The sequence below is a fragment of the Camellia sinensis genome, unplaced genomic scaffold, assembly GCF_055761805.1.
Source record: "Camellia sinensis isolate YWXY unplaced genomic scaffold, ASM5576180v1 Unanchor1, whole genome shotgun sequence".
Lineage (NCBI taxonomy): Eukaryota > Viridiplantae > Streptophyta > Magnoliopsida > Ericales > Theaceae > Camellia > Camellia sinensis.
Genome location: NW_028128987.1, coordinates 15623650 through 15695738, shown reverse-complemented (window position 1 = coordinate 15695738; position 72089 = coordinate 15623650). Strand labels below are relative to the sequence as shown.

The 72089-nt window shown below is 36.1% G+C and overlaps 1 protein-coding gene and 2 long non-coding RNA genes across 5 annotated transcripts in view; all 3 read left to right on the top strand.

The window, feature by feature from the left end:
* The window catches only part of LOC145814280 (outer envelope protein 61-like), a 13609-nt gene extending 7428 nt beyond the window's left edge, over positions 1-6181 (top strand). Inside the window, exons 6-11 of the mRNA XM_082910920.1 lie at positions 1-32; positions 456-505; positions 625-823; positions 2847-3423; positions 3955-4098; positions 5710-6181. The exon at positions 1-32 is cut by the window's left edge and continues 39 nt beyond it. Of these exons, the coding sequence (XP_082767046.1) occupies positions 1-32; positions 456-505; positions 625-823; positions 2847-3423; positions 3955-4098; positions 5710-5856 (1149 nt within the window). The 3' untranslated portion in view covers positions 5857-6181. The remainder of the gene's footprint in view (positions 33-455; positions 506-624; positions 824-2846; positions 3424-3954; positions 4099-5709) is intronic.
* Positions 6182-52464: 46283 nt separating this feature from the next.
* On the top strand, positions 52465-53645 carry LOC114271648 (uncharacterized). The gene is made up of 2 exons (XR_014357620.1): positions 52465-53142; positions 53317-53645. It is a non-coding gene; the product is annotated as an uncharacterized LOC114271648 (long non-coding RNA).
* Positions 53646-62601: 8956 nt separating this feature from the next.
* LOC114271634 (uncharacterized) lies at positions 62602-69904 on the top strand. 3 transcript variants are annotated; one of them, XR_014357619.1, is made up of 5 exons: positions 62653-63024; positions 64640-64810; positions 66593-67066; positions 68964-69002; positions 69601-69904. It is a non-coding gene; the product is annotated as an uncharacterized LOC114271634 (long non-coding RNA). The 3 variants fall into 3 exon arrangements; XR_014357618.1 differs by lacking the exons at positions 68964-69002; positions 69601-69904 and adding an exon at positions 64097-64194 and having other exon boundaries at positions 62654-63024; positions 66593-67330; XR_014357617.1 differs by lacking the exons at positions 68964-69002; positions 69601-69904 and having other exon boundaries at positions 62602-63024; positions 66593-67330.
* The last annotated feature ends 2185 nt before the right edge of the window (positions 69905-72089 follow it).

The window sequence follows — 72089 nt, the reverse complement described above, 5'->3', positions numbered from 1 at the left end:
CCTGAGGATGAAACCATTGCAGACATCTTAAGGTATGGAAATCGTAGTTGGTGTCTGAGGATTTTTCAACCCATGCCATACATATGTTGCTTGAATGGCAGGGCCTCTTTTGTTTGAGCCATATGCAAAATGTTGCTTGAGTATATGTTTCTGATAATCCCTACCATTTATTCTATTTTTGAAAGAAAATCAAGCCATTTCTTTTCCAGGACAAAAGTTGTGTGGTTTTGTTTGTGTCCACTGTGATTAGTGCCATAACATTTAGGAAATCCAGATCGATCATCTGCAATTATTTCCTTATTTTGTACATGTAAGTTTCTCATTTGTATTCTGTGTTTACAATAATCATCTTTTCTTGTTCAGTCCAGTGTTATAATGCGACTGCTGATTGTGCTGTCAAGAGATAGTAGGTGTTCCATTTGTCATATTTTGCTAATGGCTGTGAATGGATGCAGGGATGCCAGGGAAAGATTGGAGAGAGAAGGTGGTGGAAATACATCAAGAGGTATTTCGCTTTTCCTTCCTATAAGATCGTCCCTGGACAGCAAAATTTTGGGATCTGCAGAATATCCATGTCTCTTTTCTTGTTGCTTTTCTTGACTTGTTACCTTTCTTGTTTAATAGGATTGGTTATTGAAGAAATAACTGAAGAAGAGCAGACTGTTTCTTCAGAGAATTGTGGAAGTTCAACTAAAGAATATTCTGTGTCACAACCACAAGAAACCAATGGCTACTCTAAGAGTCAACCTGAGATAAACACCAAGGCCCCTTCAACAAATTCAGACTATGTCCATGCTTTAAAAGATGACCCAGAAGCAATCAGGTTTGTTTGCATCTATCAAAGAATTGTTCAAAATCTTTTTGCATGTTTGAGTCTGAAATCTCTTTACCATGCTGTTATATTTCATTTCGTTTGTTTTGTCACATAAGTTACGTGGTCTGGATATGTCTGAACGTTTCTTATATTTGTTAGTGTTACTTCTTTTATTCTTGTGTTTTGCATTTTTAGTGGTAACTATGACTGTTGTTCTTCTTTGAAAGGCATGCACAAGCATGAGCCGAAGTTTAAAAAAGAGAGGAGAAAAAAGCAAAAGAAAATGCATTTTTGGGGAAAAAAAAAGAAAGAGCACAGCTCTTTCTCTTTCTTTTCTTTCCTCGTTTTTTTTTTTTTTTTTTTGAGATTATTATACTTAAGGCAATAAATGATAAACTTACCACAATTAAGTTCATTAAAAGAATATATTTCTTCTAGTCTATGAATAAAAACTTATTTCAGATCAGTCAAAAAAATAGGTAAAAGGTCATTTTTTACCATACTCATCTCTTCCCCCATTGCCCCAAACCCAAAGCCAGCCCCTCACCTCATCCCCACAACCACAGCCACACATCCCTCTTCCTTGAACATTGCAACCCACATGCATAAAGAACACAATAAAGGTGCTGATATATGTATAGAACTAGGTTTGGGTTTGTAATAGATTTGAGAATAAGAGGTCATGTACCTCATAGTATGTCTAATCGTTCTAGTGTACACAAGCTGAGAGATTACTACTTCCCGCAAATTTCTGATACAGAGTGTTATTGGCTTCAAAAATTATTTTTTTGTTGAAGCAAAGTACACTTGTTCTTTGCTTACTGTCACTATTTTTTCTTTTTATTGTTCCATGGTGGCTGCGGCGGGTGAGGGAGGGGAGGGGGATGTGACAGGGAGGAGAGAGGCAGCAGTCGCGATGACAGTCGAGGATGGGATGTGTATAGGAAAATACGACTTTTTGACTGTATAGTTGTCTGATTTGTAAATAAGTTTCTATACATTGACTTGAGAAGAAATCTTTTCATTTAATGGATTTAATTGTGATAAGTTTATCGCCTGTGCCTTCGGAATTTTCACCTCTCCTATCTCTGGAAGTGTTCCATATTATAATATCTACTGTTTTGCATTAATTATATCATGTATCGGATTGTTTCTTGCTGCAGTGGCCAAGTTGCTAATTGTTTAATCCACATGGGCATTTCCATATTTGTACCTCTGAGCATTTTATCCAGCTATTCATATGATCAAAATGTTTCACTTAATGATCTAAACATTAATTTTAGTGATAATGGAACGGTGGAATTTTGCCAGTCCTAATGACATTCTATGAAATCTTGTAACTAATATGCAAAGTGAATATAGCTGATTATGGAGTATGATTTGCCAAATGTGGAATAACAAAATTTTGGTCTTTCTCTTGTAACAATTCAATGATCAAATATTTTATATGTATGCAAAACAAACACACAGAGTGAGGGAGAGTACCAATATAGTGAAGTGGTATTACATCAATGCTAGGGCGAAAGACATATTCCAAGAAGTCTTGAAGCTAGGCAGGGTATTATGTTATCAAAAAATTTCAAAAAGTTTGCAGATTTGACAGCTTCCTAAAACTATTATTTTTACTGTCATTTGTGAAAACTGAATGAAATTCTGTCTCCACCATTGTCTATTGTGGGATTAGAGGTTCATGGTACCACCACGGAATACCTGCAATTCGACACAGCTTCTTGTAGTAATGCAAGCTAACTGGGCCCACAGCTGGAGCGATAATAGTAAGAGCATATTACTCTTCCAATTTAGATGTTCTAGGAAGGTTAAATATGGAAAAAAATTAGCAACATCTTTATTGATCTGCAGTAAGTTCGTCTTTGCATTCTGTTCTCTTCTTTTTTTTGCCAAGTTTGTCATTGCATTCTGTTCACTTCTTTTTTTTGCTAAGTTTGTCATTGCATTCTGTTCAATACTTGAGTTATATCATAGAGCAATTTTATCAATCCTGATTGTCCACATTTTTTGGTGCATTTCATAGATCCTTTCAGAACTTCATGTCTCGTGCCGATCCTGAAACTCTGGCTAGTATGAGTGGTGGAAAGCCTGAAGGGATATCTCCTGATATGATTAAGACTGCCTCAAATATGATCAGCAAGATGTCTCCTGAAGAACTTCAAAGAATGTTCCAAATGGCTTCTTCCTTCCAGGGAGAGAACCCACTTCTTATGAGGGGTTCCTCAGATTCAGAATTGAACAGCTTCAGACCTGGGCCAGTTCCCCCTGATGCGACACCTGACATGCTCAAAATGGCAAGTGATATGATGAGTAAGATGTCACCAGAAGATATGCAGAAAATGTTTGAAGTGGCATCATCTTTGAAAGGTAAAGATTCAGGGCCGACGACTGGAGCATTACATTCTAATGTAGTTAGATCAGATACTGGATCAAAACCTGTTGATTCCTGGGAAAGTTTTAGGGGAGACCATACTGATGAAAGTAGTTCTTCTCATGGGTTTTTAAGTTCGAGAAGTGCTCCTCAATCAAGCTTCCCCAACCCAACTGCTGATCTGCAAGAGCAAATGAAAAATCAAATGAAAGATCCGGCCATGCGGCAGGTATGTGGTTTGACTGCTTATTATTTCTGTTTACATTTGTAACTATAAGATCTAATAAGAACTACGGGACGAGAGAATGATATTAACATCACTAGAAGAAGCGGCCGCTTTCCATCTGGATCTCTTGATCCTGTTTGTCTTCCCCCATGAAAAAGCGGAAAACACCCAATCAAACATAAGTAGAAAGTCAAAAGATAGGATTTCAGGCTATGCCCATTTTTGTAGCACAATTGTTAGGAATTCAAGAAACTACAGAATTTAAACCACTTCTTGTGATTTCTAATGATTATTCCATCCCTTATGACTTATAATGATGATTCCATTACTTATGACTTTTAGAGATGACTCTGTGTTTGCTTCACGATGAACCCTATTTAAAATCATGGGATTGTGCTTTCATTTGTTATGTGGTCTGTGGTGAAGTGATTGTTTTGTAAACTTGTCTTTGATAAAAAAAAAATGTGAATTTCTCCTTATTTGCTTATCTAAGTGTTAATTGGTTCTAAGTTTTAATTGGTTCCATATTGGCAGATGTTCACATCAATGATGAAAAACATGAGCCCAGAAATGATGGCAAACATGGGTGAACAATTTGGATTTAAGCTTTCTCGGGAGGATGCAGAAAAAGCTCAACAAGCCATGTCATCTTTGTCACCAGATGACTTGGATAGAATGGTACTCTTCTTCCACTAATTTTACTTTGTGACTTGATAATTATATATACTGCTTGTCATGCTTGTTAATATTATCTAGTCAAATTCTGAGGAACAGCAAAATTTTGATCATTGATAATATATTCTAATTTCCATTTCGAAAGTGACTTTGGGTTGTCTCACTTTACATGAGATAAGTTTGATGCATTCATCCATATATGAATTTATTGAAGTTTATTCTTTTATCATAAATATTTTTGCCAGAATCATATCTCACCCCACATAACTATTATTGCCATCATGTGTTGGATTGTTGTTCATTTCAATTCTGTTTGTGATTGATCATTTATGATGTTCTTTGCTTTATACTAATGATTAATTCATAATCATGAAAGAACAATTTCCTCTAAAGTTTGCTTTTATGCTGAAATTGCTATCTGGAAAAGGTCAAAAAAAAAAAATACAAAAATTGTTACGTATTTTCTTTTCTGCCTAAGGTCTCTGATATTTGAAATTACACATAATACCTTTCTTTGAAGCCCTGGCTGAAGTTGTAGTAACACGAGCAAATAAAGTATAGGAAAACACAGAAAAGAACAGCAGATTGTGCTTTCGTTTTTTTTTAAAAAGAACAGAAAACAGAAACAGATGATTTTGAACTCTAAAAAACAATCAAGCTTCTTTCACTTTTATCTCCAACCCAACCTTGATTTAAGGAAAGAAAAAACCTCAGTCAAATCTCAGGGATCATAATTTTCAGTCTCTTGCTGAAACTTCAAATTTTGCCTTGTTGGCTTCATTGAAAACATTTCAGATGGTAAGCTGTGAACTGTTATGGGTCGTATTTCTATAGGACAGCATTCTGGAGTTGTTGTGATGTTGCATGGTAATTCTTATCCATTATTATTTAGATGAAAGAGCTTTAGGACTTGATCTGATAATCTCCTATCCAGTTATATGCTTGCATTTACCTAATTAGTTATTTTCAGATGTCAAAAATAAAATAAAACAAAAACTTGTGCTCTTTGAATGGTTTATGGTCCTCTCTCCTTGGGGGTTCCCAGCCTTATGAAGAATAGGTCTCTCTATCACACACTTGATAGATTGCCTCCTGTGTTCATATACCCCACCAAATCTCCTGATCTGATCTCATAAAGTTACTGCCCGAGTCTTGGGTAACCAATTATGAGAACACTTTTAACCAAACCAGTGCAATCCACTAATCATGTATTCTCACAGCTCATGCTGATGGAACAAATGGTTGACATATCTTTTCCCAAAGAATCTCAAATCCTACTCGTGCCTTGTTTCCAACTGAGATCAATATGATCAGCCCAGTTATTCAGACAGATAAACAAATTCCCATCCACATAAAAATTATAGTTAACATGAGCTCCCCTAGGTCTTGAGTTGGGAATTGGGACGTTGATAATGTTTAATGAGCACATTCGCAAGGGCTTAGAACCAAAAAATTTATGCATGTAGCCTGAAGATCAATTTTGATGGCTGCTTGTATTGGATTGAGCTTATTGTTATGGTGTTATGTCCTTATTCTACAGTATATGCTAAAGCTCTATGCATTCCGAGCATGACCCCCTTTTTTCTTTCTTCTTTTAAATAAATGATGTTCCAGATGCGGTGGGCTGATAGGCTCCAGAGAGGAGTGGAAGTTGCGAAGAAGACAAAAAATTGGCTACTAGGGAAACCTGGTATGGTTCTGGCTATATTTATGCTCATTTTAGCAATCATCCTTCACCGGCTAGGCTACATTGGAAGTTAAAGTGGGATCTCAGTGCACCAGAATGAGGTATCAACCTAATTTTTACCTTTGGAAGTAATCAGATCAGAGGTTCGGATAAGTGTTTTTGTATTGATGTTAGTTGTAATGAATTTGTTTGATTGTTTTGCACTCTTATGCTCTTGTAATAAGAGTTTGCTATGGGAGTTTAATAATGTACCTTTTAGAGCATTCGTAAGGGAACCCTAACTTTTGTCAATGATACTAGTAATACTACTGGAGCCATATGATGTTGCAGAGTATGTTTAGGAACATTCATGGGGTGAAATTATACACATAAAAAGTTAAAATTATTATTATTATTTTTTTTTATACAAGATTTAGACCATTTTAGACTAGACGGACTCAAAAAATAAAACTTTTTGACACAATAAAAAAAATTTACTAAACAAAAAAGGTAAAAAGATAAGGTGATTTTTTTAATAGTTGCCAAACAAATGGTGGACAAAAAAAGAGTAAATTACAAATACACTTTTTGAGGTTTGCTTAAAATACTGATTATTTTTTATAGTTTGAAAAATTACAAATATCTTGTTATTAGAATTTTTTATTTAACAAAATTAATTAAAAAATAAAATTTATAAGTGCTTTCTTATACGATAATTAAATTATTTAAATTATTAATTGAAATATATTTTTAACATTATTAAAAATTATTAATTGACTTGATAATTTATTAATAAAAAAGAATGAAATTAGAAACTACAGTGGTGAAATGTAACTTTCAAATCACAAGAGGTAATTTTGTATTTTAATCAAATCTCAGAGGGTGTATTTGCAATTTATCCACAAAATAAAGATCTCCAAGGTATGGTATCACTGTTCAAGATTGCTTGTCCTCGTTTGACATTTGGCTAAAATTGTTTAAAAAAAAATATTATAAATGGTCATATTATTTTTTTTTTATTTTTTCACATATTTTTTTCATAAAAAGTTTAAAAATTAATTAAAATAGTTAATTTTTAAAAGATGCATTCAGAGTCGCTTGGCATCCAGAATGGTCACTGGAAGATATGTTTTCAAGGTGAAATTTCATAATGGGGTGGTGTATTTAGAATCTGTTTGTTTCTTTTTAAATTATAGGACAAATTACCTGCACTCTCTTGATTTAGTTAAATTAAAGATTTCTTTGAGATTTTAAAAATTATGTCTCACCTCTCAAAATTTATATTCGCATAACAATTTACTCCCTATCGTGAAGTAAACGTTAGAAATTGTTGACAGAAACATGCTGACGTCACGAAAATAGATATTGATGGACGATATTGCCCTTGATATCTTTCCAAAGTACTAAACAATCTGATTTAACCTGAAATCTCTTTGATAAACTAACAAAATTTACAAAAGAATCGCGTTAGATGGAAAAAGAAATTAAGGCTCCATTGCTTTAGTTTTTGAATCATGATTTGAGTTTTGAATTGTATTTTGAATTTTGAGTTTTTAAAATGGGTTTTGAAAAAAGAAAAGTTGTTTGATTATGAGTTTTAAAAAGAGTTTTAAGTTATATTTTGAATTTTGAGTTGTATTTTGAATTTTTTTGAGTTTATTTTTTAAAATATTTAAAAAATTTCTTAATTTTATTTTTTTAGGGTAAATATTTGTTATCGTAAATATTTATTTATTTATTTTTAAAGTGCTATGTACTTACTACATTCATACACTGTATTTTTTAAAATATTTTTTATTTTAAATATATAATTTTTATTTTAAATATTTTTAATTTTTAATTTTTAAATATTTTATTTTATTTTTTGAACATTTTTTTTTTATTTTTTTTAAATTTTAAAATTTTTTAGATCACTCATATATGTATATATATCCAAATCATAATAAATTATTTGGCCAATACTTAAAAAATAAAAAAATATTTTTTTCAAAAAAATAAAAAATATTTTTCTTCAAAAATAAAAATAAATATTTTGTGAAAAAATAATAAATAAATAATAATTTAAAGAACAAATTAAAAAATATATTTTTTTGATTTTTTTTTAAATAGAGTTCTATAAAGAGTTTTGAAAAAGTTTAGTTATGAGTTTTGAAAATAATTTTGAAATTTTTTTATTCAAATTATGATTTCAGTTCTAAACCAAACGATACCTAAGTTTTTTGAACTATGTTTAATTTGTTGTTTAGAAAAAAATTTCATAATTTTTTTTGAAGAAATGGTAACTAATTTAATAAAAATATATTTAATTTGTAAAAATTATTTCTAACCTCTCAAAAATAAAATTATATAAAATGATAATTATTTATTATTATTTTATTTCTTAACCAAATTAATTTTTAATTTTTTATAATTTTTTTTTAAAACAAGTACTAAGTAATTATTGACTGACTTGACATGATGTATTAGTTAAATATCATCATTTCTCTATATAACACAGTTATGGACATTTTAGTCAATTTACTATCTCCTTCAATGGCGTTAATTGTAACGAGACAAGTTGTAATTTTGAAAACCTTAAAAGAAAATCTATAATTTAACTAAACTTCAAGATGGTATAGGTAATTTGTCCAATTTTTATTAAGAAATAAAAGTTATAAAATAATAGAATTCTCTTTCTCATAATTTTATTTATTTATTTTTTTTTATTTTTTTCACTTAACCTATAAATCGAACATGACAGGATAAAAGAATTTTTTTCTTTTCTCACTAAATCATGTGACCCAAACAAAGTGCAAAAGAAAAATTATTACGTAGCCAAGGAAAACATGTATACCTAGTCTCAACCAATCATCAATTGCCAAGCCTCAGCTATTGTTTTCCCATGCCTCACAACACAGTCCTTGGCTTTTCCTCTACAAATTACAACACTACTTAAATAAGGCGGGTGTCTTTTCAGGGATAGAATGAAAATGATTTATAGTGAAAGGATTAGTAATAAGGAAATTATTAATGAGAGAATTAAGTAAAATTATATTAGTTTTGATGATAGTCGTTGGGGTAGGAATTACTAAATTATTTTTATATAAAATAAATATAAAATAATAAAACAAATAAAAAATACAAAAACATTAAATATTAATATTTAAAAAAAAAATGCCCAATATGTAAAAAATTAAAAATAAATAGATAAAAATAAAGTATTTCCAAAAACAAATAAAACAATAACTTTTACTTAACCAAAAATACAAAAAATTAAACATTAATGTTAAAAAAAAATGCCCAACATGTAAAAAAATAAAAAAATAATAAAAAACTAGCCCAACGGACTAATTTCTAATACCAAGTCTCATAAGTTCCGTTTATTTTGAATTATAGAGAGGAGATCTCCTCCCTATAACTCAAAACAAACGAGACCTAGCCTCCGTTTGGGAAATGGGTTGGCTTTTTGGCTTTTTGGCTTTTTTGGCTATTTTAGCCTGGGCTTAAAAGCTTGGTTTGGGAAGGGCTTTTTGGCTTTTTAGTTTTTTTGAGTTTTTTTGTGAGAGAAGAATGTAATGATTATGGGTTGGATGTGATGTTTTGTTTGTTATGACTAAAATAGCCTATTTTATTTTTTGTGGCTAAAATAGCCAAAAAAACCTACAAACCCACTTGCCAAACACAGGCCTAATAGTTGACGAGTTTGGCAGCACCACCAAATAAGGATTCATATGAGAAAATGTCATATTAATTAAACTGTCAGAAGTTATTAAAAAATCAAAAAAAATATAACTCAGAAAAATATCAACTTTTTATTCTTTTTTTTTTTACATATTTTTTTCATAAAAATTAAAATATCTTTTTAAACATATTAATTTTTTTAATCTCTTATTTAACTAAGAGAGACTTATTTATATGTTATTTTTCAGACAGTTATGTTAGGATAAGTCCTGTGTAATTTCTTATAGAGTCTCAAATCTTATTTAGATAGGAACGTATTCTACAAGATCCTACATAAACGTAACGTGACGTGACACTTACATAAACATAACGTAACGTGACACCTACATAAACGTAACGTAACGTGACACCTATATAAATATAACGTGACACCTATACGTAACGTGATACCTATATAAACGTAACGTGACACCTACATAAACGTAACATAACGTGTTACGTTACGTTTCGCAAACTTAATGAGTTTTTATTTTTTTAAATTGAATGTGAAAATGTTGTTTGTTTATGTTGGTATCACGTTACGTTTCATATAAATATGATCTATGAGGAAATTGAATGTTGTCATAGATCATAGGTGTCACGTTACGTTTATGTAGGTGTCACGTTAACGTTATATTTATGTAGATATGATCTATGGTAATTGAATGTTGTCATAGATCTTAGGTGTCACGTTACATTTATGTAGGTATCACGTTACGTTACGTTTATGTAGGTATCACGTTACGTTACGTTTATATAAATATGATCTATGGTAACATGTAATTTCCTATATATGGTTTTACTATTATTTATGATATTAACAACTAATATTGAGGGTAAATGTGTCAACAAACTTTCCACAGGATTTATGAGAACATAAATTTTGTAGTAAGACCATATGTAACATAGATCTCCCTAATAAGACTTTATAAATAATTTTCCTTTTAACTAAAGAATTAAAAAACCACAAAAAAAAAAAAAAAAAATCCTCGAGCAGCCTCTACCAATTCAATAGGGCTGAGCAAGGAATCCGTGAAATCCGTAATCCGATCCAGTCCAATCCAATCCGATAGGTTTGGATTGGTTTTTTGAATCCGCGGTTCGGTTCCGGATTGAAGAATTAAAAATCCGTAGTCCACGGATTGGTTTCGGATTGAACCCCACGGTTCCGGATTGGAACCGATCCGGACCGTATGCAAATAGTATATATTTTTATTATACATCCTCCCCCATAGTATCTTCTCTTATTCTATATAAAATCTAAACTCAAACTTAAAACCGTATAATATCTTATTTTATTACTTTTGTTTGTATTTTCTTATAGTTGTTTAAATTCAAGAACAGTATGTCACTATTATAGAAAAACATGTTGCTATTATGGAACTGATATAGCGTTATGTTTATATTTTTATGAAATTAAAGTGTTATATATATATATATATTTGTTATTTAATTATATGAATCCGTGGTCCTAAACCGATCCAATCCGTATTTAAATGGATTGGTTCGGATTGGTTCTATGATTTAAACGGATTGGATTGGTTCCAATTTTTCAAGAACCGTAGATAACGGATTGGTCCTTATTTTATCCCAATCCAGTCCAATCCGGACCATGCTCACCCCTACCATTCAAAATGTGACACACAATTGGTAGAAGCTAGTGGAATGTGTCCACTCTCAAAAAGGTCATATATTCTATTTCTCTAAAGCGCATCCTCAGCACCTTAAATTTTACCTTAAAATATTTATCTTTTATTTTAAGAATCACTTATTTATTTATTTCTTTCAATATATTCTTTATTTTTTCTCTATTTTATTAAAATAATATTTTTTAATTATTTTTAAATTTAAATATTTTTTTAATAATAAAATAATTCTATAGTATAATTAATACGAAGGTTATTTTATTTGAAAGCAAGATTACAATTGTAAAACATTGTATATATACACGTTTGGAAAAGCATTGAAAGCAGACACAAAAGAAAGCAGTAGAAGCCCGGGGCCAGACATCCAGTGGACAATTGATGAAGCAAGTTTTGCCTAAATCACTTCATCTAGGACATCCGGATGGAAGACCAATATCATATATGAGGGAGCTACAGTGACTCCCTAAAAATAGGGAGTGACTATAGCAATTCTAAATTTAAGGGATTGTATGAGGGATCAGGTGGAAAACGATTTTTGGAGAATTAACCCCTTAATTTAGCAAAAAACTATAATAAGGGATCTACTAAGTATGCTCTAAGAGCATCCTTAATAGAACTCTTAGGTCCCGTTTGTTTTCAGAGGTAGAGTGGAAGGGATTCATAGTGAGGGGATTAATAGTAAGGGGATTGTTAGTGAGAAGATTGATAGTGAGAGGATTAAGTAAAATTGTGTTTGTTTTGATGATAGTTGTTAGTGTAAGAATTGTTAAAGTATTTTTATATAAAATAATAAAACAAATAAAAAAAATATAAAAAAATTAAACATTAATATTTAAAAAAAATTCCCAATATATAAAAAATATAAAAAATATAAAAAATAAAAAATTTTTTAATCCCCTCACTATTTTTCTAATACCATCTCCACCTCCTCCATCTCAATTCCCCTTCCAACCTCCATCTATATCACCTCCTCCATTCTAATCTCCTCTCCAACTCTACAAACAAACACAACACTAAATAACCCCACCTTCATCCTAATCCCTTTCCATCTATTTAACCTCAAAACAAACGGGGCCTTATATCCACTCCTTACATATTTTAAGGAGTTTGATGGCCCCTATACACTTCCAGTAGCTCCCTCAAACACTTCCCTAAAATAGGAATTGCTACATGCCTCCCTATTTGTAGGGAGTCACTGTAACACCCTTATATTATTATTATTATTTATTATTTATTTTTGCTTTGCTTTGTTTAGGAACTGTGGTACACATTTATGATTTTTATTTTTTTTAAAATTTATAATGAAAAATTATATTTTAATAGAATAGAAAAAAAAATAGAGTTTGTTAATAGAATAAAGAAAGAATAGGAAGTCTATTGGGAAAAATAGATGAAAACGTGATTCATAAAATAGAAAATAAATTTTTTAATAATATTTTAAGATAAAATATAAGTAATCTAGTAGGAATGCTCTAAGTATTTCAACATAAAAATTGCAACATACATATACTTTTCCAAGTTTTTATCTTTGTTGTACGAATAAGCTATGCCATACATCCTTTTCAAATTCGAAAATCATTTTCCACCGCTAAATTTATGATAAATTATAAATAAATTTACTAAAATTTACTTAAAATATAAATTATCTTTCATAGTTTTGAAAACTATATCTCATCTCTTAAAATTTAATTTCATAACAAATGGCGTTTTTTATTAATAAATTATTAAGTCAATTAATAGCATTTAATGATGTCATAAATATATTTCAATTAATAATTTAAGTAATTTTATTACTGTGTAAGAGAGCAGATAGAATTTTTTTTTTAATTAATTTTATTAAATAAAAAATTATAACAATGAAATATTTATACTTTTACAAATTACAATGAATAATTTATATTTTAAATAAATTTTAAAAGTATATTTGTTTACATTTATTTATTTAACACCAAAAAAAAATTTTAAAAAAATCTTGAGAAATCCACATCCACAGGACCACCCAAACCTTTTTTTATTTTTATTATAAAAGTTGGAAGTCACGCCAAATATAAGTTGTAACTTGTAATCATGATGGCCAATGGCTCTTAACTGGATTCCCACTCTCAATCACCCACTTATCTTAACAATGGTTTGTGGATGGAGCCTAACAACACCTACCCCACGAATATGTAAATTATTTCTTTTTTTTATATAATAAATAAGTTATGTCATTAATCCTTACATTTTACATATTTTTTAATGAAGTTTTTAAACTAAATTTTCATTCAATTAAATCCTTTGACTTTTGAAATGGATTCGATATAGTCTTTATGTTCGGTAATTCTATTTACACATACTAAATCTTCTCAGTGCACATCTTTTCTCTAGACACACACTTAATGAATTTGAAATCTTATGATTTGCTCAGTACACATTCTATCCTACCAAAAATACCCTCATCTTCTTCATCACTCAAACCACAACCCTCCCCTAATCCTTATTTTCTTCATTCATCGGCGGCCAACCACCACTTCCTCTGTCGAAAAATTGTATCACCACATCCACTCATCCTTCTACCATCGTCAGTTGCCATTACCAATACATTTACTCCACGACACCTAGTTTCACTATCCACTATTTCTTTATAAACCCTAGGCACCATGACCTCCATATTTACACCACCCTATCTGCCATGAATATGGGGTCTTTCCGTGAAAAATATGGGGTCTTTCCGTGAAGAGGTCAAGGAAAATGACATTGAATACAAAGTTAGAAAAGATGGCGGTACAAAAAAAGTAATCGAGGGTACAAAAAAAGTAATCGAGGTCACCACCAAAGGAGAGGTGGGGAATTACGGCTTAGGAATTAAGGTTCTAAATGAAGAAGATAAGGTTATTTTAATAATTTTATTTTTGGACAAAATTGTAATAAAAAAGATTCATTAAGTGTGTGCACAAAGAGTGTATAGTATGTGGAAATAGAATTACCCCTTTCTGTTACATGATATTCACTTTTGACCATTAAATACATGGGTAAATTATACTTACACCTCTTGAGATTTTAATTTAATATATATAACTCCTTAATGTTTGAAAAATTATACTGACATTGTAATTATTTAAACAGAATTAACATTGGTACCAAAAAGACATTTAATTTATACACTTTTTTTTTTCTTTCTTTCTTTATTTTCTTACTTTACTTTTTTTTTTCCAATGTAATTTCCTTCATTTTTTTATCAGAAGTTGTTACTTTTTATATAAATAAGGGTTTGTGAAATGAGACTATTAACCACAGGGGTGAGAATGTAATTTCTATAACATCAAAGGGTAGAATGTAATTGGATCAAATCTCAGGATGTGTCAGTGTAATTTACCTTAAATACATTATATTAGAACCCAATTGAAGAGTAAGTGGTGTTTGGGATTAACATTTTCAATGATTTTTTTTGGTTCATTTTTGTTCATTTTTAGAAAAAAAAATGTAAAAAAAATTTATACTCCATTTGACTAGACAAACTAGGAAAGTTAAAAAGAATTAAAATTTTTGAAAAACAATCACTAAAGAGAAAAAAAAACAATTGAATTTTTTGCCTTTTTAAAAAAAATTTACTTATTAAATTCATTTATACCAGACAGATGTGAAAAGTAAAGGATAAAATTTGATATAATTTTGAAAAACAATCACTAAAGAGAGAAAAAAAAAAAGAAAAATGTATGACCTTTAGCTGTATGCCAAATATCTTCTAAATTAATGAAATTAATCCTAAATTAATTTTTCTAATATCATTAAAAAAACACACACAATCATTGCTTATTCCTTTACGAAAAGGAATATTTTTGAGGTCAATAATGAATTTTTTTGTTTTGATAATACAAAACTGAGTCTTAAGATTGATTTAATTAATTTATCTATGGGCTAAATCAAACCAATTTAAAAGGTTGAACGGCTTATTTGAATGAAAATTGGATTAAGGGCTAAATTATAAAAAATTAAAAAAGGGTCAAAGTTTAGAGACTTAATTTAAAACAACAAAAATAATGGTGGCCCAAACTTGTGAAATACTTACAAATAATAATTTATATTTCCTTACAACTAATTAAATTACTTTACCAACACTGCATTATATTTTATTTGTTAATGGATACCTCTAGAAGCAATTTTTCTTATGATCATGCCCCACCAATTAATCATACAATTATTTAAAAAATGATAGACACATTAATAAAAAAAAATAATGTTAAAGACTTCAAAAAATTTATTAATTTTTTTACTAAATATATATGATACCACATGAAACTCACATGATATTAGTCTTATACCTGTCTGAGATATTTGATAAAAAAATTTAATATATTATGATATCTCTAACATTTTTCATAAACAAATACAAAAGTAACAATAAATTACTAATCATAATAAAATATTAATATATTCAATTCGTAGATGTGGTTTTCTAATGCCGGCCATATTAAAGTATGCTAATGACGTGCTCTTCTATCTTCAATGCCCTAAACCTAATCACTTAACAATCCTTCTAATTATTTATATATTATTAAATAAATAGTATGATTTTACCTAATAAAATAAGCAAAATCTATTATTAAATATCTATTTATAAAACATGGTGGCTTTCCTAACATATTATCAAGTTATCAACAAATAAAAAATAAATACTAATGCAATATCTAAGGGAGCTTCTATTCATGCAATGCTTTTTGTCTAAGTTCATACTATTTTATTTTATTTTTTTATTTAGATATAAGCTTTTAAACAAAAAATTAATTGCTTGAATATTAAGTTAAGAAGTTTATATCTAAACAACTGATTTTTATTCAGAAGTTTATATTCAAATAACAAAATAGTGTGAACTAAGAATTTTTGTAGTATATGAATAGAAGCTCCTAATATCTATCTATATAGATATATATTTTAGAAAATTGTTTTTTCTTGAAACTTTTTGTTGAGATTTATCAAAGAATATTCATATTCAATACAAAAAAAATTGCGAAATTTCACTACGACATAACTTCACTTTGGAATTAAAATTCTATTTTGATAGAATTCCTTCAAACTATTAAAATTATTTTAATATGACAGTTAGGTTTTTTAATAATTTATTTTTATATTATTTATTTTATTGATTTTTTTTTTATATAAGAAATACATGACATGGCTTTTTTGAGAGGGGCAATATAATAAATTTAAAAGAAGTCAATAATCAAACATTATCGTGCTAAATTTTGACACGATAAATGGCATCATGATAAATTTGACACCAAAATGCTACGTATCATGAAATAAATATCATGAAAAACTTCATGAAACTAATCCAATGGTGAATGCATAACATACAATAAAACACTACAAACACTATAATCTAATCTAAGAGTGAAGAATCTTCATGAAAACTTTTCATGACATTGTTTTCATGATACCTAGCATTATTGAATTTGACATGATGAACGACACACTGTTAAGAGTGTGATTCTCGTGTTTATTGTGTCAAATTTTAGTAATAATACAATAGATACCAACTGTTGGATTGCTCTAATCCCTTATAAATTTTACATAATTACATCGACCTTTCTTTTAGTAAGAGTAACATTGCAGGAATTGATAAGAGTAACACTACAGGAATTAATGTAGTTGGTAGGTAGAAATAGAAATAAATAATGGTAAAATATACATTTAAGTATAAAATAAATAATAATATTATTTTTCTATCTATACAATTAACAAATTATTGATGAAAAATGATCAAAATATTTTATGAACTAAAACCTTAATTGAGTTGAATATAATTATACCAAACTTGCAAAACTTAATTATTTTCTCCAATTCTTATAAAAAAAAAATTAGTATAATTTACCCAACATTTGACTAAAGCTCAACTTCAAAAATAATTATTTTTTTAACATTTAAAAATAATAATTTGGCTTCTTTTTAATAAATTGAATCGTCCAATCTATGAACTATGATGGGGCTATGAGGACCGTAGTGAGCCTCCTATAAGTTCCGCAGACCCTTTCACAAGTTTTGGGTAAATTATAAATACTCTATAATTTTTTAAGTTTGTTTAAAATATTAATTATCTTTTGTAATTTAGCAAATTATAAACATTTTCTTGTTAAAAAAATTATTTAATAGAATTTGACATTAGTGGGCCTATAGAGGTTTTTGACCGACTATCTACAGCCCAATACAAGGTTTAAACACTAAAACCCAACACTACTGGAACCTAACGTTATACCAAGAACCAATGGCATCTAAACACTTGTCAAGAGGAGAACTAGTCACGTTAGTAGACAAAGATCCTGCAGAGTTATTGTTCCACATATCAGCCATTAATGAAACCCCTACAACATTAAATGCGAGAATCCCTTCATGTCGGAGCAGACAGCCTCACCATGAACAAGACAAGCTAGAGCGTAGAATTTCGGCCAACATGACAAGTCAGAGTAAACAAGAAAATGATGAACAAAGGATATAAGGAGGCTTCCAAAACACAAAAAGGTTAAGTGCCCTATCGTTATTCTCCTATCATTTGCCATTTACCCCTTTCTCTTCTAACTTGACCGTCGGATGGTCCGCTGGGGGACTTCCGTTCCCCGCTGGGCTTTTGTGCAGGTACCCCGGTGGGTTCAGTGATCAGGGAATGACGTTGGAAGCGCGGGCCTACGATTAGCAGTACTATCAGTTGGCGTCGTTTGTGGGAACGCCATTCTGCGTGACAATTGTGCTCATTGTTACCAAAGACCCGTTCCTGATAATCCCTCATTGCTGGCTACAAAGATCCTGCAGAGTTATTGTTCCACACATCAGCCATTAATGAAACCCCTACAGCATTAAATGCGAGAATCCCTTCACGTCGGAGCAGGCAGCCTCACCATGAACAAGACAAGCTAGAGCGTAGACTTTCGGCCAACATGACAAGTCGGAGTAGACAAGAAAATGATGAACAAAGGATATAAGGAGGCTTCCAAAACACAAAAAGGTTAAGTGCCCTATCGTTATTCTCCTATCATTTGCCATTTACCCCTTTCTCTTCTAACTTGACCGTTGGATGGTCCGCTGGGGGACTTCCGTTCCCCGCTGGGCTTTTGTGCAGGTACCCCGGTGGGTTCAGTGATCAGGGAACGACGTTGGAAGCGCGGGCCTACGATTAGCAGTACTATCAGTTGGCGTCGTTTGTGGGAACGCCATTCTGCGTGACAATTGTGCTCATTGTTACCAAAGACCCGTTCCTGATAATCCCTCATTGCTGGCCATTAAGGTGACTGGTCACAACGAGATCCATGGCTTCTCAACATAACATCGTTGATCCCTAAGCTGACCCTACCAATCCAAATAACCCACCTCAGTACTTCACAGAACTCACCAATATCATCAACCGCTTGGCCGAGCAAAACCAGGCCTCGATCAACGTTTTGCTCCAGCGAAACCTCTCTATACCTCCTCCACCACCACAAGATATCCCTCCCAATCGAGAACAAACCCCGAGCCATCCTTTCCAACAAGGCCATCTCTCCAACTTAGAGGGTCGGCATGCTTCACCCCAAGACATGAACCCGTCACCTCGAGGTTTACATCCGTCCGGTCAAACACTTTCCCCTGAAGGAGAGGCTAGTAGTGTTCAGCCTCCACTGCCCTCGGGGGGTGACAATGTTCCTATCTGGGATACGAAACTCCGAGCCATGAAACTCCAGCTTCAAGGAGTTATGCAGAACATACAGAATAAACCCTTCACAACAGCTAACTCCCCATTTGTCGCCTTCATCAGGGACAAACCCCTACCTCTCAAGTTTTAAATGCCCTCAATCGACTCTTTCGACGGCATAACGGACCCAGTCGACCATTTGGAGACTTACAGAACCCTAATGATCCTCCATGCTTTTCCTGATGAGATCATGTGTCGGGCTTTCCCCGTGACGCTTAAGGGGTCGGCTCGACTATAGTTTAGTCAGCTACCACCGGACTCCGTTTCTACTTTCCAACACTTAAGTGATTCCTTTCTGAGCCATTTTATTGGCACTCAACACCAGCGGTGTCCGGTAACACAGCTTCTTAATATCTGTCAGACGGAAGGGGAGTCGCTACGTAGCTTTGCCACCCGTTTCAACACCGAAGCCCTACAGGTGGCGGAAAACGACGACAAGGTCATCCTCACGGTTTTCATGGCCGGTTTATAATCGTCTGATTTCCTCTTCTCCCTCTCCAAAAACCCTCTAACCTCCATGACCACCCTTCTTTCCAAAGCCCAAAAATATATGAACACCGGCAGCCTGCCAAGATACTACAACTAAAAACCCAACCTCCAGGGAGAAGAAAAAGGAATCTGAAACCAGAACCACCCAATATGCACAGCAAACCCCTCAATTTACCGATCGACTTGCTCGCCCCGATTGATCGGCACCTACCTGACAGCTCGGTCGGTTCGAACAGTACACTTCCCTCAATTCCCCCATAGAACAAGTCTTGAACCAGATCCAACGAGATTACAACTTGAAATGGCCCCAACCCTCACGGTCTCCTTTCAATTGGCAAGATGTATCCAAGTACTGTAGTTTTCATCAGGACCACGGCCACAACACTGAGGAATGTGTTAACCTCAAAAACCAGGTAAAGAATCTGATACGACAGGGTCGCCTTAGTCGGTTCACGGCAGCCCGTCCCCAACAGTGGCCAAGGACCGAACCCGCCGAGGGCCAACGTCGACAAACCCCTCCCTGACAACCCCCACAACCTAACCGAGACAATGATCGGCCCCTACCACAAACCCAACCACAAGGAAACCCCGCTCCCTTGGTCAGAGAAATTAGAGTCATCGCTAGCAAGCTTGCATGTAGAGGACCATCGCATTCGGCCCAGCGAACCGAACTCAGAAAAATCAGACAGGGCACCAATAAGGAAGCCGCCACATTGGATCGCCTCTTCAAACACCCCAAGCAGTAGACTGAACTCAACACCTTTACGGAGGCTGACTGCATAGGCATCCGTTTCCTCCACGACGACCCCCTCGTCATCTTTGCTCTCCTATCCAATTACAAAGTCAGACGGGTGCTTGTCGACAACGGCAGTTCTTCCGACATTATCTTCCTAAACATGTATCGCCAGCTCAAAGTCGGCGAAGAAAAATTGTCCTCTCTCCAGACCCCATTAGTTGGCTTCACGGGGGATCGGGTGACCTCCATAGGTTCCATCAATCTTCCCATCACTATCAGAGAGTACCCACGATAGACCACCAAGTTACTCATTTTCCTTGTCGTCGACTGTCTTTCTGCCTATAACATAATCCTCGGCCACACAGCCCTTAACGTTTTCCAAGCTGTCATCTCCACATACCATCTAGCCATGAAATTTCCCACCGACCTTAGGGTAGGCACCGTGAGGGGCGAGCAGATGATGGCCAGAGAATGCTACGTCACCTTACTAAAAGAGGTCAAGCTGAAGAAAGCTATGATCATCGAAGGACTCGATGTCAGAGATGAAGAAGAGTTAGTCAGAGGGGAACCAGTGGAAGAACTTGTCGAAGTCCCCATCGATCCTAAGAACTCAGCCAAAACAACCAGGATCAATAGCCAACTATCCTCCCAGGCCAAGGTCGACCTCACAACTCTCCTAACTGAGCACAATGATGCGTTCGCCTGGACCCAGTCCGATATGCCGGGCATCGATCCCTCTTTTATCACTCACCGACTCAGTATCGAGCCCCACTTCCAACTTTTTTCCCAGAGACAGCGTATCTTTCACCCGGAACGTAATGCCCTCAGCGTCTCAGAGGTAGACAAGCTACTGAAGGTGCAGTTCACCCAAAATGTAAACTACCCCAGGTGGCTGTCTAATGTAGTCCTCGTCCGCAAAAACAATGGTAAATGGCGACTCTGCGTCGACTATTCCGATCTTAATCGAGCTTGCCCCAAAGATAGTTATCCCTTCCCCCGAATAGATCTGTTGGTCGATGCCACTGCTGGACACCATATGCTTAGTTTCATGGATACCTTCTCCAGCTACAATCAAATTCTGATGCACCCGGCTAATCAAGAACACACCTTCTTCATCACAGACAGAGGAACTTATCACTATCGTGTTATGCTGTTCGGATTGAAAAACGCCGAAACAACTTACCAACGTTTGGTCAATGCCGTCTTCCAACACCAGATAGGCCGAAACATGGAAGTCTACGTCGATGACATGCTAGTCAAGAGTAAACTCTCTTCTGATCATTTGGCAGACCTACGAGAAAACATTCGAAACCTTACACAAATATTAGATGAAACTCAATCCGAAGAAGTGCGCCTTCGACGTAGGATCTGGAAAGTTCTTGGGCTTTATGGTCAGCCAACGGGGCATCAAGGCCAACCCCGAAAAGATCAGGGCCCTGATAGAAATACGGTCTCCCAGAATGATCAATGAGGTCCAATGGCTCACAGGCGGAGTTTCCACCCTCAACCGTTTTATTTCTCGAGCGACAGACAAGTGTCTTCCATTTTTTAAAGTCCTCCGACAGGCTTTTGAGTGGAACACCGAATCTGAGGAGGCCTTTCAACAATTGAAGCAATGCATGGCCAACCCCCCCTTCTCTCTCAAGCGCTCTTAGGCGAAACCTTCTTCATCTATTTAGCCGTATCAAACACTACAGTCAGTGTTGCCCTTGTCAGGGAAGATAGCTCAGTACAACATCCAGTCTACCATATCAATCGTGCTCTCAAGGGGGCGGAACAGAACTATCATTTGTTGGAGAAAATGGCACTCACCTTGGTCATAGCCTCAAGGTGCCACCGGGCTTACTTCCAAGCTCACTCCATAGTGGTTCTCACTAACCAGCCTTTGAAAAAGGTCATGCAACAGCCAGGGTTGTCAGGCAGACTGATGCAATGGTCCATCGAGCTCAGTTAATTTGAAATCTCTTACCGACCTCGAACAGCAATCAAAGGACAAGTCGTCACCGATTTTATCTTGGAATTCACCAATCTCACACCGAACATGTTCCCTCCACCAACACAATTCAACTCCGAGACAGAAGACCTCCATTCCTAGACCCTTTATGTTGATGGGTCATCTCGCAAAGAAGGCATTGGGGCCGGTCTCATCCTCACCGCCCTCAAGGGTGGGTATTTCAAGTGTGCCCTCCGTTTCCTATTCAACGCCAGCAATAATGAAGCCGAATATGAGGCCTTGATAGCGGTCTTCGTCTAGCCAGAGACATTGGTGTAAGCCATCTTCATGTGTTCAGTGATTCCCAACTAATCGTCGGACAGATTACTGGGGAGTTCGATGCAAAGGAAGATACGATGCAGGCCTACAGGGACATTGCACTCCCTCTTGTTCGCCTTTTCAATACTTTCCAGATCAAACACATCCATAGGTCAAAAAACTCTAAGGAAAACGAAATGGCCCAATTAGCCTCGGCCGACCAGTCAGACCTCGACCACGGCATTCGTATTGCACACCTGACCCATCCGGCTACTTCGTCAAATCAGTAGGAGGTTCACTTCCTTCCAAACGAACCTATCCCATGGGCTTCAGACATCCTTCCGTTTTTGACGCGAAGGGAGTTGCCCGACGATAAACAACAGGCCGCCAAAGTCAGAGCCCAATCGTCCAATTACATCCTCATTAGCGACCTACTGTACAAACGAGGATTCTCACACCCATACCTGTAGACACCCCATTTTTTACCGTCCTCGAGACTTGGTTGTGCTTGCAGGTACACCCAACAACTAGTTCGATTGCTCACTGAGTACTCGACTGTTGCGGTGGAACATCACCGGTTCGAGCTTCCCGGACCCTGTATCCTTTCTGCCCTTTTTTTGGACCTTTACTAGGTCCTATCAGAGTGGACCTTTTGGTGCATTGCCGGCCATGGCATGGCACTGCCGGCTATGTCTTGGTTCTTGTCGGCCATTGGTGATGCCTTGCCGGCCATCAGTGAGCCACTGCCGGCCATTTCTGATGGCCGGCACCTCCCCTATCTCAGCTGGTTTTCCTCCAGATCTTTTGAGCCAGCTGAATTTTTGTTTGCTCCCCTCTATACACATGTATGGAGGGATGGAGGCCTTGCAAAGCTTCTTGAAGAAGCTTTGGCTTTTCATTCCTCTATATAAGGAAGAAACCTCTTCCTTAGCCAGAGGTTCTACAACTTTGGAAGAAAAAACCTCTCTTTCTCTCTATATTGCTTGAGTTTTATGCTTAGAGATTGGATTTCCTTGCACTTTTACACTACAACACCTAGATATACACCACCACCATTGAACCAAGCTTCTTGGGAGGTCTTCTTGAGGTCTGAAAGCAAGCTTCCACCCCCTGAAATTGCTGGTTTGGAAGAGGGTCTTCAAGGGTGAGCATTTCTCCCATTTTTGCACTTTCTTGTACCTTGCTTTAGCCCTCTTTGCATATTGATTTAGGCTTTGCTTATAACTGAAAAAATTCTTGTTTTTTAAGTGCTTTTTAAGTTTGGTTAAGGTCATTTTGCTGTTTGGGATGTGTAGCCCCCTTGCATGCTTTGTTTGGCTTTGTTTTAAGCCATATCTTGAGGCCTCTGAGCTAGCCTTGGTTTGGCCTTCCTACGGATTTTCAGTGGTAGAGGTGTGGTTTTGTGGTCCTAAATCAGAGGGGGTAGTCCCCTCTCTTTGTGTTCCTCTTTGCTTGCATTTTTGGCCTTCCAAAGGACCATCCCTCCATGCATCTTTGAGGCTTGGTTCAGGCCTACTTTTGTGACTTCTAGGACCTGCCTTGGCCCTGTCCATGGCTGGTTTGGTCATATTTTGCATGCATATAGTATGTGTAGTGTAACTCCATCCATAGCTCATCAAAGTAGCATGTGTGCTTGGCTTTTGTTGAGTCTATTTCAGTCCATTTTTGGTGATGTTTTACCATACCATGAACCTGTTTTGGGTTGGTTTTGTCACTCCATGCTTGCATAATACACTTGTAGTGTAATTTTGCTCCATAACCATAGCTTGTTTCATGTTTTAGCCTATCTTCCTAACATGTGCCAGCTTAACTTTGGCCTGCAATAGTCCGTATTTTGCTGTGATTAAGCTCTGTTTTGAGGTGTTAAGGTAGCTTGTGCATTACTTTGCATGGTTGTGGTTTAAATGCTTAGAATGGTCTTAAGGAGAGCATGCTTTTCTAGTTTGTTTTGACTATTTTTCAGCATGTTTTAGGCCCTAAATTAACATGTAGAAACTCTGTTTTGGGCTGGATAAGACTCTCATGCATTGCATTACGTAGTTGTAGTTCATGTGCTTCAAGAGTCCATTGTTTGGGCATATCATTTGAGCTTGTTTTGGTGTATGATCATGGCATTTTCAGCATCAATATGGCATGTGGGGTGACTATTTTGAGGTGTTTGAGACCTGCAAGCATTGTATCATATAGCTCTAGTTTATGTGCCTCATTGGCCTCTTGCATGAACATGCTTAATCAGCTTGTTTTGGCTTTGCCTCCTTGCACTTTGGCCACTGTTTTGGGATGGGCTGAGGTCTGCCCCTTTATGGTTTAAGCCCACCAATGCATATTTGACATGTTGCATTACATTGGTCGCATGCTTGCATCATATCACGTTCGCACGTTTGCACGTCATTTAGCTAGTTGCATTGTGTATCCTTGTTGCATACTTAGTGTGTTTGCGTTACATTAGCTTAGTTTGCACACTCGCATGCTTAGTTGCATAGCATTCGGCATGCCTTGCATATTTGAGCCTCATATTGCATATTTGAGCTACATAAAGCATACATGCATTACATTGTTCGGATTAAGTGTTAATCTGAACACGGGAAACGAGGGACGTTTCATACTCCGAGTGATGGAACGTGTCTCAATTCTCGGTCACCGAAGCTCTTTACGATTCATGATAGAGTTCTAGGCTTTACTCGCTTCATTTGTGCATTCATTTTCATATTGATTTGCGCAAGTTGGATCTTTGGCCATCATGCATCGAGATACGTGATTGATGGTTGTGGATCCGACTACGCCTCTCCCTTGATGTTTTGAGGTGATTTGGAGTGCCATGGTGCGTACATGTCCTTGGGAAACCCTCCATTTTCTCTATTTTGTGCTTTGTTGCAGTTTGGTGTCACAGCACACCAGTGGCCGGCAGTGCACCACTGATGGCTGGTAGTGTCACACCCTTGGCCAGCAGTGCCCTGTTGTTGGCCGGCAGTGATCCTTCCATGGCCGGCAGGCCACTGGTGACTTCCCCTGCAGTGTTTTGGTAAGGTCCAGCAACAAGCACTGGAAAACACCCTGCAAACAGAGCCTCTAAAGAGCAACCGGAAGGCGTTTCGAGGCGAAGAACCGAAGCAAGCATGCATGCCTCCCTTCTTCAAACAGAGCTGGAATAGCACCGTTTACTGCTTTCCCTACCTGCTTGTTGTCATTCATTAATTAGTTAGTTGATTCGTTAATTAATTAAGTTGTGTAATAATTAGTTGTAGCTAGTTATTCAATTTGGTTCTGTAATAATCAATTAGCTTGTGAGTTAGTTAATTAGGTGGCTTGTATTATTTATTCGGACCCTCCGAGCGAGGGCAATGTTGTAATAAGTGTGCGTGCGTGTGTGCATGTCTTCCAACCCCCACGTCTTTCTCCCTTTTATTTACCCGCTTATGATGGTTAGATTAGGGCATGTTTCAATTAGCATACTTATGCTTGCATGTTTGCATCATTCATCCGTATTGCATGCACCGGGCTCGGCGCATCATACTAACTGCATTGTATTTCAATTCTGAGTTGAATACTTGTTAGTTGTAGCATTTCACATGTTATCCTTAGAATAGCCGAGCCTACTATAGTTGCATTTTGCATGTGTTGCATTAAGCATTTCTGTATATTTAAGATCATGCATGATTTCTAATCAGCTTCTGTTTTGGCTTGGAATACTCGGTAAGTTTTATGCTTTAGCATCCTTGCATGTGTGTGAGTGACTGCCATGATAGCATGCTTACCATGAGGCTATTTGTTTATGTGATATACCTGCCTGAATGCCTGTGGGTGAAGGTTGGATTATCTGAATTGGAATAATGCATCGATTATGAGTTTTAAGCCCACTTGAGAGTGGCAAATCATCTTGTTTTCTAAGCCCACCCGAGGGTAGCAAATCCACGTCTTAGCCTACTTACGAGTAGCACCATCAAACCATTTTCAAATAAACAAACATGATATGTTTTGTTCCAATTCAGGCGATCCGGTTTATATTTGTATGTTGTGCGCATCACATAGTAAATTTAGGCTAATAACTGGAATAAGAATGCATAATGTTTTCAAAACTAGATATCATGGTTAGTAGAGGCCGATCTTTGATCGGGCGAGCGGGGGTGCTCACGAAGTGACCTTCCCCAATCGTACCTAAGTTCCCGAGCCGAGGCAACTTTGGTGATGACGGACACGTGGCCTTAGGCAACGAGTCAGGATTTCCTAAATTTCCCTCAAAATAAAATATTTAGGTGGCGACTCTGTATCTGGCAAAGCAGTCCATGTTTGGCACTTCTCTAAAAAAAAATTTGTTTTCAAAAACAATTTGCCGGATTTGGACTCTTTGATGATTCATCGGTCTTGCATTGTACTCTACGAGATTAGATACAAGACCGTGACTTTGAGTCCTGAACTGTAGTGAGCCTCAAATGAACAAAACGGGATTTCCCTCCCGGGACGTTCGGGGACGTCTACAGTTTCTCAGGTGTCTCAGTCCTTCTCAAGCGACTAATGTGATGAGAGAAGTCCACGAGCACATTTGTGGCAATCATTCGGGTGCAAGGTCTCTGGCCCATAAAATGCTTCGCATCGACTACTTCTGGCGTACTCTCAACCAAGATGCCACCGAATTTGTGCTCAAGTGCGATAAATGCCAACGCTTTGCCAACATCCTCAATGCTCCACCAACAGAGCTGATTACGCTCAGCAGCCCCTATCCCTTTGCCAAGTGGAGCATCGACTTAATCGGTCCTTTGCCCACTGGTAGAGGCCAGACCAAGTTCGTTGTTGTTGCCATTGACTACTTCACCAAATGAGTGGAAACAGAACCCCCCGCAACAATCACAGATCGAAACACCACCAGGTTCATTTGGCAGTCGATCGTCTGTCGATTTGGAATCCCTTAAGCCATCATTTCGGACAATGGCAAGCAATTCGACAATGCCAAGTTCAGGAAATTCTGTGCAGAGCTCCACATTAGGCCATGTTTCTCCTCCCCAAGCCATCCCTAAGCTAATGGGCAAGTCGAAGTCACCAATCGCTCCCTTTTGAAGATCATCAAAACTAAGCTAGAAGCCACTAAAGGACTCTGGGCCGAGGAATTACCGAACGTGCTCTGGGCTTATCAGACGACCGCCCGAACCCCTACTAGGGAGACCCCTTTCCACCTAACATACGGTGCTGAGGCCGTCATCCCAGTGGAAATCGGCATGCCGACCCCTCGGGTTTTACACCCGAATCAAGAATTAAACGAAGAGTTGCGTTGGGCTGACTTAGACCTGATTGAAGAACTCCGAGAGACAACTGTTGTTAGACGAGCATTATATCAGCAAAAAATGAGAACACATTATAACCACAAAGTCCGACCTCGAGAGTTCGCAGTGGGTGACCTAGTCTTACACGAAGTAACCCTTACCACTAAAAATCCGACCGAGAGCAAGCTAGCAGTCAAATGGAAAGGACCCTATGTTGTCAAGGCCAGACCCCGCCCGGGAACTTACTGTCTCCAAGATATAGAAGACAGAAACCTCCCTCATCCATGGAATGCCGAGCATTTAAAGTGATACTTCTAGTGAAATAGTGTCTCTTAGTTTTGTATTTTTCAATTGTTGTATGTGCTCTTTTCCCAATCTGCACACTTGTTCATTTACGCCTTTTCCATACATGGTGTAAACTTCTGATCAACAAGCTGTACCTTAAATGACAACAATCTGGCATCTCCATTATCTGTGTTGCGTTTTAATAATAAATATTTGACGAAGCCTCAGCCAGACTGAGCATGAAAAACTCAACCAGATTGAGATAACTAAGGTGTCACGACCCAAACCCGCCCATGTAGGTTTAGCATCGTAACCGGCCAGCAATCCGTGGATTACCAAAGGCCTCTAAATAGATAAGCACAAGATAAGGGGCTGAGGAAGCAATTATACAAAATATATAGGGTCCAATGAGCTGTGATGACATACATGGGACAGAAGATTTCGAAACTTATATATATATGCACAAGCGTGTCGGTTGGAGGACCTCGATATTTACAAAACATTTACATAAGTGGAGTTCCCAAGACCTGACTTTACAAATATTCAGAAACTAGCATAAGTACAAAAACAACCATGCAACTAGACTTCGATCGGAACCTCCTCGGGAGGCACAATGGTTGGTTGACAAAAACAGAAATTAAGGCCGTTAACTCTGGCCCTGGTCACACTCCGGCTCACCTACCTACATAATATAAACTGTGAGCTAAAGCCCAGTGAATAATAACAGAGTAAAGGATTTAATGAATGATGTCCATCACAGAGTTAGAAATCAGATTCTTAACAGAAATAGAGTCTTACGCATATTCAGATCCCAAAACAGAAACAGATTCATAATCGTTTTCATAATCATTTCCATATTCAGATTTTGCATATAATCATATGTGGTACATCCTTTAGCTTTAACAAATCCGATGACCCATAAGGGACAGCCTTGAAGGCATTCTGATGACTCATGTGCACAGAGACGTTTTTGATGACCCATAAAGGGACCTGATGACCCATAAAGGGACACATATCATGTAATGCTAAGGATGCCACGGATAACTTTCAGAATCTTGGATGATCATTCATTCATTTCAAACATAGCATCTCGTTTCAGAAAATTAATCACTTCTTATTGTAATATTCGGAAAATACTTAACATAGAACATAACTTTACAAAGTCATTACTCACATATGATTGATATCCCTAACTAGATAGTAATGCGGCCCTTCACTTGTTCTGAGGCGCGTGACCTACATGAACACACATACGAACACACACTTGAAACACACGTTCGAATTGTACATAACTTATGCCGTTTGCTCTTAGTGTGTTTCTAACCCTTAATCTTCATTATGGAGTCTTAAACATGGCCTAGAAATGCCTAGGATGGAATGAGGATGTTAGAATGCATTGGAAAACATTTCTCAAAATTTGCTGAAAATAAGGTCCACGCTCGAGCGTGGATTTCCTCGCTCGAGCGGACATGCAGACAATGAAGCTCCGCTTGAGCGTGAATTTCCTCGCTCGAGCAGACTGTAAACTCGTGAAAAAGTGCTGGATGCGTGATTTTCATGCTCGACGGGCGCTCGACCAACGCTCGAGCGTGAGACTCAGACCCTCGTTCGAGTGTGAATTCCCTCGCTCGAGCGGACTGCAAAACACAAGAACTTTTGGGTATATGTATTTCACGCTCGAGCATAAACATCGTCGCTCGAGCGGAGTGCACGTACTCAGAGTGCATGCTCGAGCGTAGAGTTCCACGCTCGAGCGTGGATCAAATTTCTGGAAATTCCAGATTTGATCACCAAGCTCGAATTCGACCTTTGAAGCATCAAACTCAATTTTCTGGGCCCAAAACTTTGGAAAACACTCAATAACTCATAGAACATCATGTTTAAAGGATCATTTCAAGAAATCAAGGCCCAGAAGAATACCAATTATGCACAAACTCAACTTAAATTCAAAATCAATTTATGAACCTCACGTGCAAGTACATTTTTGAGCTATGGCTCTCCAAAACATGATCAAATGCTACTAAATCGCATGAAACCCATTGTGTTTTCAAAATTAGAATGGACTCAACACATGCATGGAGAAATTCTTGAAAATAGATTTCCAAAATGCCATGGCACATGCATGTATGCATGAATTCACTGTTAGTTCCCATCCTTTAGTTCAATTCACATGTTAATCCACCTAACACCATTAATTTGATGTTCTAATTAACCAAAATTCAAGGTTAGAGGTTAACATTCTTACCTAGGGATCTCAACTCCTTATGCTAGAGATGGTCTTGAGTGATTTTCCAAGTTTTCCTAGCAATTACCCTCTTTGTGAATCCAATCTTCAAGCTCTACACCAATTCTCCCTTCTCTCACTGTCCCTCACGTTTTCTCCCTCTCAAAGCTCAAGTGTGATCAAAAAGTGAATAAAAGAGGTGAGTGGGGTTCAATTAGCCTAAGAAGTGGTAATTGTTCAAAATAAGCAAATGGCATTATTTCAATCAAATTTAATTGTTCCGAACCGAATTTTAATTAAACCTACTATAAAATTCTATAAATCCTAATTAGCACATAAATCAAGTCAATTTCCGATTCGGACGCCGATAAGGCTTTCAATTCGCAAATCGAAACTACAACCTGAACAGGTCTTTCTACACCGGATAGATAGAGATACAAAATAATGCAAGGCACATGCAAACTAATTCCAAATCCCTCCTAAATTACTGTTAGGCATAATTAAGTATGGATTAACATTAATCAGAGGTCGGGGTTGTTACATAAGGCCTCAGCCCGTCTGAGCCCTTCAAGCCTCAACCAGACTGAACGTGAAAAACTCAGCCAGACTGAGATAACTAAAGTTTCAGCCCGGCTGAGCCCTTCAAGTCTCAACCAGACTGAACATGAGGAATAGCTCAGACAGTTTGAGTTAACTAAAGCCTCAGCCCAACTAAGCCCCTCGAGTCTTAGCCAGACTGAGCGCGAAGAACTTAGCTAGTCTGAGTCAAAACTGGCCTCATCCTGACCAAGTATGCAATTACAATTAGTCACTGCCAGACTCATTTAAAATCAGTTCATAATTATCCACTTTTACTATTCATACTATTTGTACAAGTTAGCTTGCTTGCCCATTTTTACCAAATTGATCAAATTTCATATTCCCAAATTTTTCTTACCCATTTTTATTCAATTCTACTCGGCCATTTTTACCATTTAAACATTACAAATCAAAGCAATAATAATAATAACAACAATAAGAAAACTCGTCATTTTATTAACAAACTTGCACTTTTATACAATTCATTACAGACCTTGCATGTAAAAAAAAAAAACAAACAAACAAACAAAAATATATTTTTTTACACTTCGTTACAGAGATTAATCCCCCTCGCTGGAGGCAAGATCTTCGTCTCCAATCCCCTCATTCAAGGGGGTCTATGCAACGTCGTTTTTCCCTACTTTTACGAGACTGAAGTCCACGCCTGGGAACAACTCTTGTGCCTTATACTTAAAGCTCATCCAGCCACTGTCCCAGTACTGGCTCATCTCGTGCTTGTAGAAGTCTGACTGCTGGAAGCTTTGGATCACTTCTTCTTCGCTCCTACCTCCAGCAGCCACTCCTGACGGCCCAACACCCCATTCCCCCTCCTTCACTAGGCTCCTAGTGACCGCAGCATTAATGGCCATCTGGAATTTGGCGGACCCCCTGAATTGCTCCACGGCCGCAACGTATAAGTCGGGGTATGCCGCCCTCTATAGACGCGCCCCGAGGGCCTCATGCTACAGTTCGGGCTCATTTGTCACGGTTCTTAATCTGATCTCACAATGTGCGATGTGAGATTGATAAATCACCAAAGAGTCCAAATGCGGCAAATCGTTTTGAAAAAATAATTTTTAAGAAAGAAATGCCAAACATGGACTGCTTTGCTAGATACAGAGTCGCCACATAAATATTTATTTTGGAAGAATTTAGGAAACCCTGACTCGTTGCCTAAGGCCACATGTCCGTCATCACCAAAGTTGCCTCGGCTCGGGAACTTGGGTACGATTGGGGAAGGTCATCTATAAGCACCCCCGCTCGCCCGATCAAAGATCGACCACTACTAAACATGATATATTGTTTTTGAAAACACATGCGTTCTTATTCCGGTTATTAGCCTAGAATTACTATGTGATGCGCACAACACACATGTATAGACTAGATCGCCTAAGTCAGAACAAGACATTTCATATTTGTTTATTCGAAAATGGTTTGATGGTGCTACTCGTAAGTAGGCTAAGACGTGGATTTGCCACCCTTAAGAGTGCTCAGAGAAAAAAAAAAATTTTTGCCACTCTCAAGTGGGCTTAAAACACACATTTTGATGAATTGTTCCAATTCAAGTAATCTAACCTTCACCCACAGGCATTCAGGCAGTTATATCACATAAGCAGTTAGCCTCATGGCAAGTATGCTTTTATGGCAACATTAACACACATGCAGTATGCTAAAGCGTAAACACTTACCTAGTACTCCGAGCCAAAACAATAGCTAGTTAGAAATCATGCATGATCCTAGTTCATGTTTAAAATGACTAATGCAACACATGCAAAATACAACTAGAATAGGCTCGGCTAATCTAAGAATGGCATGTGAAATGCGACAACTCGATACACGTATTCAAGTTGGAATTGAAATACTATGAAATTAGTATGATGCGCCGAGCCCCGTGCGTGCAATACGAATGAATGTATACAAACATGCTAACATAAGTATGCTTATTGAAACATGACCTAAAACTAACCATCAAAAGCAGGTAAGTAAAAGGGAGAAAGACGTGGGGTTGGAAGACATTCACACATGCACGCACACTTATTACAAATTTGCCCTCTCGACGGAGGGTCCGAATAAATAATACAAACTGAATAATAAATCAACTATCCTAGCTAATTAATTATTACAAACTCTTAATTAATTAACAAATTAATTACAAAACAATCTAAGTATGAAACTAAAGAGGCCACTGTAGCCTCGCCTCGGAATGATTGAATGATGCATGCTCGATTGCCTCGCTCAGAAACCCGTTGCCATGCCGCATGTTGCCTCTGCTTGCACTGTTTTGCATCTTTGAAAATTGTGAAAATCCTTAGGATGCTTCTGAAACACTCCCTGAGCACTGTGGGAGGTCACAGGTCAAGAGATGAAGTCACCGACCATGGGAAAATGGTCATCGACCAAAAGTGGAGCTCTCGGCCAGATTAAGTTAGCCGGTCGGCACTGAAAATGGCCGACCGGCCATCCCTTCCTGCAGAATGTTGTTTTTGCTACAGCAGAGGACAGATAGTGCATGGCAGGGCGTTTACAAGACAATGTGTGCACCACCACCCTCCCTATCATACTATGAACTCAAGGGAGTATGGCTCTCGACTCTCGGACCACCAATCACGCATTTCAATACATGATGACCAAAGGTGTCAAGTGTGCAAATCAATGTGGAGTGAATGCAACAAAACACATGAATGCCTAGAACTCTATCATGCTTGATCAAGAGCGTCGGCGACCTAGGATTGAGGTACGTTTCATCACTTCAAGTACGAACGTCCCTCATTCCTCATGTTTGGTTTGACACTCCAAACCAAACAAAATGCAATGCATGCAACCAAGTACAATGCAATATGGGAGTGTAAGACAATGTAACATGAGCATGCCAAATGTGATGTGATGCAACCTAACATGCAAACAGCACGGCAATGCAACAAGTATGCAATACTACAATGCGACCTAGATATGGAAATACACAAAGTGATAGGCATGCAACAATGACACCAACCATAAGGATGCAACTACTTGCAATGCGATAAGCATATAACAATACACAAATGCATGATTCAAGGACTTACACTAAAGATGGATAGACCTCAGCCGTACCAAAAATAGTAGCCAAAGTGCCGAGGAATGATGGACAAAACGCACCCAAACATGCACATGTAAGGTTCCAACACTTAGGCATAAAAAAGGTCGACTCTTAAGCACATTTAAAAGAGACAAATATGGACAAATAACAAGCATGATAAGCTCTGAAAATGCGCAAGGGATGATGCCAAATCAACCAAGCCATGCAAGTAAGGCATACAAAGGAGCCCAAAACTTGAGACTAGCCAAGGGGCTCAAGTCATGGCCATATCAACCAAGCCCCAAAGGGCCAAAGTGACCTTAAGACAGTCCTAGGGCAGGCCAAAACAAAGCTAGAACATGTATGGAACAAGGCCAAAACATGCCAAAAGATAGGCACAAAACAAAGGGCATGCAAGGCTACAAAGGATGCATTACACTACACCTATCACAACCGAAGATGGCATGAATTATGCAATGAAAAACAGAGTTATAATATGTCAAAATAAGCCCCAAAACCCAATGAGATGGCATTCCAAAGACCTAATCATGGAGACGTACTGTAACAAGCCCGCGGGGGACCTCGCTACAGCTCGGACTCGATTTGTAGTCACGGTTCTAAGTCTGAACCAAAGAGTCCAAATCCGGCAAATCGTTTTGAGAAAACAGATTTTTGAAAGAAGTGCCAAACATGGACTGCTTTGCCAGATACAGAGTCGCCACCTAAATATTTTATTTTGGGAAATTTAGGAAACCCTGACTCGGTGCCAAAAGGCCATGTGTCCGTCATCACCAAATTTGCCTCGGCTCGGGAACTTGGGTACGATTGGGGAAGGTCACTTCATGAGCACCCCCGCTCGCCCGATCAAAGATCAGCCTCTACTAACCATGATATCTATTTTTGAAAACATTGTGAGTTCTTATTCCGGTTATTAGCCTAGGTTACTATGTGATTCGCACAGCATACAAGTATAGACTGGATCGCCTGAATTGGAACAAAACATTTCATGTTCACTTTTTGAAAATGGTTTGCTACCCGCAGGTAGGCTTAAAATGCAAATTTTGCCACCCTCGGGTGGGCTTAGTAAAGATGGTTTTGCCACTATCTAGTGGGCTTAAAACACACATTTGATGATTTATTCCAATCCAGATAACCCAACCTTCACCCACAGGCATTCAGGCAGATATATCATGTAAGCACATAGCCTCATGGTAAGCATGCTATCATGGCAGTCACTCACACGCATGCAAGGATGCTAAAGCATAAAACTTACCGAGTACTCCAAGCCAAAATGAAAATCACATTAGAAATCATGCATGACCCTAAGTATACAGAAATGCCTAATGCAACACATGCAAAAATGCAACCTATAGTAGGCTCAGCTATTCTAAACATGGCATATGGAATGCTACAGCTAACATGTATTCAATTTGGAATTGAAAATACAATGCAGTTAGTATGATGCGCCGAGCCCGGTGCATGCAATACAGATGAATGATGCAAACATGCTGTCATACTGTATGCTAATTTAAACATGCCCTAATCTAACCATCATAAGCGGATAAATAAAAGGGAGAAAGACGTGGGGTTGGAAGACATACAACACACACACGCACACTTATTACAGTTGTGCCCTCGCGCAGAGGGTCCGAATAAATAATACAGTCCCAAATAAAAGAATATTACAGTCCAAATAATATACAAATTCCTAATTAATTAATGAATTAACTAAGAAAGTAAATAGAACTGGCGTGCAAGCCAGGGACTGCCTTGCTTCTGATAGATGATGCATGTCCGGGTTGTCTTGCCCGGAAATCTATCGGGATGCCCCAATTAGCCTTTGTTTAGCAGTTATTCTTGGAAAGCGTGCCAGACTCCGAAAAGTTACTGATTCTTCATTTTGCTGCAACAGAAAGCAGGAAAGGGGCATAGCAATGTATTTTCACAGATATATGCATGCCTCGATCCTCGTGCCACCAATCACGCATATCGATGCATGATGGCAGAGGAGTCGAAATGTGCAACTCAATATAGAATGAATGCACGTATAAACACAACAAGAACCTAGCTCCATCATGGATGATCCGGAGTGTCGGTGACTGGGGAATTGAGATACGTTCCGTCACTCGGAGTACGGAACATACCTCGTTTCCCGTGCCCGGGCTAACTCCTATCCCGAATACGATGCAATATGCATGACATGCATGAATGCAACTAAGATACAGCCTAGCATGCACAATGCTATGAAAATAAGATGCCTCGAAATGCGTGCACACGGGCACGCAAACCGAGGAAATGCATGAATGCGATCTAAGATACAACCTAGTATGCACAATGCTATGAAAAAGAGATGCCTCGAAATGCGTGCACACGGGCTCGCAAACCGAGAAAATGACATACGCAATGCAAATGACATGGAAATATGATATGGGCTTACACTAACATGAGAGAGCCTCAGCCACGCTCACATAAGAGGCCGATAGATGAAAATGAAGTGTCTCGAAATGCGTGCACACGGGCACGCAAATCGAGGCAATGGCATATGCAATGCAATAAGGCTAAAATGGCATATAGAATGCAATCATGGACTTACACTAACATGAGAGAGCCTCAGCTACACTCACATAAGAGGCCGATGGATGAAAATGAAGTGCCTCGAAACGCGTGCACACGGGCACACAAATCAAGGCAATGGCATACGCAATGCAATATGGCTAAAATGGCATATAGAATGCAACATGGACTTATACTAACATGAGAGAGCCTCAGCCACACTCACATAAGAGGCCGATGGATGAAAATGAAGTGCCTCGAAATGCGTGCACATGGGCACGCAAACCGAGGCAATGGCATACGCAATGCAATGGCATGGAAATGGCATGCAGAATGCAACATGGACTTATACTCACATGAGAGAGCCTCAGCCACACTCACATAAGAGGCCGATGGATGAAAATGAAGTGCCTCGAAATGCGTGCACACGGGCACGCAAACCGAGGCAATGGCATACGCAATGCAATGGCATGGAAATGATATGCAAACATGCTAATGGAATTTAAGCACTGAAATGTGGGGGAAAACAGCCCCGAAACGAGGCGAAAGTACACCCGATGCATGGAATAGTCCCAAAATATGAATTTTGGCACCCGAAATGGCCTATAGCTATACCAAACATGCACAATATGGACATGCAATGAAAATACAGAAGCAAGGCAATCCCAAGATAAGCATTTTTCCAGTTCAAAACATGGCCAAATAGCAAGCAAAAACAGTGCAAAGCTAGCATGCAAGAAATGGCCCTAAACATGGGATTAAGAAGCAACTCACAGCTTCTGTCCTCAAACAGGTTAGGGACCTTCAACAAAGTTGAAGAGGGGCCCAAAATATGATGTTTTCCAGAACTGTAAAAACCCCAAAAACAAACACAGGTATGGCTGCACTCCCATGCAAGAAAAAGGGCCAAAAGGTGGCCAAAAAGGCAAGTGGTATATGCAAAGCCCAAACTGAAAAATTCCCTTCTACAACATTGAAGAGGGATAAAAAATATGACTATTTACAGAACTGTAAAAACCCCAAAACAGTATACAAACATGCTAGAAATGCAATGCAAAACGAGGCTCAAAAGTAGCTATAACACAAAGTATGCAAAATATTCATCAAACAGCCAGAGACCCTTGATTAAACATGAAGAATGAGCCAAAATAAGACTATTTTTAGTACCGTAAAAAGGCCAAAAACCGAAGCAAGATAGGCCAAAAAATCATGCAAAAATGGGGATTAAAAGAGGGATATAACATGAAGTGTATAAAATATGCCTCAAAACATGAAAGGCCCTTAATGAAACATGAAGAATGGGCCAAAATAAGGACTTTTCTAGCTCTGTAAAATGACCAAAAATGGAACCAAGATGGGCTGCCAAGTCATACAAGAATAGGGGACCAAAGATGGATATAAAGGCAAGTGGTACATGGAGGTCCCAAACAAAGATGAGCCCTTCTTCAATGTTGAATAGGGGCTCAAAATAAGCCTAATATCAGTTCATGAGAAACTCCAAAATAGATCACACGTAGGCTAGAAAAAGCATGCAAAATATTGACATACAAAGAGGGTATTGAAGCAAGTGCAAGATGGAGGGCTCAAACAGGGTTGAGCCCTTAATGAGACATGAAAATGAGCTCAAAAAAATGACCTTTTCAGTTTTGGTCGGAGCTCAAAACAATAAGCATGTATGGCTTGCAAAAGATACAAGAAATGGGCCAAAAAGGGGAAATTGCAACTCACCCTTGAAGACCAATTCTTTTGTTGCTTCTTGGACCAAATTTGTTGCCTCTTAGCTGCTGGAATTCCTCCCCTTGCTGCTGGATTGGAGTGGAGGTGGTAGAGCTTGGTGGTGTAGAAGAAATGGTAGTGTAGAGCTTGAAGGTTTTCAAGGAAATGAGGGAGATGGAGAGGGAGTTTTGTATTCAAGCTTGAGGAGCAAATTTTCTAACCTCTATCACCAATGCCACCTGCTGGTTATATGGAACAAAAAGAGGGTCTAAAGGTGGGGGAAAAAGGAGGCAAGCTTTCCCCACAAAATATCCCCCGGATTGGGATATTTTCTGGGGGAAACAGCTATACAGCTGTAAAGTGTGCAGAGAGAGGAACATGGCCGGCCCATTTTTGGGCTTGCAAGTGGCCGGCCGGCCACCTCCCCTAGCCGGCCGGCCAAGGGTCAAAAAGGCCAAGTGGCTTTAGTGGCCGGCCACCACATATTGGTGGCCTCCCAGGTCTCCTCTTCACAAACCTGTGGTTCGAATTTGAAAACTCTAAAACAAGAGAGAGAACAAACCATTTTGAGGAGGGGTTCAAAAGGTTCAAGTGGAATTAGTGGCCGGCCACCAACTTTTAGGATCCTCCCAAGTGTGTACATCATAGATATGTGGTTCAAAGTTCAAGAAAGTGGCCCCAAGGTGTTCAACATTAGCCCAGAAGTGTGAAAAACGGGCGTCGGAGGGCGTCGGAGGATATATAACTGGTCGCTGCGACAATTACTGGCCTCCCACCCTTCAGTGACCTTCCCGGTGATGAAACAGAGGCACCTGCCAAAAATGAACGAAAAGCAATGCAAAACGAATGCTCGGGGGCCAAAACACGTAGTTCGGGGTCCCGAAAATGGGCTGCCAAGCACCGAAAGTGGCGTTCGACCACGAAGTGGGTTTCTCAGACCCCAGTGTCCCTTGAAAAGGAGTAAATAAGATGTATGCCAAAAATCAGAGCAAATGGAGACGGTTAAGCGGCCCCGAACCGAGGCAAACGGCCAAGAGTCCCGAAAAATCGGAAACCGGGCTCCGAAATGGGCAAAATGGCCTACGACCATAAAACGTAGCCCACGGCCACTGAGAGATGGTCCACGGGACCTCTCCCTTCCCTCAGGAAAAGAAACAGAGAAAATCGAGTCTGGTTCGCAAACCGAGGCAAGGCACAGAAGAGGGTTCGGAAGTCCGGAGGCAGGGCTCACGGCCGCGACTCTGAAACTTCTGAACGAGCGCGATATGCAACATCACCAAGTGCTCAATTGGTGACGTCTGAGTCTTAAGGTCGGTCAAAAATGAGGTGTCTACACGTACACAATGACCCAATCTTAAGGCACAAAACAACAACTCTTCAAAACATTTAAAGGATGGCAAACATGAGTGTGCGGCTACACTACATGGACTGAAATATGATTTCAAAAGATGTCAAATCATGAGAATGGTATGAGCAATGCATGCTAATGGCTTAGATGCTCAAAGCTAACAAGCTAGGATGAACTAAGGCTATGCAAAGCAATACATATATGATCAAATCAACACCAAACAGAGCTTAAACATGGTGAAACATGACTAAAAGTTCCTTGGAGTTGAGCCGAAATATGTAAGCATGATGGTCCAAACGCAAGATACATGTTAAGGCAATAGAAGGGATTACAAGGTAAGTACATGGTGCATGCAAGAGACCAACAAACCAACTTAAAATAGAAGTATATCATGCCAAGATAACACCAAATACTTGCTGAAATAGGACCAAAACATGCTAAGCAAACATGCTATTATGGTGAGCCAATAATGGAAGCAAATGAGACACAAAGGGAGGGGCGTATCCCTCCCCTATTCAAGACTTCAAAATCACTTCTCCATCACTGAAAATCCTCTGGCTTGCAGTGGTGAGAAGGTCAAAACAAAAGGGTTTCAAAGCTCAAAAAGAAGGTCACAAAATAAGGCCAAACAAGGCCTAAGAGGGGGTAGACAACCCTGATCCAAAAGTAACCTTAAACAAACATCTCAAGCATGAAAATATAGAACTTTTTTCAGTAGGACACTATGCTTAAAACAGTATGCAAGTATTGCTAAAAGCTTAAACAAAAAAAAGGAAAAAAAAGAGTAGTTTCTCACCCTTGAAGAACACTTCAAGAACACCAACTCCAGCACCTCCTTCTGATCAAAACCAACTCAACAACTCTGAAATCAACTCCTTAGCACCTCAGTAACTAAAGGAAAGTGTAACACTAGGTGCCTTAGTGCAAAAATATGAACAAAAACACCTTTAGAACACTATTACACACAAATATAGAGAGAGAAGGAGATGTAGAGAGAGAGTGATATATCTCTAATATCTCAGATTGTTTAACCCTGGAAAGGGAGGGGAGGCCCTTCTCTTATAGGAAATCCAATTCCAAGCTTCCAAGGGAAGCTAAGTGTACGGATGAAATCCCTCCATACATATGTATGGAGGGCAGAGTTTGTGCTCACCAGCTAGCACAGCTGGCATGCACAATGCCTGAAAAAGGAAAAGAAAATGCCTCGGCTAGAAAAGGTGGCCGATCGACCAAGAAAATGGCCGGCCGACCAAATACAGTGCCGATCGACCAATACATTTGGCCGATGGAAAGAAAATAAGGTCGGTGGCTTCAGGCCATGGCCGGTGGGTTGAGGGGATGGCTACCAGGCCACTTCCTACCCTCAGAAGCCAAAAACACAAGTATTTGGTCCACAACCAAGCACAAAACAAACAAGTTTAGAGATCTTAAGGCAAGGCGTGCAATCGAGACTTCCGAGAACTCAAAACGAACACAAACATGGATGATCATCGAGTGTTCAAATGATGACGTCCAAGTCTTGAGGACGGTCAAAAATGGGGTGTCTACACCCTCTCAGATGCCAATTTGGCCCTCTCTTCTGCCAGTGCCTTCTCCAACTCTGCGATTCGACCATCTACCTCTTCTTTGTCCTTGATTGCCTGGTCGCGCAAATCTTCGTTGTCGGAAAAGGCCTCTTCACACCTCTCATTGGCAGTGGTGCAAGCTTGTTGGACTAGGTCGAGCTTCCTCTGCTCACCCGCCAACTCGAACTCCAGCGATACGGCCTTGTGGCGCTCCGCTTCTAGCTCTAATTTGATCACGACGAGCTCGGCGCCAGCACGCTCTGCCAAGTAGCTCTGCACCACCTCCAGTACTTTCATCTTTTTTGCCCTTTGCGCATACTTCAGCCCCTTTGCGCACGCACTCTGAGCGACTTTCCTCCAACCCGCTGTCTCAACCCTTAGGTTTTACAACTGCGCTTTCACCCATTTTAGCTGGGCCCTCAGCGACTCTACCTCCACCTTTACGCGCGCTGCTTTATTCATCAGGGCAGCCGCCAGGGTCACCACCTTCATCTGGGCCGAGCAGAACCCTCTCAAGAGGTCGGCCTCTGTTAACCGAGCCATCGACTGCATGGCCGCATCATCCACCACTCAAACGAGACGGTCGGCTGCGACTCTAGCTTCCCCCCATTCTTTTGCCGATCGACCAGCCACCGCGCGCACGTGGTGCATGGCGGTCTTCAGTGTCGCACCCATATCTGGCTTGTCCACCCCAACCTTCCCTTCTACAAGACTTGGCGCCACTTCTAACACAGGCCCTTTCTTTAGTGTTTGTGCCCTTTGTTCTGGCTCCACCACTCTCATCTCCACTTGGACACTTAGGCCCATCACTTCTTCCCCTACCACCCTTATCTCCCTCACCTCTACTTCTAGGGTTTCCTCCCCCCTCACATCCTTCATTTTCTTCATAAGCGAACCCCTCTCATCCCCCTCCGCTGCTCTCTTTTTCTTCTTTTTCTTCAACACCGCCTCCACCTCCTGTTTGCTCCGCTCCTTAAAAGGATCCACTGGGGGCGATAGTGGTGCAAAGTTAGTTAGATATTTGTCTCCCAACAGTTTGGGCCGTGGTCGGACCCGCTCCCTCATCACTAGTTTGGGCGCAAGCCCCAACTGCGTTTCTTTATACCTATCCGCCTTGGTGAACGCTCTCCGCTCCTCCGCCTCCTCTGCCTTCCTTCTTGCCTCAAACTCCTCCCGAACAGGATCCTCCTCAATCGGCAACGGTCCCAAGCTCAAGGCAAACAGGGTTGAAGGTTGGATCAGGTCATCCCACTTCGTACCCTCCTTCTCCCTCCACTCCTTCACCCGTTTCACCCTGTCCTTAGCCTCTACGTCTAGCCTTGGCTCCACTGACTTCGTGGGGACTTTCCACGTTGTGTGAACCCCCCTCCCACTGTTCGCCGACACATAGAACCATCTCGGCCTCTACTCCTTCACCGAGGATGGTAAGCCCGCTACTAGACCTCGGCCCGCCACTAACTGTAAGGTCACTCACGTTTCTTGTTAGCTGGAGGCCTTGTAGAAAGAGAAGAATTCCTCTACTGTCAGAGTCGCTCCCCCGGTCACCTGTGGCTATGCAATCACGCAGGCCATTAGTATTTTCTATGAGTTGGGCATCAACTGCCCTGGCGCCACCTCCAGTCGATTCAGTACGTCCACCACTATTTGGGAGAACGACAGCCTTAGTCCCCCTAGGCAATGCCTCCTCATACAACGTGAATTCTGTCGATCGTGCATCCGATGCCCTCTCATTAGACGTGGGCAACTTCAACTCTATGCCCGCCGGAATTTGGTACTTCCTTCGCACCTCCTCCAACTCCTCCGCTGTGAACGTAGACTTGTCGGCCTTGGTGTGCCAGTGGTCCGGTTTTACTTGGCTAATTGGCCTAGTGGCTACGATCATTGTCGTTGGGCAAGCCCGCGCTGCTTGCCCCACCCCCCTTTCCTCCCCCCTCTCTGTTCTGTATTGTTCGGCCAACTCCACTGCGTCGTCCTCTTCCAATGCCTCTAGCCTCATGGTTGGCATTTCATCTCGAGCCATCCCTTCTACGTGTCTGCATATCGCTTCAGACGCTGGCACAAGGAAATTCGCAAAGTGTTGCAAAGGCGTGTCACACGAAACAAATGAGTTCAACTATAGGATGTGTTGGTTTTTCGTGAAAAGGTAAGTAAAACGAATAACTCCAAATGCCCACGGTTTACCTATATTCCAAGGATCGAGATTAAATTTCGCTAGTTTGAAAATTTTCGAAAGTTTCTGCCCTCGCCTTTTCTATGTCCTATATTAGTCCTACCCCTTCGTTTCCTGCTAATGCACCACCTCCCTTATTACGGGATCACGCCACGTGTACAACCACGATTCACTACCATTTTCCCCTTCCCTGTCTATTCCACTTCACATCACCACGTGCCCCGCCTCTCCTCGAGCCCCGAGCGCCGCCACTTTCTCGCTCGGTCCCCCTTTGTGGTCGACCCTCCTCTCGGTCGGTCTTCTCGCTCGGTCCCCCTTGCAGTCTGCCCTCCTCTCGGTCAGTCTTCTTTCCCGATCGCCCTTCGCGGTCGGTCCTTCTCTTACTCGGCCACCCACAATCCCCGCCTTCCTTCTTATTCCCTTCGTTGGACTGAAGCTGCACTTGGGAATAGGGGACTACTGACATCGGTGGGCCCATAGAGATTTTTGGCCGACCACTTACAGCCCAATACACGGTTGAAACACTAAAGCGCAACACTACTGGAACTCAACGTTACACCAAGAACCAATGGCATCTAAACACTTGTTAAGAGGAGAACCAGCCACGTAAGCAGACAAAGATCCTGCAGAGTTATTGCACCACACATCAACTATTAATGAAGTCCCTACAGCATTAAATGCAATAATCCCTTTATGCCGGAGCAAACAGCCTCACCATGAACAAGGCAAGTTAGAGCGTAGACTTTCGGCCAACATGACAGGTCGAAATGGACAAGAAAATGATGAATAAAGGATATAAGGAGGCTTCCAAAACACCAAAAGGTTAAGTATCCTATCGTTATTCTCCTATCATTCGCCATTAACCCCTCTCTCTTCTAACTTGACCGTTGGAGAGTCCGCTAGGGGACTTCCGTTCCCCATTGGGTTTTTGTGCAGGTACTTCGGTGGGCTCAATGATTAGGGAACGACATTGGAAGCGTGGGCCTACAATTAGCAGTATTATCAGAATTAATTAAAAAAATAAAATTTCTAACTGCTCTTCTATACCATAATAAAATAACTTAATTAAAATAAATTTATGATATTATTGCCTCCGTTTGGGAAGTGGGTTGGCTTTTTGGCTTTTTGGCTTTTTTGGCTATTTTAGCCTGGGCTAAAAAGCTTGGTTTGGGAAGGGCTTTTTGGCTTTTTGACTTTTTTGACTTTTTTTGTGAGAGAAGAATGTAATGATTATAGGTTGGATGTGATGTTTTGTTTGTTATGGCTAAAATAGCCTATTTTGTTTTTTATGGCTAAAATAGCCAAAAAAACTTGAAAAAGCCCTTGCCAAACACAGGCTAAAAAATGTTAATTAACTTGATAATCTATTAATAAAATAAATTATATGTTATGAAATTAAAAATTTCAAGAAATGAAATTTAATTTTTAAAATTATAAAAAAAAATCATATTTTAAATCTCGTCAATTGGTGAGCCATACCTTTTTCTTTCTTTTTTTAATATAAGTTTACAATTAAAAGCTCAACCTAGCCTAAAACTCATGTCCATCCAAAATAAATAAATAAATAAAATAAAAGTAAAGATCACTGCCCCAAGTCCACAAGTTGTTGCCATTAAAAAAAGAAAAGAAAAAGTCATTCAATTCCTTGCTGTGGTTCTGTAATCATTTGTTAGTAATATTATTATTTTAATTGTTGCGTTCTTGTGTTAAATTGCGATTATTAGATTATTTTTATTTTGTAGTTATAACTATGCTTATATTAATGAGAAAAATTAGTGAAATATATTTTTTTTAAACTTTGTATAGTTAGAGAGGTCAAAGATATTTTTTTTATTAACTAAGATTCCTCAACATTTTTACAGAGAAAATTTGACTTAAAGAAATTTTGCCTCATTCAAAGAAATTTCACCTAATTGAGAGAAATTTTGACCCCAATGCAAAGAAATTTCTTTGCAAAAATTGAAATTTCTCTGTCAATTTTTCTTTATAAAAATATTGAGAGACCTTAACTACTATGAAAATATTGTATGTCATTTATCTTATAAAATCTTAATATCAGATATCTCAAAAAAAAATTCCCATATATTTTGTACTTTTTTTTTACATACTATTTGAATATTTAATTTAATATAATATTTATTTCTTACAAATTTAAAAAAATGAAAGATTGGTTAAAAAGTCCAATTTAAAGAGAGCATAAGGCATTAGATTCAAGATAAAATATTATTTGGTAATAAGGACAATTCGAAAAAGTTGTTGGCGTTGAAAAAGTCACTGTCGTTGGGCGGCGGGCAATGATCGGCGGCTGGCGGTAGCAAATGGTAGTGATGAGATATAGAAATGTGTAATATTCAACAAATAGAGTGTTGAATGAGTGACATGTATCACATTTGAATAAATAGATAGATAGAAAAATAGGCTTAGTGAATTTTAAATGACATACAAATTAAGTGATTTTCAGAGATAGACATATAAGTTGATTTCAACAGATAATTATTCTTTTCGACAAATTATATCCTTTTAGCTCAAAGATATTAGGTTAGACCTAATGACGGAAAATATTAAGAAATGAATTTATGATCTGAATGCCCTTAAAAATAAATATATAAAAAAAAATCATCACACAATGAGCATTAGATTAAAATTCAAATAATATTATAAAAATTAATATTTTAATGCACATTGTATATATTTTTATATATTTCAATATAATTTTTTTTTTATATATAACGTAATATTAATCAACCTCCATGATAATGACATTTCTCTTAGAAAATATCATATATATGTCCAACTATTTTAGGAATGGCATAGACTTATACTGAAACACCACATTTCATTTCAATTCATACAATTTTTATTGTTTATATATCATTTTTAAAAAAAAAAAAAAAATCAATTGCTATAATATCAATTTGTGAACAAAAATAATAATTCAAATATCAGCTATTCAAAATTCAATATTTAAATAATTATTTTTTATTTAAAGTTAATATTCAAATGAAAAAATAAATATAAATTATTTTTATTTTATTTTATTTTTTGTGGTTAGCATAAAAACTCCAACGTGAGCCTCGTCAAAGTAATCAGAATCACGAGGGATCACACACAGGTTGTTGGAGTGTGAGTGTGACACACACCAACAATCTACAGTCAAGAAGGCTCGCACGTTTTAACGTTTCTATCTCAGTGATGCTGCATTAAATGCGTTCCAACGTAATCCACATCCCACACCCATTAACGTGTCATTTGGGAAGAAAAATCGAAGTTACGTTTTGTAACTTGTTAAAAAAGAAGAAGAAAATTAAAAAAATAAAACTTAAAAGTTAGCCCTTTTTTTTTTCTTTTTTTTTTTTTTTTTTTGACATTAAGGTCTCATTTAGGAATAGATTATTTTAATAATTTTTTAATTTTAAGACTAAAATATGAGGAAAAAAATTAGTATGTTTGGAATGATTTTTTAGTTTTTTATGAAAAGATATGCAAAAAGTAAAGGAAAAAAAGAATTTTTAATTTTTTTATATAGGTTATAGACTTTTTAATTTTTTAGTAATTTTTGACTTTTAAGCTAAAACAGAGGCCTCGTTTGACAACATCATTTTTTAGCCTAAAAGTCAAAAAGTTATTAAAAAAATTAAAATGCCAACAACTTATACTAAAAAGTCAAAGATTCTTTTTTCTCTCTACTTTTTGCACATCTTTTCGTAAAAAAATTAAAAAAATTTCTAAACATACAAGTTTTTTTTACATCATATTTTAGTCAAAAAACTAAAAAGTTACTAATCGTTTGGCAGCATCACTTTTACTTTAAAATTAAAAAAATTAAAAAACCAACAACCTATACAAAAAAGTTAAATATTTATTTTTTCCTCTACTTTTTACACATTTTTTCATAAAAAATTAAAAAGCCATCCTAAACATATTAATTTTTTTTACATCATATTTTAGCAAAAAAATCAAAAAGTTACTAAAAAAAACTTGTTCCCAAACGAGACCTTTATTTAAGAAGGTAGCTAAAAGCTATCTATGAAATTACAATTATACGCTCAATGTTTAAATTTATGGGTTACAGCAAAATCCTTTGGTGGGGGTATTTTGTTCATTTGAATGTGATATGCTAGCATAAATAAATATTAATAAAAAAAAGTCAAAAAATAATTTTTTATCAACTTCCTAAATGACTTTCTAAAAAAATCAAAAATAAAAAAAAGTCAAAAAATAACTTTTTATCAACTTCCTAAATGACTTTCTAAAAAAATCAAAAAGCTTGGTTAAAAATCATAAGCCATCTTTTAACCTTCTTCGTAAAATATCCCTAAAGCCGTGGTAATTTTAGATTTGTGAAAAAAAAAATAAAAAAAAAAAGTTTATTTACATTTTTAATCTTTACAAAAATCAATCATCTCTTAATCCATGCCGCCCCACCAGTCCTAATCTTAACCACCACCACCTGCTGTTCATTGTCGCCACCGGTGTTGCAATTCGTCAAAGATCCAAAAGCCTTAGAATTTTTTTTTATTTTTTCTCTCAATCTCTCTTTCCCTGCAGTAGAGAAGAGTTAGGTTGCAATGGAGGGGGTGGGGACATGGATCACAATGACGAGGTTGATCGCAATGACAGGGTTTGGCGCCGAGATTGGTCACAATGGCGAGAGGAGATGAAATTGAGGGTAATTTGGTATTATTGAAAAATAGTGGTATATTAATACAAAATTAAACTTTTCAATTTAGGTGGGGTATGGATTGAGCAAATAAGGAGGAGATGGTGTGAACTTAGGCCATGTTTGTTTGGGCAGACTGGATTAGCATTGCCATGACTAATAGTCTTAGGACTACGAATCCGTTGGATTATGTATCTTATCTTAACTAATAGTCAAGTTTAAAATAATTAGTCCGTACTTTAATTGTTTAACCAAATATCGGATTAATAATTTTATTGGACTATTAGTCCAATCCCAAGCTCATGTCTACCCAAACAAACATAGCCGGATTTAGTAGTGTGTAAATAGGATCATTCTTAAAAAAATTAATAATAATTTACCAGTCAATTCTATTGAGTCAGCTTAGATATTTATAAGTTCTTGCTCTTTATATTTTTTTAATAGCCTCATAAGTTTTAAAATACATACTATATAAGCTATCAAATTGTCTTCTTTATTTTTACCTTATCATTTCTTCAAGAGTCTCATATCACTGCCAACCATTGGTACTGTTGCAATTCACCAACCATTGGCAACCTCACCAATCTATACTCCATCGTCGTTAATCTCCACTGGCCTACACTTCACCATCATAAATGAAGTAATATTAGATGTGTCAAAATGAAAATTTTGGCAATAATAGAGATGGATATGATCAAAAGATAATGAGAAGGCAAGACATAAGTCACAATGATGTCAATTTGAGAAATAATAGAGGGTGGAAATAGTGGCAACTGGTGAAAGAGATGAAAATAAAAACAAAAGACATTCTAAGATAAATGTTTATTTCTATGATAAATTCTAAATATACCAACTTCAAGATTGTTTTATTTTATTTTAAATTTATCGAAGTACACTCATTATGATACTAAAATTATCTTCATGCCTAACTTTTTAAATTTTAACCCACGTCGTCTATTCTAGTCATCATATTTTTGACCATCGACCACTTCTCTATTCACTACCTTCTCCGATGCTATTGCAGTAGCCGTCCACTTTTCCACCTTTGATCACCACCTAGCTACTTTCATCCTTACAACTCCTGACGCCTCATTTCCTCTTCTTCTTCTTCTCGTCATTCGGGGGGCTAAGATGATAGAGAATGGATGAAAAGAGGAAACAGTGTTGTTCCGAAAGAAAAAATATGGGATAGGTTGATTCAAAAAAATGAGAGGACTAGGCTTGGTGGGATGTTGTGGATTGATAAGAATGGTGAGGTGGAAACAGAGTGGCAAATGAGAAATGCAAGATGTATAAAAATTTGGGGTAATTATATAAAAAAGAAAAATTAAGTTTAACTTTTGTAGGACTTGTTCGGTAACCATTTCGTTTTTAATTTTCAGTTTATATTTACAAAAATTAAAAAAACTATCATAAGAACTTATTTGATAATTTTTTTATTTATAAATGGTTATCTCAGTCTATAAATTTGAGGAAAAAATATAAACTCAAAAAATGAGTTTACTTTGGTTTTTAAACAGAAATTTAAAAATTTGACTAATAAATTTTTTTTTTCAAATAAATTTTTTTTTCATAATTTTTTTTCAAATATTTTTTTTGCAATTATTTTTTTTCACGTATTTTTTTCAATTAATTTTTTTCCCAATTAAATTTTTTAATTAATTTTTTTTCAATTATAATGTGTATGATCCCATTGTCATAAATAATAAAAAAAAAATAAAAATATTTTAGGTATAAACAAACATATTTTTTAATTTATATTTTTAAAATTTTTCAAACATTTTGTTCAAACCAAACATATTTGTAATTTATGTTTTTCTAAAAATAACAAAAGCCAGTTTATAAAATTTTTGTAAACCTAAACCAAAAACGTAAATATTACCAAACGCTACCGTAATAAAATAAATTACGTATTTTTAATTTTGTCAATTTAAATCTTAATTTTTTTAATTTGTGTTCAATTGAAATAAGTTGTCTATTTTGCCTTAAGTAAAATATACTAAAAAATGGTATTTTTTGCCTTTAAACTCAATATAGGTGTATATATATTTCATTGAGTTTAATAGTTAAAACACTCTTTTTCTAATTAATTTTACTTAACAAAAATAAATAAATAATTTATATTAAAATAAAACAAAAAATGAAATTTAAATTGATAAAATTAAAATTTTAGAATTTATTGAGTTACAAGGTCAAACACTGAATTTTATAATTTTGTTATTAAAATTATTAATTTTTGGTAAATGTACTTGGAAAATTATGTGTGAAAGTGGCAATTCTTATGCACTTATCCATTTGTTGAATGGAAGATAAGTTTATTTCTTTTTTCCTTTTTTTTAATAACATAGCGATTAGGTATAATTTAGCCATTTGTTAAGAGAATTTATTATAATTTACTTATTTTATAAGGTAAATTATAAATATATTTCATGAAATTTGTTTAAAATACAGATTATCTTTTTTAATTTTAAAAATAACAAATATCCTATGTTAGAATTTTATTTAACATAATTAATGTAAAAAAATTTCTAACTATTTTCATGTACAACAATAGAATTATTTGAATTATTAATTAAAATATATTTATAAAATTATTAAAAATTATTAATTAACTTAATAATTTATTAAGAAATTAAATTATTTGTTATCTTACTAAAAATATAAAAGAACACAATATAATTTTTAAAATTATAAAAAAATAATTTATATTTTAAACTCAAACAAATATATTTATAATTATCTTTTTGTAAATATTTGGTATGGACAAAGTATCTTTCAGCCATAGACAGGAGAGATTTGTGTGTTGTGGTTGACACGTTTGCCCACCCACTTACCGCGCTCCTTTTTCTTCAACTATACAATCACCGTATATCAAATCAAATTAATAACAACAAAAGGTGATGATGAGTTACCCGGAGTTTACAACAATGATTTAGAGCACTAAAAAATGCACCACTAATAGCACTAATACATTGGGAATGACAAAAAAAATAATAAAAAAATAAAAACAAGGCATAGAAAGTGGACGGGACCCACTGCCACATCATTAGTGCTCCCTTTAGTGATCTCCTTTTAGTGCTCTCAAGCATTTTTCCGGAGTTTATATCTATGGGAAGTGATTGAATGAGAAGGAAAAAAAGAAAATAAAAAAATAAAAAAATTAGTCAATCAGAAAGAGTGAGAGGGTTAAAGGGGTGCCTTCTTGAGGGGTCCAACTCATTTTCTTATATTTAAATATCTATTTTTCAATTATATTAATTTTTAGTTTTATCATCAAATAAAAATTAAATTAAGTTATATTATAATTTTTATGATAAATTATAAATACACTCTCTAAGATTTACTTAAAATATAAATTATCCCTTACAATTTGAAAAATTACAAATACCTGTCTGTCAGAATTTTTTATTTAATAGAATTAATTTAAAAAGTAAAATTTGTAACTGTTCACCTATACAATAATAAAATTACTTAAATTATTAATTGATATAAAATTTTAACATTATTAAAAACTATTAATTAACTTGATGATTTATTAACAAAATGAACAATTTGTTATGAAATTAGAAACTTTAAGGGGCATGATATAATTTCTAGAACCACTAAATAATTTGTAATTTAAATAAATCTCAAGGGATGTGTTTGTAATTTAATTTAATTTTTATTAAGATTTCAATCCAACAATATATCCCTTATGAGTCAAAATCTTGGCTCCACCATTGTGTACCATACGTAAGTTATGACGTTATTATAAATGTTGTAACTCAATACTATGTGAGTCATAACTAAGAAAAGAAGAAGTTATAATCAAACATCATATAAATTATAATAAAAAAATTCTTAAATTATAACTAAAACAATATCATAACTAACATCACAATTAATCATAATAGGCACCACAAGGACTCATAACGAACGTAACAAAAGTGCATAAATTTTATGATACACTCTCTCATAGAGAATGTATCATATTCCTAATTACAATATGTGATATATTAGAATATTAGTTATGATTCAATTATACACATTATAATATTAATTATGATTTATTATAATATTAATTATAACATTATTTTTAATTATAATAATATAGAAAATTAATTACAATATTTAGAAACATAACCCAATAAATAATATTAAGGATATAAAATATTCTTAAATTTTTTTTACTTAACACTACACACATGGCTGTATAACTCACACTCTCATGTTAGTGTTTAGAATTTTTGTAATGTTTTGCCCAAAACAAAAAAACAAAAAGAAGATTTTTTGTAATGCATATATGGTCGACAATCCTTCTCATTTCATATTCAGACAGATGAGTACAGTACAAAAGCACATATGTAGATATTATTATTATAAATAATGCTATATATATTAATTAGTGTATATATTAATGTACCAACTAGTGATATGACACAATTTTAGAAATTTTATTCGTTTATAATTTGTATAATAAATAGGGTCATTAATGATAGGGTAATGTTAGGGACACCAAATTTTCTACCAAACAAATAACCAAATGTTGTGGGGTCCGCAATTTTGTAGGCCCCACACCCATGTGAGACATTTGATTATTTATTTGATAAAAAATTTGAGACCTCTAACATTTTTCTTAATGATATTATAATACTAATTGATAAATTAATATACACGTTAATTAATACATATAGTACCATCGTATTATTATAAAAAATATTTGATGACTGAATTTTTATGACTTAAATATGTCAAAATAATATAATTTTACATCTAAGACATCCTTTTATTATTGCATTATTATATAGTTGTATTTATAGACTTCGTTTTGACCGGCAGGAAACCTACTCTTCCAAAACTCCGCCATTTTATGCGGAGTCCAACCATCCCCTCTCTCTATATCTCTGTATCTCTCTCCTCCCCTCTCTCTCAAAATCATAATGACCGCTCAGCTGCTGCGGTCGCCGCCGGTGAACCGGAGACTGTCGTTTTTGGGGAAGAAGAAGGACCACCGAGTAGGGGAGGTGGCGGGGCGGACCACGGCGGACTTGGCGGCGGTGTGCTGCTGCTGCCCTTGCACGGTCATGAATCTGGTGGTTTTGGCTGTGTATAAGGTTCCCATTGGTTTGTGTCGAAAAGCTTTGAAGAAGAAGAAGAAGAAGGAGAGAGAGAGGCTGATCAAGCAAAAGAATGCTATGTTTACACAGCCCAATAAGATTGTGCACACTCCTGGATTCGATGATGATGATTGGGACCGCCATCGATTTCAATCGGACGCTCAGGAGGTTTCCTGCAAGGATCCCACCGTCGCCGTCGATTTCGACATGGAGATGAGTAACCGGTTTTATGGTGCCGGGTTTTGGAGGAGTCCGTCTCAGAGGGAAGTGTAACTGTACCAACCGTAAAATTGTCACAACCGGACGATATATATGGAGAGAGTCAGATTGCCTCGTCTGCAAGGAATTTCCAAAGGTGAAGAAAATTGTGGCCTTAACTTTTTTTTCCTTCATTTTTTTTTCTCTATTTTTGGAGTTTATTTTGGAATGAAACTAAATCACTTGTTGGTTGGTTTGATTGGTGGGTTGTTGTTTTTTTCCCTTGCATAGAGAGAAATGGAAAGGATTTTTATTTTGTTTTTTTCTCCAGGAAATCATGGTCTGGGACATATCTTCTATATAACCAATTGTATCTGTGCGTGACTTTCTTAGATATTTGGATCAACATATGCACAAATGTCAAATGATGAGTTCAGCTTTTTTTTTTTACTTCTTTTTTTTTTTATCTTTCTTTGGTTTTCTTTTTATTAAGTTGTATTTAAATTATGAATTTAGATAGAGATTTGTTGAGAGAGGGGAAAAAATTTATATATTGAGATGTAAATAAAATATATGTTAAAAAAAATTCTTATCTTTTCTGTTTTTTTGTGTTTTTAAATTATTATTCAAATTTATGAATAAAGACAATCTTAATATTCATTATTGGTTCTAGCTTTGGATATATATTGTGAAATTTGTTGGATGTTTTATGTATTTTTTTTTTTACTCTTTTTATGTGTATAAATAATGGAGGAAAATCGCAAGATATGACAAAATAATAAAAATAATAATAAAATAATATGGATTTTGGCCAAACCAGATGACATTCTTGGATTGAAATCTGGGGGAACTTGGCATGGATCTGTCTACAGCTCGGTTAGTGATTATGGAATGTTTTGGGAAGTTAGTAAAAAATTAGTTTTTTAATTTTTTGACTTTTTTAAATTTTTTCGGCAAAAAATTGGATTCTTTTGAATAAAAAAGTTGATTTTTTTAACTAAAAAACTAAAAAAATAACTTTTTTAATTTGTCGCCAAAATCATCTTATATGACACAATTAAAAGAGTCCATGTTTCTCTTAAAAAAAAAAAAAAAAAAAAAAAAGGTCCACATTTTAAGATTATGGACAAAATGTGGAACATTTCTATCGCTTATTTTGATAAACCCACCTATGCATTATGAGAATTTTATTTATTTAATTTTATTTTTTATAATTGAGAAGGCTAATAGGTTCCGACTAATCCTGAAATTTAGCAAAGCACCTGTTTTTTTACGTGAGTGGGGTAAATCTCAAGTAATGTTTGAAAGCGTGGTTCCAAAAGAATTTATAACATTTTATGAGGATTGAACATTAATTTCCTTGAACCTGATACTTCACGAGGCACTAAGGTCTAAGTAATTGACCATTAAACTAATCCTTTTGAGGTGATTAATGATATGTTTAGATTATAAATTTAGGTAGAGATTTAGAATGAGAAAAAAATAACTTATATTTCACATTTTCATATTTCTTTTTAAATTTCTATTCGTGTCTATCTATGATCCAATTAGTTTTTTTTTTATTTATTATCCAATAATGAAATTTTGCTTGACGTAATAATGGAACTAAACATAGACCAACTCCTGCCTCCATTGTCGAGAATTTAAAAGGTCTTAAAAAGTAAAAGAATAGGTTCATGAAAGTACAAGAATTTTAAGTTTTTTCTTAAGAAAAATACTGGGTCTTTTGAGATGTGGTTTATAATTCACTTTTCAGATTATAATCTACGTTCTTCTTTCACAAAAAGCTGGTTTTAACCAACTTAAAAACTAATTATAACCATCTTTCTAAAATAATCCACTATCTAATAATGAAACTTTGCTTGACCTAATAATGAAATTTAGACCAACTAGGAAATAGTGCTCTCCTACATGTGTTTGCCAATAATTCAGATACATATTTTCAACCTTGATGATGCTTTCCAGGAACATAAGCCAAGTTCCGAAAATTGTTGCATCATGGTTAACTCACTTGCTGTTGGTTCAGATTTTAAGATTTGGAATTTGGTGGTTGATGGGTCGTGGAGGCGAGGTACCAAGCAAGCTGGATGTGTATGGGTATGCTTTGATGAAAACCAAAATCAAATCCACCAACAAGCCATTCAAGTATATACTTGGACACTCCTATTATAGATAAAGCACGAACATGCTATGAAGTAATTCAGTGGGCCACGAAAGAAGAACTGACTCCCATTTCTATATTCACTGATAGTCAGGTCTTGGTGGACATGCTGCGAGGGGTTATGTTGACAGATTGGGCTTTGCTCACTATTTTTGAAGTGTATGTGCTGTTTTCTGACCACACCGTCAAATAGGTACTCAGTTGGAGAACACCGATAAAATAGATTGCGCCCGAATGACCTGTCACAGAAGATGAGACTCAGGCGGTGGTTCTTCAACCCAAGGGCACTTCGATGATTAAGTCAATACTCAATTATCTCTCAAAGATAGCAAATAGTAATTAACTCTCTTGGTCAGAATACAAAAAAACGTACCACCCACGAGGGTGTCTTACTTTTATAGCCAGCACTGACCTAATCCTCGTAGAAGCCAAGCTTCAATAGATTCTAACTCAATGCTCATCATGGACTCTCCAATAGATAAAGATAACCTCCTAAGAGCTTTTATCATTATCCAAACTGAGATTCTCCCTTATCTGTTCATCTCGGATTTCGGTATCTTCGCAGATAATTTCAGCCTAACCGAGATCATCTCAGCGTCATGACCAGGACACGTGACACCTCAGCTGGCACTTCAGTGCCACCTTGGCCACGTGTTGTTATTCCCAAAAATAATATTATGACTGTTTAGAGGTGTAAACAATTTCCATGTATAATATATATGGCTGTTTTGTGGTTCTCAAAAAAGAAAAAGAAAAAAGAAGTAGAGGAATTATAAGATTTGGTTTGGAGTAAACTAAAAAAACTTATTAACTTAATTGGATCAAATCATATTTTTACTTTTTTCTATACGTCTTTTCATAATTAATAAAAAAGTTAAAAAATAAATTATATCCAAAACAAGCAGTCCTATGCCTATTGGAAAAGGATACTCATCACCATATCAAGTCTTAACACCTAAATGTCAAGTACATAATTACTCGTATTGAAGCCATTACTCTACTTCATTTTCTTCTGACTTGTATCAGATTGTTCTGTGGCCGAGCACTTCAATTGAACAATGCTAGTAGTGCTCGAGTTTGCATTAGAGTATCCTTTGATTTTTTCTTAAGATAAAAACTTGCGTGGAGAAAAACTTACCACACTTGATTTATTGTTACCGAAAAATATAAACGCACTACTTCAATCACGTGAAAATAACAAGAGGGAAGAACCCTGACTAGAATGGTCAATTGGGGGACTTTTCTATGTTTAAGTCAGAAAATGCTTTAAGAATCCCCAATAAAACAGTGTATGAGTATGTGGTCGATTGTGGGGCACTTTAGAAAGATGGAAACGGATCGTCGGTAGCACTACCCTGTCGCCCTTTCCTGTCGCCCCCAAAACGACGTCGTTTTGGGGGCGAATTTTCAGAAGAAAAAAAAAACGCAGAAGAGGGAGGAAGGAGAGGAAGAGGGAGGGAGGAGGAGGAGGAGGAGGAGGAGGAGGGGAAGGGCCGGACTGGAGGGGGCCATAAATACAGAGGAGGAGGAGGAGGTGGAGACGGGTCGGAGGCGGAGGCAGCGACGGCGGCTGCGACGAGGTGGAGCTACTGCGACGGCAGCGACGGCGGCTGCGACGGCGGCGAGGGACGACTCGCAGCCTCCTCCTCCTCCCTACCCTCCCTCTCCCTCTCCCTCTCCCTCTCCCTCTTCCTCTCCTTCCTCCCTCTTCTCTGCGTTTTTTTTTTTTTCTGAAAATTGCCCCCAAAACGACGTCGTTTTGGGGGCGACAGGAAAGGGCGACAGAGGAAGGCGACAGGTGATCCGGATTCTTAGAAAGATCGGTAAAAAGCTAACTTTTTGGTTTTTTTAGTCAAAAAAGTTAGTTTTTTTATCTAAAACAATCTAGCTTTTTGTCAAAAAAGTCAAAAAATCAAAAAGTCAAAAAATTAACTTTTTATCAACTTCTCAAAACACCACTGTGTACCTAGATTACTACGCTTGAGTGTATGCAAGTTTGCCCTATTGACCATTACTGTTGGTTGACAAATCTTTAGCACTCTCCCTACTGTTCCGCTATATATGGGATTGTGTCCCATATTTGCAATGCCCAAAGAATAAATATGCATGTTCATATGTGAAGTGGACTTTCCTTGACCTGGTTCACCTTGTGCTTGGCCCCTTAACCTACAGTAGCGTTTAACTGTCGGATCAATAGTAGAGTTCGACCGTTATATGGTGTTGTAACTCGAAATTTACCTCCCACAAGTTATATTCTTATTGGAAGAAGATACCCATAACTATATAAAGTCCAACACTAAAGGGTCAAGTACACAATCACTCGTTTCAAGCCATTTCTCTACTCCCATTCTCTTTCAACTTGTATCAGATTGTCCTTTGGTTAAATGCTCTAATTGGACAGTGTTAATAGTGCTCGGGATTGTATCAAAGTATCATCCAATCAAACACCCTATGTAAGCAATGTTAACGGTGCTCAATTTTGCAGAAAACAAATCACAATTATTGAATTCAACAATGATTCATCCCCCTTTTTCCCCCACCCCCTTTGACCCCCTCTCTCTCTCATTGGTTACATTTTCTTTTTCTTTTTCTTTTTTTTCTTGCTCCTCCAATCACCACTCGCCACATGACAAAGGGGGTGAGGGGTGACCTCTAAAAGAGGGTCCTAAACATTATTCTATTAAATTCAACAATGATTCATCTCCCTTTTCCCCCCACCCCCTTTGACCCCCTCTCTCTCTCATTGGTTACATTTTCTTTTTCTTTTTCTTTTTTTTCCTGCTCCTCCAATCACCACCCGCCACATGACAAAGGGGGTGAGGGGGTGACCTCTAAAAGGGGGTCCCAAGCATTATTCTATTGAATTCAACAATGATTCATCCCCCTTTTCCCCCCACCCCTTTGACCCCCTCTCTCTCTCATTGGTTACATTTTCTTTTTCTTTTTCTTTTTTTTCCTCCTCCTCCTCCAATCACCACCCGCCACATGACAAAGGGGGTGAGGGGGTGACCTCTAAAAGGGGGTCCCAAGCATTATTCTATTGAATTCAACAATGATTCATCCCCCTTTTCCTCCCACCCCCTTTGACCCCCTCTCTCTCTCATTGGTTACATTTTCTTTTTCTTTTTCTTTTTTTTCCTCCTCCTCCAATCACCACCCGCCACATGACAAAGGGGGTGAGGGGGTGACCTCTAAAAGGGGGTCCCAAGCATTATTCTATTGAATTCAACAATGATTCATCCCCCTTTTCCCCCCACCCCCTTTGACCCCCTCTCTCTCTCATTGGTTATATTTTCTTTTTCTTTTTCTTTTTTTTCCTCCTCCTCCAATCACCACCCGCCACATGACAAAGGGGGTGAGGGGGTGACCTCTAAAAGGACACCCCACACAAATTGAATTACTCCCCACACAAAATCTAATACAAAATTTCACGCACTGAATTATTTCTTATAAGAGGTTTGAGAGTTTTATCGTATTAGTTTTAATTATATATACATATATATGTAAAATAATTAGTAAGTTTAAGCTTTAAAGAGATCTCAAGGGCAATACATTAATCTAATGTTGTATTTGGTTGAGTGAAATGGAATTGAATGATTATCTTTTAAGTTCCTTAAGCCTCTTTTGGGGATTGTCAAAAAAAGTTAGCTTATTGACTTATTTTGGTCACATTATTTCTCTACTTTTTATACGTTTTTTTGTAATAAGTAAAAAAGTCAAATTTTTTAACACTTCTCAAAATAACTCTTAAGTTCCGTTTGTTTTGGGTTATACGGAGTAGATTGAGATTTCTAGTAAGGTGAGATCCACTAATATCATATTTGTTTTGAGAGATGGAGAGGGAATTCGTAATCTCCTCCGGACTACGAATAAAGGGGATTAAGATAGGCCTGTGGGACTTAGTATTAGAAATTAGTCCGTTGGACTATTTTTTTTATTTTTTACACGTTAGGATTTTTTTTTTTTTGAAAATTAATGTTTAATTTTTTGTATTTTTTGTTAAGTAAAAATCATTATTTTATTTTTTCTATAAATTTTTTATTTTTTATTTTTTACATGTTGGGCTTTTTTTTAACATTAATGTTTAATGTTTAATGTTTAATAATGTTTAATGTTTTTGTATTTTTTTTATTTGTTTTATTATTTTATATTTATTTCATATAAAAATAATTTAACAATCCCCACACTAACAACTATCATCAAAATAAACACAATTTTACTTAATCCCCTCACTATCATTTCCCTCGCTATTAATCCCTTCCATTCTATATTTGAAAACAAACGGGGCCTTATTTTGTGTTTGGATCAATGATTTGGGTAGAGATTTAGAATGAAAAATCCTTGCTCAAAATCTATTATTCAAACACAATTTTATAGAATCGTCATTGTCTTACAATGATAAATGACGATTCAGAAGAGACCCCCATTTTTCTTAACCCCTACAATCCCCACAGACACATATCAGTGAGTGATAGGAGGAAGAAAAAAAAAACAAAAAATAAAAAGTTAACCAATCCCAATATATTGGGAGTGGCGTAAGTAAAGAAAAAATGGAGTCTCAACCTTTTTTCATGACGATTTCATTTATGATATATTTATTATTATTTTTTTTAATCAATTAAACATGGGCAATGTAATGAAATAATTGTTTTATTTTACTTTTTTCTCTATTGAACTAAACATTACCTAAAAGAGTTGTTAAGCTCGTGATTTTGGCACTTTCTTGTTCTCTAATATTTTGTTTGTTTCACTAGAATAAATTAGAAGGGGTACTTCTGTTTACATACCACTTTTTATTTCAAGGTATACTATTAATTAGTTTATTTTTTATTATAATATTAACCTAATGTAAAACGACCACAAAGGATAAAGCGCTATGATATACACCTTATGTAAAATTACCATAAAGGACAATGATAAATAAAATACACACCTCTCTTTTGAAACGTTACTTACATATTTTCTCCCTCAAGAACCCAAAAACAAAAATCAAAAACCCTTAAAGAAACAATAAAAAATATACGTATTATTGAAGATTTTGATTGGACTAATGATGGATGCATCTGACAATATTGGTTTGGAACAATGGAGCAAGGAAAAGATTCAGTGTGTTTGGTTTGAGTTTTCTGGATTAAGTTTTTTGAAAATTGAATTTTTTAGTTTTCTTATTCTTTTATTTTTAGTGAATATTTTTTAAATTTTAAACATTTTTTTTACATTTTTAGATGTACCTTAGCTAGATGTATCTAAAAAGTAAAAAAATTGTGAAAAAATATTTTTAAAAATTAATAAATATATAAAAATACAAAAAATGTACTGAATTGTTGTATTTTTGGTATTTAGTGAATTTTTAAAAGATTTTTTTTACAATTTTTTTTACTTTTTAGGTGTATTTATGTTAGGTGTGTCTAAAAAGTAAAAAAATTGCTTAAAATATTAAAAAAATTCAGTAAAAACAAAAAAATACGAAAAATAAGAAAGTATAATTTTTTGAAAAGTATTTTTTCTGAAAAATGAAAACAAGCAAGCTTAGTTTTTCATTTTTTTTTCGTTTTCATGTACTTGCTGAGTAGTAAACCGTTTATATTCGTTTGGATACCCAAATTTAAACAATGTATTTATGTTCGACTCTCTAAAACCAAACAAGTTCTAATTATTCAATTTTCTAGTGTCAAATATAGTTCACATGTTCAGTTAATAAGTTCTGAACTTATAGCATTTGTTTAGTTTTTAATAGTCGAACTTTTGAACTTAGCTCAACTTTGTATTTCCGAACACTTTTAACAATTTTTTTTTTTTGGTTTTTCCAGAACTGTGCATCCATGGAGGGAGACGTGAACCAGAGGAGAATGGAGTGAAGTCGTCTTCAGCACGAATGGAGATCGGTTTAGACTGGTTCCTAAACCTCTGGGATGACAATGAAACAGAGAATGGAGGAGGACGTTATATGTTTTTTTTAAGTGGAGGTATAGAATATGAAAGATTAAAGATTGTGGATGGGGTGTGTGAGTGAGTAAGGGTAAAGATGAAAGATTGTGGATGGGGTGTGTGAATAATGGTAAAGATGGAAGATTGTGGTATGTATTGAGCAAATTTCTTGTTTATCAAATTACTTGAGGTGTGCATTGAGTAGTGGTGTGTCTTGAGATGAAATGTGGTGTATAAATAGAGGCACCTAATTAGAAGGGAATGGTTATTTCGATATAATGTCTATTTTCATGTTTGGTTCATTAGAAAATTGATAAAAATATATTACAAATGAAATCATTATGGGTGATTCTATTTATACACCATTAATACTTTCGGTACATATTATTAGTAGATTAAAATTCATATTCCAATAATATCCTTTAATGAAATGACCATTAAGGACAACATGGGGTGTATTCTACCCATTCAAAAATTTTGTATTTAAAAACACAAAATGCTTTTCATACGCCATCATCCTTATAGGGTTTAGGGGTTTTTCGCTCGGAACGGCTAACAGGACACCTTGGTGATCTCTGCAATGGCGCTGTCTTGGACCTGCGGGAGGGTAGAAAGGATTTTCCTGAAGAAAAAAAAAAAAACCGTATATTTTTTTTTTCTCCATTATACTTATTTTTCAAACTCAAAACATTATTATCTTTGAAGATTTATGATTTAAGAATATTGAAATCAATTAATTTTGAAGATTTGAACACCATAGATGACACTGAGATCGTTTAAACAAAGAAAACGTTAATTTGAACATTCAAAAAGTTAATTTATGACTTAGCTTTTTAATTTTTTATTTATCTCATTCGTATGCTAGGTACATGAGTTTATTCGTTGTGTTTGGATAATGAGAGTTGAACTTTTACACAATGTTCGATTATTTATATTTGAACAAAACAATTTTCTTCAAATTATCACTACAACAAAATGCATATTCGGCGACCAAAACTGGCGACCAAAAAAATTTAGTCACCAAAACTTGTGCAATTGGCAACAAAAAGATTTTTTAGTTGACAAAAGTAAAATATTTAGCTACTAATTTTTTTGGTCGAGGTATATTGGTTATTGGCAACCAAAAAAAAAATTAGTCACAAAAAATGTCAAAATTGGCCACAAGAAAGAATTTTAGTCGCCATATTTTGAGTTTTGGCTACTAAAACCATTTAGTCGCCGAAATAAAAAATAAAAAATTATTTTTTACTTTTGGCGACCAAAATTTTGGTCTCCAAAAGTTTATTTTTAGTGACAAAAAAGAAATTTAGTCTCCTTATGTTGAGTTTTGACTACTAAAACCATTTAGTCGCCGAATAGAAAATAAAAAATTATTTTTTACTTTGGCAATCAAAATTTTGATTACCAAAAGTTTATTTTCAACGACAAAAAAAAAAATTAGTTGTCAAAGAACTAAAATTTTTGAATGGAGACATTTCAAATATTTTGATGGTATTTATAAAATACATTCAGCGACTAAAAACTTTTAGTCACCAATAACCATTCTATAAAAATATCTCCCGCTCTCACCCTCTCCCTCTGTGTCTGAAATTTTTTTGGGTGCAACCGTCCATCTCTTCTCCACATGCCCTTCATCAATCTGCAATCTCTAACAAATTCACAATGTCTTTTCTTCTCAACTCTCACGATTTCTGAACTTTGTCACCAACAGTCAACTCTCCCTCTCTCTCAGCCGCATTCTCATGCTTTTGCTGTCATGTTCTTGTTCTCATTCTCAATCGATTGATCTTTCACTCTCACCCTCACTCTATCTCAAACAATCAGATGAGGATCGAGATCATGAGAATCCACTCTCCAATCCTGATCTTCTTTACTCACATCTCAGACGATCTTGATGTGGCGAACTCGATTAAAAGATCTCACATCTCAGTCTTCTTGGACGATCATAAGGTGATTTCAAACCATTTTTTTTTTACTGAATATGTACATTTTTTTAAAAGCCCCAACTTAATAACAGAGGATTTGTTTGTTTGTTTGTTTGTTTGTTTGTTTGTTTGTTTTTTTTCCTTGCCTTCAAACTGTTTGATAAAATGTCTCTTAGGCTTCTCAAAATTCTAAGCCACAAGCCTAACCCATTAATGGGTTCCATCAATTTTTTTGGTTTTCTATTTCTCTTCTTCTACTTTGAGTTCACTCTGTTTCTTTAGCCCGCAATGAATTGTTGGTTTGGGAAGTTGTTATGGCTTTTCCATTTGGACGTCTTTGGAATGACTTCTTTGATGTGTAGAATATGTGTAAAAACCCAGAATTGGGGATAATTGTGTTAGTTTGAATTGTTCCTTTGCTTTAAATTACTTTACAATGCACTTGTTTAACCTATCAATGGTGTATTACTCAAGTAGGTTTGAAGAATCTGCTTTTGTTGAGCCTTAATTGGAGCTATTAATTATGTTAATTATGTGATTTAATTATGTGATTAAGTGTTATCGATTGTTATGAGATTTATTGACTTGTATTGTGTGAATAGATAGGTTAGAATGAAAATTAAACCTGTCTGATTCACTAATTTTAACAAGTTAGAATTAAATCATTGGATAGGAATTAGAGCCTAATTCACATTAGTATAATTTAATATAGTGTAATTGAGATTATGAGATATAATTTAATTAGAAATGATTGAGATTATGGATTCCTGTTAAAATCCTTCTCTTTGGGAGTTGCCCAAATCTTTCGACTTGTAATTCCATCCAGGCATCTCAGAAAATCGGAGATTGTGTAATCTTTGACATCAATAGTAAGCCTTGGATTGGATTGGACCACATTGCAGGTCTAAGTTTAAGAATTTCAAGCATACTACTTCATTTCCTGATTTTCCATAACGTCCACAACACCGCGTACAAAATTGCATCCCCAAAGGATTTTCACCAAGTTGGAATAGTTATTTATACGCTTCGACCAAACTCTCCAAGCAAGATCACAATGAAGTAACAAATGCTTGGTTGTTTCCTCATTTGACTTACAGAACACACATTTTACAGCAGCCTGATCCATTCTTTCATGGCAAATACAAGAAGGTATCCAAACAAGCATAGCAAGATGGAGCAACATCAGAATAGCAGAGTTAGTAACCTTATTACTTAAAATTAAAAAAGATTGAATCTTTAATTTCCAACAGCATATCCCTCAATGGGTTATTTGGAAGTTAAATTAGTGACAATATCGAAGCAAAATTTTGACATGTTACTTATTAAATGGCAAAATATCATTATCTCAATTTTATTCAGAAAAAATCAAATATAAATGTCAATTTGTGGGTTGTGTCATTTTGAAGAACCGCTATCAAATTTTGACTTTAACATGAAGAATAGTGCACCATTGAAGAGCAGATTAGTTGGGCAACCCACTTGAAAGATGAATAGTAGCTCACCCATAATTAAGCCACTTCTACCGAGCAACAATATATTGTAATTCATATCATCTTGGACTCACTACAACAAAATGCACCTTCCCTCAATATGCATTCATTGCATTTTGAGTTAGCTCATCACTAATAGTTGTTTTGCAGCCATAATTTCTGCAAATATAAAGCTTGTGTATTTGAGAAGGAGTTTAGTTCAGGATCTTTTGACAGACCCTGAAACTTTTGAAAGTAAAGTGTTGTGAAGTTTTGTGAAAGTCAAATCTGATCCAAATGACTACTTCCAACAAAATTCTCACCAACTTCTGCAAGTTACAGGTATGTTTTTTGTTACATATAAATGCATTCATTATGAATTGTTTAATGTGTTTAAAAATTTGTTTTCCCGAGATTTACTCTTTGAGCACAAAGTTTATACATGTGATCCTTTAGTGGTTAATGAAGCCATATTTGAATATGAAATTGATTTTCATGATTTTTGTAAAGTGTGTGGTCCTTGGTGGCATGGTTATGTTAATAGATGAAATTTTATTCAGTATTTGGATTTATGTTTTTTATATTAGTTTAGCAAAAGGTGATGTAAAGAAAATAATAAATGGAACACATCATGAATGATGATTAACATTCAATGAGATTTTTAGTGATTTTGCAGAAGAATATTTGTGGTCTATTTGTCGGATTCATTAGCAACTAGTGATGCAAGATAGGACTATTATTAGTTTTATAATTTTTTGATAGGAATTGCAATATTAATTGACAATATGGATCAAAACAACGATCTTCATCATGTCTAGTGGTTATAGAGATATGACCTTATGTTATATAGTATTTGAGATGTTACTATTCAGATTGCTACTGCTTTTGTTTCTTGAGGTTAACTAATTTAGCTGTTACCTTTATTGCTCAATAATAGTGGTTCCTTGCCTTTTGAATTGGAACCTAATTATTTCTTATTTTGTCATATTATTATTACCAGAATAATCAGATTGTTGCCCAGCCTTGGTGATTGTTAAGAAAAACACAAAGATGGTGTTTGGGAAGTGAGTTTTTATGTAGATTTTAGTAGATGTAGGTTTTTATGAGATAAAAAATTTTTGGTGTTTGGGAAGATAGTTGGGTTTTTATGTGGTTGGATGTGATGTTTGTGAGAGAAAAAGTGAAATGATTATGGGGTTGGATGTGATATTTTGTTTGGATGTGTTTTTTTTGGTTTTGCAAAACTTTTGTCTAGTGGAAAAAATGAGAAAAAAATTTGGGATATGGCTTCCCAAACACCACCAAAGTAACAAATCAGATTTTGTAAACTTTTGGCATGTGGGGAAAAAGTCTTGGGTACTTTTTGAACAGAAATAGATTGAGTTGGGATGTGAAAATTGCTCAAGTTACAAATTACTTGAAGGGGAAATTAACTACATTCACATTAAGAAAATTGGTTGAATGCCCTTATATGTTAAATCTGGCAAGAATGAATTAACAGGATTCAAAAGGCACAAAAACAGGGCGACTTGGGTGTTTATCTTAGGTAGACAACTTGTGAAGCTTTGCTTTGTCTTATCTTTTTAAACTCTCAAGCGACTTGGGTGTTTATCATTTTTGGTGATAAATTCTCTATTGCTAATGTTATATATACTACAACTGTGAGTGGTGTGATGATGATTGATGTCTAAGGTTTTGTTAATAATTATATGGCCTTGGCAATATTTTTTGTTTTCAATTTTTTGGAATTTTTTTTTCCCCCCTATAGGGCAATAGATAGAACTTGCTGTTTGATGTATAGTTAGTGTTGTCTTAGAAGCAAAGGCTTTCTACTATTGGCTTCTTCATGCATGGATCTCACACACTTCGTAATTATAATGTTCTTCTGTATGTGAGTTTTATTTGTAGAGTTGTTATTAAACTATTGATTTTCATGTGCAGAGGCTTAATAAGAAGACTCACTTCTTCCATATCTTAGAGAATTACAAATTAATTCATTTCTTGATTATTTTATTTCATTCTTTGGAGGCTGATGAATACTTTCTTAAACTATTTCTCTACTATGCTTTACCTAACCTAATTTTGCTGCCGAGTGAAAACTTATTATGTTATCTCCTTTTTCAGTGCACCATCTCCTCTTTATTGGCTTCAACAGCAGCTATGCAGGTAGAGGAATATAGCCTTAGTTCCCATCTCATACAAATGAAACAATCTTTAAAGAGTGGTCAACAGCTAATGATCGGGAATCGGAACTACTTCATGACTGCACAGATGCTAAGCTAATAACATTTTGCTTTGCCTCTTCACCAAAGACAAATAATAACACTATCTGCGTTCAGTGAAGCTTTGTACATCTCTGCATTTTGTGGTTTCTAGGATTGAACAGATTTTTTGGGATCATCTTCTTGTGAATTTTGGATTCAGCATTACGAGTACATGACTCAGAAAAATGGATGTCTGCACTGTTCTAACAGAACTTGGAAGCTCTATGGGCTGATTTTCTATGGGGTGAATTTCTCATCTGTTTTGCTTTGCTGCTGGTGGCTGTCCAGTGTTGGCTTTGCTCTGCCCTGGTTTTGCTCTGCTCCTGTGAAATTGGTAACATCTGAAAGGGGATTCTGCTATTTATCTGCCTATTATCTGTTCTATTAGTTAGAGCTGGAGCTGCTTCTCAGTTGTTTGTTTTTGTGCTGGATGGGTGTTTATTCAGTTGTTTGTTTTTTGTGTTGTGTTGGTCTCTCACCAACTAGGAGGTTGGAGCTCATTATAGCTTCAAGCTCCTCTTTATTGATGTTGTCTATCATATGTTTTTATATGTGGTTCATCAATAAAGTTTTCTTTTGCTGATCAAAAAAAAAAAAACTCATTAAAGGTATTCTAATTCAGTTTTCTTTTTATAATTGTTTATAATTTGAAATGTCAATTTTATTGAATAAGTGCTAATAGTTAATTTTTATTTATTTATTATTATTATTATTATTATTTTCCAGATTGCTTTTAAGTGGGCTATTGTGGATATTTATTTTTGTGTATGAAGAGCATTTGTTCTGTATATAGAAGACATTTATTTTTCTACAACCCTCTATTTTGGAAATCTAGTGTTTTTGTATGTAATACTTAATTTAGATGGATTATACCTAGTTTGTGTGGATTTATATGATATTTGGAATATGAAGTTACAAGTTAAAGTTTTTGGATAGTTGATAATGAAATGAGTATTATTATAATAACCCAACCCTCTTATATGCTTTCTGGTATGCTTTCAGTCTCTTATTATGTGCACTTATATGGTTAATGTGAAATTCCGTGTGGAATTAAGTCTAATTGTGTGAATTATATGATTATGGGTTTATATCTGTCAATTATGAGAAAAATCTATTACCATTGTGATGTTTGGATCAGTAATTGAAAGCCTTAGAAGCTTGATAACCCGAAATTGACTTTATAATTGTGATAAGCATGATTTTTGGATTATAATATGAATTTTTGTAAAAATTTGATTTGGAATAATTAAATTGATTAATTTGGGGTCAACTTTAAGATGACCCTTTTAAATTCTTAACTTAGCTACTTCTATCACATAGAAATATCTCTTGAGAGAAGGAGAGAGTATAGAAAGGGAGAGAAAGGAGAGAAGGCTTCAACAAGGAAGAGGATTGAAGAATTGAGAAGATTTGTAGAGATTTGAGCTTATGGTAGATATAACTCACTTTGAATAACCCTCTCTTAGACTTGAGTAAGAACATCTCTACATTATGTAAGTTAGGGTTTATCATGAAGACCAAGTGTGTGGTAATTGATTCATTGGAAGAATACCTTTTGTGTTTAGTTGATTGGGGTTATGTTGAGCTATAAGGAGGGGAATTACAATTTATTCTTTAGTTTACATGTTTGAACTCATTTATATAGTTAGATGGTTATATATATATATATACATATCTTTCATACATAAAAAATAACCACAAGAAAAAGGGTTATAGTTTAATCAAGCTTGTAATTCATGCTATTGTGGTATTACAACTTGTGATTCATATTATGGTGATGTTATGTTATAATCTTGAGTTGATTTCCCCATTCCCTTTCTTTGTGATATGGTTGTTTTGTTGGATGTTTGCTTTGAATCGGACTGCACAAAACACGGGCTACGACCGCACGTGCGGGGTTCACGGCTGCACGTGTAGGAAGCACCACCGCACGTGCTGGGCTCACAGCCGCACGTACTGAAAACAGGGGAATTTGAAGTTAAGGTACTGAAATATATGCACGTGCGGGGCGCACGTGCGGCCCACCTTCCCGCACGTATGGTGAGGGGCTTCCGCACGTGCGGCCCAAGGGGAAATATTCTGTGTATTTCTTTTCTTCTGTTTGACCCTCTGGGATTGCTAAAATGTGTATTTGAAGCCTCTGAAATGCTTGTAATTAAATGAATGTTAAACGAATCAGATATTGCTTAAAAAGGAAAAGGGACTAATGTATGAATTGTATGTGTGTGTAGGTCACCTACAAGAAGGGACTATCACTCCGCTACAGCACTGTGAGTAATAGTACTGTAGTGATATGTTTATTTGCTACTAATAGTTATCGTTAGCATACTGTTATTCGTGAATGAGCTATGTCTTCGTATAATGAACAATTGAAAAACTCATGTGTGATATTGAGCAATGGTATACTTATGGACCTGAGGTCATTCTGTTTTGTCGTTGTTGGGCCTGAGGCCGTTCAGATATAAGTTACATCTTGATGACAGCCTAAGGCTGAGGGAGGTGATGACATGCCGATGTCTCATCGACCCTAACATGATTTGAATTGATTATGACTTATGGCCTAAGGTCGAGGGAGGTGGTGTGCATGTCGATGTTCTACCTACCCTCCAATGTTCAAACAGCTGTTGATATGTGGGTCTGAGGCTGTTCGGTATAATATTGGGCCTAAGGCTGTTCTGTATGATAATGGGCCTGAGGCCGTTTTGTATACTATTAGGCCCAATGCCATTTTGAAAATAAATACAAAACAAGAACAAACACGTGAATAATGTACTTACATACGGTGCGAGTTATGTTTATTCACTTGAATTACACACTTACTATTATTCACTGAGTCTCGCTCACTCTGTGTTATGTATGTCAATGTAGGTAATCAGTCCGGAGATCAGTCTTAGTCTAGCATAGCAGCTATTTTTGTCAACCCGCGGTGTCCAATCAATTCAATGAAGTTTATTCATTTTTGTAGACTTTCTTTCATGGCTCATAGTGTTGGTCACTAGCTCTTTTGTCAATTGTCGATAATCATGTATAACTTCCACCCTTGGATGTTTTAGTTATACCCTCAGTAATGGGGTTGGGTTGTATATATTAACATGTATATAGTTGCCACCCATGTACATGTTTCATTATGCGTTGGGTATTGTGATGAATTGTTTTGTGATCCTGGCAATTAAACACTGGCTCGATGGATGACATTTTAGATTAATAATTGCTTCCGTTCAGGCCCCGTACCATATACGGTATTCATGCTATATGATTGTCTAGTTTTGGGACTCATTGCGGGTCAGTCATTAGGGCTGAGCAAGGAATCCGTAAATCCATAATCTGATCCGATCTAGTCCAATCCGATAGGTTTGGATTGGTTTTTTGAATCCGTGGTTTGGTTCCGGATTGAAATTTCAAAATTCGTAGGCCACAGATCGGTTCCGGATTGAACCCCACGGTTTTGGATTGGAACCAATCCGGACCATCTAGAAATAATCTATATTTATACTATGTACCTTCCCACACAATATAATTTCTTGTCTCCTATAAAAACTAAAATGTAACCTAATTCACGCCTCACTCATTCACGCCTTATTCAGTTCATTGTCTCTCACTCTCATCTCATCTATCTCTCTGTCGATGGTGTCTCTCTCTCTCTTCTCTTTCTCATCTCACACTCCCATCCATCTCAGATCAGATTGATGTGCTGCCCGTCTCTCTCTCTGGGTGAGGTGTCTCTTTCTCTCTCTCTCTCTCGGTGACACTATTTTTGTTCCTTTGTTCCCAGATCATCCATCGGTGTGCTCCTCCTCTCTCTCTTTCATGTCATCTACAATGGATTCGGTAAATGTAAGTAAGAGAATTTATTTTTATTTTTTCTGTTTTCTATTTTTATCCTTCTATTTTCTTCTTTCCTCTGTTTTGGGTGGTGATGGTGTTTTTTCTTGAGAAAAAGTTGAGAGCTTTATTGGAATATGTTCTTTTCTTGATGTAACTGTTCATGGATTTCTTGCTTTTGGTTTATGGGTTTTTGCTTTTTCTGGGTTTAAGGTTCTATTGGCAATTTTGCAATTTTATGTGTACTTCAGCTCAAGCTGGGTCTCTGGGTTCATGTAGTTGTTTGATTCTTAAGCTGTGTTTTAAGTTTTGATAATCCTAAACTGACACTTCTGGGTTCTGGGTTTTGGAAATATTTTCTTTATTCCAGCTAATTCTAGGATTTGGATTTGTGGGCTTGTTCTTGGTGTTGAGTTTTGAGTTCCAAGAATCATAGCATTCTAAAATTTATAATCAATTTTGTGGAATTTTCGTACTATTAGGAGAGCAAGAGTTTTGAAGTACTAAGATAAATGAATTTCAATAATCAATTTTGCATTTCAGTTTTGCAATTTGGCTTTGAATATCAGTCTTGGGTGTTACTAAGATCTTGTTTGAATTTCAGTCTCGGGTATTGTTTGAATTGATAAATGAATTGACTTGTGTATATATGTATTAATTATTTAAATCCGTGATCCTAAACCGATTCAATCCGTGTTTCAATGGATTGGTTCGGATTGGTTCCACAATTTAAACGGATTGGATTGGTTTTAATTTTTCAGGAACCGTAGATAACGGATTGGTCTTAGTTTTCTTTCAATCCGGACCAATCCGGACCATTCTCACCCCTATCAGTCATGCCCAAACTTTTATGGGCGAGTTAGGGGCGTGACAATTATTGATAATGGATTTAGATGATAATTGATAGATATATTATTCTGTATATGTACAGGTTACAGGTTGCATTGATAATGGATAATGCATATAATTTAGAAATTAATGAAAAATATTCAATTTATGCATTTTTAAAAATTTAATAAATAGAGCTTTTAGCGACTAAATATTTAGTAGTCAAAAAATAAATAGGGAACTTGTTGGCGACTAAATAGTTAGTAGTCAAAAAAAATGAAAGTTTTTGGCGACTAAAAAATAGATAGCCAAAAAGGAGTGCCACATTTTTAGCGACTAAATATTTTAGTCGTTAAAACAAAAAAACATATTTATTAAAAATTTTGGGCGACTAAATTTTTAGTCCCCAATTGGCCCACTTTCGACGACGAAAAAAAATTAGTCGCCAATACCTTTCCTATTGGTGACTAATTGTTTAGTCACCAATTTAGGACTTTCGGAGACTAAATATTTTTTTGTCGCCAATACTTTCCCCGACAATCTTCTCACAACCAAGCTGGCAATCAAACTATTTAGTCGGAAAAATTTTTCGGCGACTAAAATCTGAGTCGCCAAAAGTGCAATTTCTTGTAGTGTATTAAGATTGATCACATATTAAATGCTCATACATATAAAATTGAACATTTTAAGTTTGCTCGATTAAAATA